We start from the raw sequence: 71,669 nt of genomic DNA on the forward strand, positions 1-71,669 counted from the left end.
CTGACCCCCCCCCCCACACCTGAATCTGGTCTCCTAACAGTGCACGATTTTTTTCTACATATAGATGAACAATATCTAGAGGGTCAAATATAAAATTACCCCCCCCCCCCATAAGTATATTAAATGGATCCCTAAAGGTTGCACTATAAACGACTATTGTATTTAATATCGAATTTGATTGATGAAAGTCTGGTAGTATTGTTAATTATATATTGTTACCCTCCCCCTCTGTTATATTATCACCCCCTCCACCCCCACTTTGTTCAATAATAGGGCTATGTAATTCCATTGGATTAATTTCCTTTGTTTGAACAAGAACTATATTCATTAAATCTGAGGGGTAAGGGTTCTCAGTTAATTCATTGACAAAATCACATAAAATTTGCAATGTATTTGGACTTAGCAATGGTAAGTCCCCCTCTGAGCTAGCTACATTGCCTTGCTCAACTGTGCTACTATATAAATTGAAATAATTAGTTAATAAATTATCATTAACATAAGGTATTTCATTAGAGTTAACGATACCATGTCCTTCGTTGATAGGTGATGTTTCATTGTTCTGAAGGGCATGAAACTCCATTGCCCCTTCAATGAGTTCTTGACTTGTTTCTGCTTCTTCAACTGATGAGGGGGGAGACAGAGAATATGGAACCAATGCAATCTATAAAAGAAAATAGCTTATTTTCAAAGTGTCTAAATCACCCTATTTTTAAAACTGGATTATAATTTACATGTGCTTAAAAACACGCTTAGTAGTAGCAGAAGCAGTATCACTATCTGTATGGACATAGTATTTTCGTTTAAATGAAGCTCCCCCTATACCATTCCCTAAAAGTTTTACCTTAATACCCTTAGCGTCATTAGTTACAGTAATTGTAGTGGTAATATTAATACTATACACATAGTGCCTTCTGGCTAGTTCAAAATTTACCACAACGTTCCCTGAAAGGTCCATATTAATAATCTAAGCTGCCCTTGGGATATTGCAGAATTTCACCTTTTTGAAAGTTCACATGCTCATAGTAGGTTTTGATTTTGTTCAAACAACCCCCCCCCAAAAAAAAAAAAATCATATTAATACTCTTTATCTGCTTTGGAAAAAAAACCGGGGTCTTTACTTGGTTTGAAATGGATAGCCTATCGCTTTCAGGCCATCTCCTGTCATGATACACAACTCATTCTGATAAAAAGTTGTCTTTATGATATCTGTAGTGGCAAGATGAACCATTCATTAATAAATGAGTTTTTACTTGAGAAACAATATCGCAAAGATTTTGCTACTTACTATTGGAAATTATGACTGGAATATAGTGTGTTTTTTGGCTTCGCTATCCTAATTCAACAGAATTCAGCAGGCTGAATGCATGCACTTAACATGAGCTTTAGGGACCATATCATTCTCGCCTTGCATTGGTAGTGAGGGACCCGGTAATTCTTGATAGAGGGTGACCTCACAATCTTGTATAGCTGCGGCAGTGATGTCACTGGCTTTCACAGATGAGCCAGCGGGGTTCACTATCGTGTTAGCAGCCATCCACTCTCTCTTTAATTATGTGCCAGGCTGCATTGGTGCATGTTCGGATTGGACTGTGGCAGGCAGCGTGGCTGGTTGATGGTGTGGATCTTGTGCAGGCATCACTTGTCTGGAGGGCCTTGGCCAGTGGCCATATTGCACAACTGACGCCTTAGCAGGGGTTTTATCATTAACCCTAGCTTTCTTTTGAGGAGGAGGGCATTTGTCAGAATCGTCCTTAAAAAGAATCAAAAATTTAGTATAAAATAACGATTCCCCATTTACAGAATAAAAATTAGTACCTCCCTTCTGCAGAATTTATTGTAAGGCATAATTTGTCTAGAAAGCATCTACCTTTGTCCAAAAAACCCCTCCCCTCCCTTTTCAGCAAAGCGAAAAGTAAAATTTATGAGAAATATACCGCGACAGTTAGTAGCTCCTATTTTTACCATTTAGAGAAAAAATTAAATACACTCCGTGTTGGAAATAAACCCAAAAAGTATAGAAATCCTATTTTTACCATTTAGAAAAAATTTAAGTATATACCTAGAGACACAACGCATATATTTGCATATTGTTCCTCTAGGGTCAAAGGATGTATCAATTTATATCATTTAAAGGGACCTGCGCTTCAAAAAACCTTCTCATAGTAGCTATGTGTCTTTTTCTTAACCCTCCAACTCCCCCCCCCCCCTTATAAACACTGAGTACTCAAAATGGAAAACATTTTCAATATGAAACTATTTATCATAACTAACACCCATACCCCTAGAAATTCAAAGGATTTACTGTAGAAAAATACGTTTTTAATTTGACCAGAAAAAACATCTCTTTTTGTGAAACCAATATAATGTTTAAGCGCAAATTCACGAGAATTAGCATGCCGGATGTGCGTTTTACGGGTGCCAATAATTAACCCTATTTAAATCTTTACGGAAATGTTTAAGTCAGGTTAGCGGCTTAATGTTATTAGGGGATCAGTATATTAATATCTAAGAGTTGACGGATGTCAGTTGTCACTTTTATCTAGGATATAGAAAGCATAAAAATTGTATATATTTGACGAAAAAGGAATTATTTCCAGTGAAAGAATTAAAATCGTTAACGGTGGGGGGGGAATGTTTAGGGTGTATTTTATGCTTTCTAACGACTATAAACATCGCATAGTGGAGATTTTTTTGTATTGGGGGGGGGGGGGTTATAACCTGAATTTGAATATACTGAAGAGGGACTATAAAAATTATTTTATTTGGAAATAACCTAAGAAAATTTACTAAACAAAACTCACATTATTAATCGATGTAGCGAAAACTTCCATGTCAACAATGCTCGATGTTCTCTCCATGATGTCTTGAGACTGTATGATAATTTAACCTCAACGCATGTCCATTATAAACAAAATCTCAAGGGTGAATTGTGATGTAAAGGGAAACCTTACGTAACTCCCTGATTGACCTCGAAAGATACACGTGATTCTGCCCCTTTAGCGGCTCAATACACTTAGAAACATAACCTGATTGGCCTAGAGAGAGAGACACGTGATCCTGTTCCCGTTAGAATCAATAATCCAGCAATTGTTGTTGAACTTATGTCTACATCCATGAAAACAACATACAAATTGACCAAGACTCATAATCATCAAACAACCATCAATAAACAGAACAGAAAAAATATCAAACCAACAAACCAACTATCAACAAAAAGAACAGAAACAACATCAAATAACCATCAAACCATGAACAGAACATGAAAAAAACATCAAATCATCAACAAACAACAAAGTGAACATGAAAAAACATCAAATAACCATGAAAAAACATCAAATAACCATCAAACCGTGAACAGAACATGAAAAAAAACATCAAATCATCAACCATCAACAAACAGAACATGAAAAAACATCAAATAACCATGAAAAAACATCAAATAACCATCAAACAGAACAAAACGATCAAATAAACATCAAAAAACAGACCAAACAACATGCATAAATTATGTTCGTACCGGAGTAATACCTAGATCCCTACTGGTGTCATTGATCCTGACCCATTAGACTCGCTCTTATTCACCAATGATGGAAACTTAGCTTCGGAGTAATGGGCTTAGAAATATCAAACATGTTGACCAACAAACAGAACCATAAAACAACATCAAGTCATATAATCAACAAACAGAACAGAACTATGAAAACATCAAAAATGTCTAGAAAGAGATGTTGTCTTGTACGTACAGGGATTTTAGGCATCTGATTGGTCTAGAAATAACACTTTTACCAATGACTTTGAATCTCGTCCCAAGTTTTTACCAAGAACATTAAATCTCGTCCATGCTTTTACCAAGGACATTAAATCTCTTCAATGCCATTATATGGACTTCCGTTCGAATCAATAGATGCATTTCTACTCAAATGGATTTTGTAAAGTTGAAGTTTAGTAGTTGGGTTTGTAAGGGTGGACCAAGGTGGTGCGTGGGTGGTCATTTATCTTAGGGGGGGGGGAGATGTTGGGGTTTCACCCTGTTTTTTTTCTTTTTAGATAAATGACCTGTTTTCCTTTCCATAATTACATTTGCTTAGATTTGCCTATAGGATTATTTTAAATGAAAATTTAAAGTCTCGTTGCTATGCAATGATTGTTTTGCAATAAGCAAGCTTTAAAGCTCAATTCTATTTTTGTCTTCTTAACCTGGGCTATTGAAAGATAATATTATTCAAAAGAACCCAGGGATTTGAACTTTGATATAGCGGATTGGTCAGGGCCAATCTAAGGTCCATGCCTACAGAAAGTGCTTTTTTGCAGAAGCGGTGTTTTTGTTAGTTACTCAACATTGAGATCTGTTTAGGAAGTCTGTCTTGATAGTTATAGACTTATATTTTGTGACCTTTTGGAAGAGTACAGGTAAGCTATTTTCTAAAGCCGTATGAGATTATTTTGTGACCCACGTGGTGGTACCTTTGGCCTAGATAGTTGGCCGTTTGACAGGTCGTTCACGTTACCATACAATGGATCAGGGTATACCGTAATAGGGTGTTACCATACTCTATATTTACGGTACAATATATGGTGCCAGCGAGGCTTTCCCTTAATCCACGCTAATACTAGCACTTTCGATTTCTAGTCATTTGAGCCCAATCCGAGTTTACCTCTTCCATGAGGATCTTATAAAATCCCGGGGCATAAGTTATAGCCCTTTCACCGGACTCTGATAAGGGTTATGCTGACCCCAAAGTTTTGTTATCTGATCGTTGGACTATTTACAATAAAATGGCTATCTCAAAAATTTTGATTGAATACATTTGGGAAAAGAGGATGTGTTTAAGTGGGAGAAGGTAGATGCCCTCCAATCATTTTTTACTCTTAAAAAGCTAACTAGAGCTTTCAATCTCCAATCAAACGAGCCACCTATGAAGTTTATGCGACCATTCCTCACAAAAGAACCTTATATGTCCCCGGGGAATAGCTTACAACACTTTGTTGAGTTGAGTCGACCCCAGAGTTTTTTTTATTTGATATTCAACTAATATTAATAAAATGACTATTTCAAAATTTTTATAAGATACATTTCAGGAAAAAAAAGCCTTGCGAGGCTAGTTGCCATCCAATCACTTTTGACTCTGAAAAGGATACTATAAATAACAATTTCCAATCGAATGGGTCCCCTCCAAAGCTTATACCACCATCCTTTCAATAAAAATCTCATATACCCCATGAGCATAATTTACAACGCTTGGCTGATGTTTGAACTATTTTTAAGAAAATGGCCATCTCAATATTTTGTCGGATGGGTTTGGGGAAAAGGGGCGTGGGGGGAGCAACCTGCCCTCCGATATCTTTTGACTTTTAAAAAAAGAACCAGAACTTTCGAATTCCAATCAAAAGAGCACCTCTAAAGTTTATATGAGCACCCCTTCGATAAGAACCAAATATGCCCCCAGGGCATAACTTACAACGCCTGCCCTTGGGAACTTTTGTCGACCTTGGAGTTTTGCAATCTGATCTTTGAATCATTTTTAGAATTTTTACAGGATACATTTGGGGAAAAACAGCATGGGGCTAGTTCCCCTTCCATCACTTTTGACACTTAAAAAGAGTACTATAACTTCCTGTTTCCAACCGAATGAGCCCTCTCTGAAGTTTATATAAGCATCCCTTCCATACAAATTCTTTTTCAGGGAAAAAGAAAATAACACTTTGAATATTTCCGGTTTTCCTTTAAACATTTATAGTTTGGCCAGCTATTTATATTCTGGAGAAACTTTTTCAGCAATTTTTAACAACATAAACTCTTTTGAAAATCATGATATAAACACTAGTGTTTAATTTAGTCATATACATCCTCTAGTTGACCTGATAAATAAAAGTTAGTACCATTCCCAAAAATTATATCTATGCTGTTTCACAGCCTGGATACAATTACACTCTATTGATTTAGTCAAATTTTAAGAGTAGAAGTAGTAATAGAAGTAGGCCCAAAAATTTGAACTTATATTGCTGCGATTTTTTATTGGCAACCAGCAAACAAACAGTTTGTTTTGATTTAAATTTAAAGCATCATTTAGTTTTTAAGCATAATGGGAAAATTACATAACTGTGGGGGTTGACCTACCCGATAACCCTAAAGATATAGTTACTAGACCATTAAGCTATACTGAACAAAATGACTGTCCTAAAATTCTGATTGGAAGTGTCTGGAAAACTATGAGCTAAAGAGGAGGGCTGATTGCCCTCCAATCATTTTTTACTCTTAAGAGGGCACTAGAACTTTTAATTTTTAATCAAATTACCTCCTTTAAAATAGCAATGATATTACTAGCTATGATAGAGCATTGCTGCCTATGCTCTTATATGCTCTATAGTGCTCATATGCCCTTTTAATACCTGCATGCACTTAGGTTATTCGTTTAATTGAAACTCCTCCTAAACGTTACTTAAAAGTTTGAACTTAATGCCAATTGTGTTGTTAGTTACAGTAACCGTAGAAGCAGTATTAAATGAATACACAGTGTCTTCTGCCTAGCTCAAAATTCCACTACCTATGAAGGTTTGGAGGGGAAATTTTTTGAAAATATTTCTGTTGTACGGATGACCACCGGCCGTCGGTATGCAGGTTGTTAAAAGGGCATATCAGCAATATCTTAGGAACAGTCTCATGTGTGAAATTAGAACTTACAACGCTTGTTGTGGGGGATGTTGAACTAACTAAAAGACAATATTTGCATCATAATACTTATGCTGATACTTGTACAACTACTGCTACTATTGCTATTACTGCTACTACTACTACTGCTACTAAATCTAAGACTACTACTATTAATTGCACTCCTACTGCTACTACTGTATTTTCTGGTACTGCTACTACAAGGCAAAAATTTTGGGTAGTATTGTAATTTTATTGAAATAGATTAAAACACACTGTGCCCATATAAGTTGTCAAGAGGACGTATCAGCAATGCTTCAGGACCAGTTGATGGTATTAAGTTAAAAATTTCATCGTGTATATAAGGGGATGTTGGAAAAAGGTGCTATTTGCATTCTGCTATTAATGCTACTACTGTTACTACAACTAATACTACGCATTATTACTGAACCTTTCGACAATGCTGAAAAAATTGATGTCTCATAGCTTCGTTTAGATATCTGTTATGGGAAAGGATGGGCGCGGGGAAAGGTTTATATCAAGTCACTTTGACTCTTAAAAAGGCACTATAACTTCCAATTTAAAATCAAATGAGACCCATCTGAATTTGATATGACCCCGCATTCCATAAGAACCTTATATACCCCCAGCGCTTAACTTAAAGCCCTTGTCCCAGGGCTCTAGGGGGTTGTGCCAACCCTGGAAGCATTGTAATATTTTCTTTGGAGTATTTTAAACAAAATTGCCATCGCACAATTTACATCAAATGCATTTTGTGAATAGAGGGACAGTTGGGGAGGAGGGGTTGCTATTTGACCTCTATCACTATTGACTCTTAAAACAGAACCAGAACTTCCAATTTCAAGCGAATAAGCCCCCCTAAAGCTTATACAACCATCCCTTCCATAAGAAGCTTAAAAAGCCCCAGGGGCACACCTCACAACCCTCGTCCTCAGGCTCTGGTGGTTTTCATCAACTTCAAAAGCCTTGTTATATGATATTTGAATAAAATTTTGAATAAAATTTGATATTTGAACTATTTTGAATAAAATGACTGTCTTAAAATATCTGTTGGATACATCATAGGCAGCGCGATAGCACTGCCTAAGTAAAAAACGATGTGGGAAAAATGTATTATTTATTTTTCTTTTTCTTCTTCTTTTTCTTCTCCATACCCGGGCCCTTCGTATCGAAGGAGTTGTCATAGAAACTTCGAAAAGCGCTCATTCGATTGGAAATTGGACTAGCTAGTGACCTTTTTAATAGTAAAAAGTGATTAGAGGGCAACTAGCCGCCCTCCCCCACGCCCATCATTCCCCCAAACATATTCAATCAAAATTTTGAGATAGTCATTTTGTTCAGCGTAGTTGATTTCCAGATAGAAAATTTGTTTTTGAGGAGGACACTCCCCCACAACCCTCGGGGCAAGGGTTTTAAGTTATGCCCTAGGGGCATATAAGGTTTTTATAGAAGGCGTTGTCGTAGAAACTTTAAAAAAAGCTCATTCGACTCGAAATTCAAAAGGCTAGTGCCCTTTTTAATACTCGAAAGTAATTGGAGGGCAACTAGCTCCCCGCCCCCTCCACGCCCATCATTCCCCCAAACACATCCAATCAAAATTTTGAGATAGCCATTTTGTTCAGCGTAGTTGATTTCCAAATAGAAAATATATTTATGAGGAGGACACTCCCCCACAACCCCCAGGGCAAGGGTTTTAAGTTATGCCCTGGGGCATATAAGACTTTTACTAGAAGGCGTTGTCGTAGAAACTTCAAAAAGGGATCTTTCCATTTGAAAGTAACATGGCTAGTTCCCTTATTAATAGTCAAAAGTGGTTGGAGATCAACTAGCCCCCCCCCCCCCCCGCCCACTCCCACCTTTTCCCCAAACACATCCAATCAATATTTTGAGATAGACATTTTGTTCAGCCAAGTTGATTTCCAGATCGAAAATATGTTTTTGAGGACGACACTCCCCTACAACCCTCGGGGCAAGGGTTTTAAATTATGCCCTGGGCATATAAGGTTTTTATAGAAGGCGTTGTCGTAAAAACTTCGAAAAGGGCTCATTCGATTTGAAATTGGAGTAGCTAGGGCCCTTTTTAATAGTCGAAAGTGATTGTAGGGCAACTAGCCCTCCACGCCCATCATTCCCCAAAACACATCCAATTAAAATTTTGAGATAGCCATTTTGTTCAGCGTAGTTGATTTCCAATTAGAAAATATCTTTTTGAGAAGGACACTACCTCACAACCCTCGGGGCAAGGGTTTTAAGTTACGCCCTGAGGGCATATAAGAATGAAGTTGGCATAATGTATTATTTATTATTTTTTTCCTTTAGAGCAGGGTACTATGTATAGAAGAAGTTTTAGTAGAAACTTCGAAAAAGACTCATTCAATTGGAAATTGGAGTGGCTTGTGTCCTTTTTAATAGTAGAAAGTGATTGGAAGGCAACTAACACCCCTTCCACGCCCACCATTTCCCAAAACACATCCAATCAAAATTTTAAGATAGCCATTTTGTTCAGCGTAGTTGATTTCCACATAGAATTTTTTTTGAGGAGGGCACTCCCCCACAACCTTCAGGGCAAGGGTTGTAAGTTATGCCCTGGAGGCATATAAGGCTTTTATAGAAGGCATTGTCGCAGAAACTTCAAAAAGGCTCATTCGATTGGAAATTCAAAGGGCTAGTGCTCTTTTTAATAGTCCAAACTGATTGGAGGGTAACTAGCCCCCCCCCCCACGCCCATCATTCCCACGAACACATCCAATCAAAATTTTGAGAAAGACATTTTATTCAATACAGTTCTAAGTTCTGTAAATTAGGTCTTTGAAGATGACAACCCCCTCACTGCCCTCAGGGCAAGGGTTGTAAGTTATGCCCTGAGGGCATATAAGATTTTTATAGAACGCGTACGTAGAAACTTCAAAAAGGGCTCATTCGATTAGAAATGGAAATGGCCAGTGCCCTTTTCAATAGTTTCAATAGTCGAAAGTAGTTGGAAGGCAACTAACTCCCCTTACATGCTCGTTATTTCCCCAAACACATCCAATAAAAATCTTGAGATAGTCATTTTGTTCCACGCAATTCAAAGTTAAGAAAATTATACCTTTGAGCAGGAAACTCCCCCCACAGTCCTCAGGGCAAGAGTTATAAGTTATGCCCTGGGGGCATATAAGTTTTTATTGAAATCTTTGTCGTAGAAACTTGAAAAAGGGAATCATTCGATTGAAAATTCAAAGGTCTAGTGCCCTTTTTAGTTGTTGAAACTTATCCGAGAGTAATTAAGCCCCCTCTCACGCACATCTTTTCACCAAACACATCCCGTCAAAATTTTTAAACAGTAATTTTGTTCGGCGTTGGTGATATCCAAGGTTAAATCATGTTTTTGATGAGGACGCTCCCCCACAGCCCTCAGCGCAATGTTTGTGAATTTTGCCTTGGGGGGATATAAGGTTTTTATTGAAATCTTTGTCGTAGAAACTTGAAAAAGGGCTCCTTCGATTGTAAATTTATTGGGCTAGTGCCCTTTTTAATAGTCGAAAGTGATTTGAGGGCAACTAACCCCCCTCTCACGCCCACCTTTTCCCCAAACACATCCAATCAAAATTTTTAGATAGGCATTTTATTCAGCGTAGTTGAAAATTTTGGAAATTAGGTCTTTAAGGATGACAACCCATCCCCCCCCCCCACAACCCGCAGGGCAAGGGTTGTAAGTTATGCCCTGGGGGCATTTAAGTTTTTTATATAAAGCGATGTTTTAAAAACATCAAAAAGGGCTCATTCAATTGGAAATTGAAAGGGCTAGTGCCCTTTTAATAGTCAAAAGTGATTGAAGGGCAACTAACCCTCCTCTCACGCCCACTATTTCCCCAAATACATCTAATCAAAATTTTGAGATATCCATTTTGTTCAACGTAGTCGAAAGTTCTGGAAATTAGGTCTTTTAGGATGATAACCCCCTCAGAGCCCTCAGTGCAAAGGTTGTAAGTTATGTCCTGGGGGCATATAAAGTTTATACACAAAGTTGTTGTAAAAATTTCAAAAAGGGCTCATTTGTTTGGAAATTGAAATTGCCATTTTTAATAGTCGAAAGTGAGTGGAGAGTAATTAACCCACCTCTCACGCCCACCATTTCCCCAAAAACATTCAATCAAAGCCTAGAGATAGCCATTTTGTTCAACGTAGTTGAAAGTCCTGGAAATTATGTATTTAAATATGACAAACCCCCCAGAGCCCAAGGGGCAAAGGTTGAACACTTTGGCCTAATTCTAAGACAAATGTCCACTTTGGTACCTAAATTCAAACGGTGTGCTAGTTTAACTTTTTAGTTACTTAAAAAGGAAGTTTAGTTAATTTTAAGGATAGGCGCCTCACGAGGAAAAATGTCTCACAATTATTTTGTGCGTAACGTTTGAGTTATTTTGATGTGCTACCGTATCATTCAAAATACAAACTTAGCCTACAAAAGACCTTTGGTAATATTATTTAAACGCTCTAAAAAAGTCAAACTTATAATGAAACAGTTATTTGCTCTTTCCTTTGTTTAGATATTTCTTATGGTCCTTCGCTATCCCTTTGTCAAGCAAATATAATAAAATTCATCCTTTCTTGCATCTCTTCAAGGTTTGGTAGGGTAATTTCTCTATAGGATTTTTTGTTTAGAAAGTCATTAACTCATGTCTTAATTCTGTAGTTCTACTTCAAGTTTTTCTATATTTAGTATGGTTACCGTATTTTAGTTCTTCTAATCGTCCATATATTAAAACAATTTTTTGTATTTTTGAAAATTTTTATGTCGACTTTCAAAATTTTATTCTACGTCATCAGTGATAAAAACAATATGGTATGAACGATCCCATTGTGATAAGGAATAAGAAGCAAGAAAATTTAATTTGTTAGGGCCATCAGTTTTCCATAGCCCGACTCTGGATTTTTTAAATTTATTGAAACTAGAATTTTTTTTTTTCCTTTAGCTGGTTGGTATTATTTTTATAATTTCCCATAATTCAATTTTTCTTTAGATTCGCTGCTTTTTTATGTTAAAATTTACGATGTTATGAATGAAATGTTGTAGGGATAAGCTATTTTATTAAACAGTGAAAAATAGATACAAAAAAATCTGGATATTTCGAAAACATGCATCAATGATGTATATCCCGTCGAAATATCCAGAATTTCTTGTTTTTGTTTGTCACTGTCTAATAAAAGGACTCAACACTAATTGAACTTTTATTTGGTCGTCATAGAAAGACAGTCTGGTCTTTCGAAAAATACCTAAGAAAAGGGATACTAATAGGAGTTAATATTTTATTCATGATTTAATTACTGATTACTGACATTAATTGCGAATCATGATTAATATAGCTTAAAGATCAATACTGTTATATCAAGGACAATCCCAAGATTTTAGTGTCATTTTTGCGGTCAAGAGCTTTTTGACTATTTTATGACACAAGTTGACCTTGAATGTGGACATTGAAAAAAAAGGGCGTTCATAGTCTAATATGACAGCTGTCACCTATTTGACAGCTCAACACAATCTCTAGATAATCCTTTACTTTGAAACTTCCAGCAGCATTATATAAGGACTGGTTTATACAGATAATTCTGCCTACGCGCGCATTTTTGTTTGTTCTTTAACTTGCTAAACTCCTGTTTCAACTCCGAAAGTTGGCTTCTTAGAAAGCAGAACTAGAAAAGGGAACAATTTTGTTTGTTTTCCAAAAAATGTACTGTCATATTCTTGACAGTTCAATGCAAAAACGATAATAACCCTTTACTTTCAAACCTACAGGTAATATTATAATACTAATTTAGATATATTTCTCTGCGTTTGCTTTCACCAGTCACATTTTGCCTCGATTAATGAAAAAAAATCACTTGTCCAAGAGTATTTAAGTTCTAGTTGCCCCATAAATTAACCAGCGGAACAGGTAAGATATTTTTTTTTTTTTTTTTCAGCAGTCACGTTGTGACTCGAGCCAAGTTTAATTCAATTTCTAGATCTCGAATACGCTCTTCAGGTTTACGGACATATTTTCTAAATAGCTTATTTTTCCTTAGCAAACACAATGCTTGAAAAATTAGTGACCGATATTCTTCAACTGTTTCAACAACCTCCTCATAACTTTGTTATGAGGCCTCAATGACCTCGTTGGTTTTATTAAGAACTGTCCATTCCATCTGAAATGCCACGTTACATTGTTTCGCTTATTTTTCCTATTTTTCTTTATTGCTATCTTTCTGACAGATAGCTTCAATCGTATGTAGAAATTTATCCTTGTTAAAACGTTTGAGCAAGGACCTGTGCCCGAGCTTCTATTCCATAAATAAGCCAGTATCTTACAGTCCATATTTCTTCGTTTCGTATATGTGTTATCTCGGACCGACATTATTTTAAAATTCAGCAAATAACTATTAATTCAATCTAAGTTAAATAATTTCTCCAATGTCAAACTTCCGGTTTTCTGGTGAAAAATTATTACGTCTCAATTTGCCGATTATTTTTGCACACTAATAAGTTGCACGATATACTGATTCGTAAAATTTTAGTACATTCCAACTAGGCAGAACCCATTAAGATTTTCATATATTTTAATTGATTCCATCTATTACCAGTAATTTCTTATATATACTCACAACAGGCTCCTCTGTAGACTAATTTAAATCGTCTTTTCGGAAAACGTGGATTCTTTTACTATCAGTGTTACTGATAGGTCCTTTAATTGCTGCCACCAGATATTGGTGCGAAAATGGTACTACACCACTTATTGGAGGGGTAAACCTCGCTGGCGCCAAATATTGTACCGTAAATATATAGTATGGTAACACCCTATTACAGTATACCCTGATCCAGGGTAAGGTAATCTGATCGAAAGGTCAAACGGCCAACTCTATAGAACAAAGATACCACTACTTGGGTCACCCCTAATATCTCTAGCTAACCCTTTGGAGGGTAACCAGCCCCCCTGTCGATATAATAGTGCCGATACTTCTCGCAAACTCTTCCCTACCCTGCCTGGGTTCCTGGAAAAAATAATCTCACACGGCTGTACAAAATAGCTTACTTGCATTCTTCCAAAATTTCACAAAACATACATCTATAACTCTCAAGACAGACTCCCTAAACGGGTCTCAACGTAGACTAACTAACAAAACACCACTTCTGTACAACAGCACTCTCTGTGGGGGTGGACCTTGACCAATCCGCTAAATCACAGTTAGAATTCCTCGCTTCTTCTGAATAATATAATCTTTCAATGTCCCAGGTCAGGAAGACAAAAATATAATTTAGTTTGAAAGCTTGCTTATTGCAAAACAACTATAGCTTAGCAACGACACTTTAAATTCTCATTGAAAATAATTCTATAGGCAAATCTAAGCAAATGTAATTACGGAAAAGAAAACAGGTCATTTATCTGAAAAAAAGAAACAGGGGTGAAACCCCAACAGCTGGTTACCATTTTGAGATGTATAAGTGATCCGATGACAACTAGCGCCCCCCCCCGCCAATCCTCTTCCCCCAATCTGTCCACTCAATTTTTGAGATATTCATTTTGTCCAATATAGACGAATGTTCATATATTAAAAACTCCAAGGTTTCCACGACCCCTCTGGACCCTGGGGTAGGTGTAAATTATGCCGGAGGGCATATAATGTATTTATGGAAGTTAAGGTGGTATGAACTTCGGAAGGCGCTCATTATTTGAAAATTGAAATTTTCAGTGACTTTTTAAGAGTCACAAGGGACCGAAGGGCAACCAGCCCCCCTACTCTCTACCCAAAATCGATCCGATCGAATTTTATAGATGATTATCTTGTTAAAATAAGTCAAAACATCAGACAACAAAATCCCCAGGGCCAAATCAACCCCCTAGAGCCGGGGGGCAAGTGTTGTATGTTACGCTCTAGGGGTAGCTCTTTCCAAAACTATTCAACACACCTATATTCTTTACTAAGAACAAGAGTTTGGCTACTACACATTTCCTTAACAATAAAAGCATATGACATACTGCGTATTTGGCGCTTTACTAAAACGAATTATATTACAAATATTTTCTTTTGTACTTATTACAACATTGAAAATAAAATGAAAATTGCAGTGAAACCAGACCAGGATTTACCAATAGGTCCACTAGGTCTTGTGGTTTTTACAATCCCTGGAGTTTTGGGAATTTCCCAAAAATCTTGCAACACCGGAACGACAAAACTGATTGGGCCTAGAAGCGTAAACATGTTAAGAAAATAATACTTACTCCATAATATGCAGAATATTCATAGTTAACACATTTTGTAGGGGGAGAACCTTTATCTTCATTTTTTTTCTTTGTTTTTTTTTCAGTTTTTCTAAGATATTCGTGAATTTCTTTATATGTTTACAGAGTATATTCCTCCACCTCCCCCCTCCTAATGTGCAAATATATAGCAATAATTGCATCTTGAATCAAAATATAACATTCATTTGCATCACAAATGAGATTTAAGCCTATATTAGCCATATGAAGCCAGTCCCAATAGCTCAAGAACAAAACGATCAGATATTACTATTAAGGAAATAATAAAAACCCTAAACAAAAAGAAATTAAATAAATAGTCACGACAAAAACACACAACAGGTGCAAACATAAATGAATGAATAAATCTTAAAGCAAGTAAAGCTGAATTTGAAAATGCAAATCAAGTTTAAAACGTACAAAAATGTTTTGCTTTTGAAGTATAAGTGAAACCCAAAACCAACACAAATCAAATAAACAATCATAAAAAAAAACTTACAATAGGTACTAATATGAATAAATAAATAAATCTGAAAATGAGCGAAACTTAAACTGAATATACAAATCAACTTTGAAAAGAACAAAAATCACTACAATCGAGAGATCTGTTTTTGCCTTCTTTTCTCACTGTAAAAATCTACCTACTGCGTTATTGGTGCTTTGCTGAAAACGAATTATATTACAAATATCTACTTTTGCAATTATTACAACTTTGGAAACAAATAAGAAATTACAGTAAAATTAAGTTTTTAACTCATGAGCTTTCAAATATTAATGTCATTATAAATCGAACATTCAGTTTAATTTTATCAGTTCGCTCCAAGACTATTCAAGACAAATATGGTTTCCTACAAGCAAGAATTTGGATACTAGCCCCTTTCTTACTAACTCTAACAGTATAAAGGCAACTGCGTCATTGGTGCTTGACTGAAAATGATTTATAGGACATTTCTTTCTTTTCCAGCTATTACTGCATTGAAAATGAAAATAGAAATTACAGTGATATTATTTATAGTTTCAAAGGTTGTTCAAGACACATAGTTTTCAAGAAAGCGCCAATGACGCTGTAGGTTTTAGAGTGCTACAGTGAGAGAAAAGGCAAGACCCAAATTTTTGTTTGTAGTGATGTTTTTTGTTTCAAGCTTGATTCGTATATTCAATTTAAGTTTTGCTTGTTTTAAGGTTTATTTACTCATTTGTATTAGTACCTATTGTATGTTTGTTTGCTACGACTGTTTATTTGATTTCCCTCCGATTTGGGTTTCATTTATGTTTGAAAAGAATTGTTTTTTTTGCTTTAAGCTTGATTTACAGGTTCAATTTATGCTTGTATCGTTTTTAGATTTATTTATTCATTTATGCTAGTACATTATGTTTTTTTTTTTTGCTATAATTCTTTATTTAGTTTCTGTACGTTTAGGGTTTTATATGTTCCTTAATAGTACTCTCAGGTCGTTTTGTGTTTGAGTTATTTTAGGTTTCTATTTCGTCTGATCCTATGTTGAATATGACCTTTACTTTTCTGTTTTTAATTTTTTGTTCGGGGAGTTTTTTTTATTGTTAACCTTAACAATGGACAACTAGCACAATTTGTAGTCCTTGAAGGGAGGGCTGAGAGGGGGGGGGGCATCTCCAGATAAATAATTACTGGTCTTTTCAACTATGCTGAACAAATTTACAAAATTTTGATGTGACGTGTTTGGATAAATGATGGGCATGATAAGGTTTCCCTTCAATCACTTTTGATTCTTAAAAAGGGCTTTAGAGCTTTTCATTTCCAATCGAATGAGTTGTTTTCAAAGTTTCAACGACAAATCCTTCTATATGAAGTGCCTTGGTCAGTGCCTTGCGCTGCATATGATTTAGTCAACTGGAATGTGTTTTCTATCAGAGCAATAAGTCATCCAGAGTAACATAACAAGTCAACCACTGCTATATTTGAAAACACCAATTTCTTTTCCACACTCTTTTTAGGGATATCGACGAATGTCGAAACGTAGATTCTAAAAATACAATAGAAGAAATGATTTATTAACTATATTGGACATACTTTTAGTAATTTCTAACATTTTATTATATTTTCAAGCATTTTGTGTTTTGATTTGAATAACCAAGTATGGATTTGTTGTACTGTGTTATATTTAAACAGCCAAGTATTTATTTGTTGTGTTTATTGTCTACAGCCAGAAGTTTTGATGTTCTTGCTACCAACTTTTTAAATTCCTTTCAAATAACAGAGAATATTTGAGACATTCTCTGAAAAAATTACAGGCCTCTTTGGGGAGCTGAATGCTTAGTTTTATTGTGGTGTTTACTTTATTCATAAGTCAATAATATGGATACAAAAAAAATACCAAATAGGCCTAGGCTACTAGTGGAAATTGATTCTGGCTGTTTGTCTTTGCAGCTAGATTCAAATTTATTGTCTCATGAACATAGTTAAACTTGTAGAGTAAGAAACCTCTTTTTGGAAAAGAGGAACTTTTCTTTGGCATTTTGGAAAAATAGAGATGGGTTTTTTGGACCACTCCTATTTGACCTCAACATTATGCAATGTGAGGGTAGTAACAAGAGCCCTACTTTCTTGGTGAACTTTTCACCAATAATTTGTCACCATAAATTAAAAATGTGGTTTCTGTTTTGACAAGCAATTGAAAAGAAAAATTAATATATAATATATGTGATTTAGGCCTATTCAATAAATATCAAGCAATAAAAGTTACATTTTTTAGAACCAGAAGAAAATCAGCTTTCTGTTAATATGAGAATAAAACTGAAACACTGAAATTATATATAGGCTACATCAAAATAGGATAATTGATATTTCCAAAAAGAGGTCCTTGTAGGTAAGTCAATAAACTAATAATTTTAAGTGTTTAATCTTAAATAATTTTAATAATAGCCATATTGATGCATAGCTTAGATTTTTAGCCATTTTCATTTATATATACAACACTTCCCAATTTTTTTTTGGTAACAAGGTGTGATGGTTTCAGTTTTACATAATTTTGCCCAATTGGATATTGTTTTTTTTGCCTAATTCTTATTTTTTTTTCATCATGCTATTATCAGTTTGTTGTAGAAATTACTTTACAGGCAAACTTCCCCTCTCAGACCTCAGTTTGACCCCCCCCCCCCCTACCCAGACCCCAACTAAAATTTAGTTTCTTCCAAAACCTTGTCAAAACTAAGATAAACTTGCATAATTCAAGCATCAAAAGAAACAGATATGTTTTTTTAAGTATATATTTACCTTTATAGTACTTTTACAGTAATATATTGTACCTTTATGGTACCAAATGGCTTATTTTTCTGTTTTTACTGTCATTTTCACTTGATTTGAGAGGATTGGCCCAAACTTTGCCACCTCCCCCCCCCTCCCGCCAGGATTTTGACAAAATTATGCCACTGTGCTCAATCCCAATTTCTGAGGTTTCAAAGATGCACAAATACATTTTGTAAATTTTGAAAAAAAAAACGTTTATATACAGTAAAATTTTACTCAAATAACAGAAACTGCATTTTGAGAAAAAAAAACAGAAAAAAAGAAACTGATAACTGAAAATTGAAGTAAAATGTTGTTTTGCCAAAATTTCAATAGGTAATAGACCTATCAATTAAGCAAATTTCTAAGACTTATAAATCAGAATAGGGTTAACATGGAAGTTTGGCAATACCTTCCTGGAGTATGTTTTTGGCCCTAGATTCATTACTGAAAATTTTGTTTTCCTAACCTAACCCCTTTCCCATACAGCAAAAAGTAGCTAAACTAGGATTTTACAGGTCATAGTAAGGAACCAAATGGTGCTCTCTTCTGATACTAAGAGGTTTCCTTAAGAACAGCCAAAACTTTAGGCTGATAATGAACACTAAAAAATATTTAGCCTACCTGTTATTGATAAAGGCTCCTTTGCTCCTGTCCCCCTCTCTCTTATTATGTGGTAGAAATAAGAATCTGTCATGTAACTTAAAATCCAATTAATCTGTAACTTAAATCCAAATTTCCAAGTGTTGTTAATAGTATTATATGTTTTATAGCTGACATTAACTTCTTTCAGAGATAATATTATGGATGTCCCTCACGTTCCAAACATGGCTGAGCCTATCACCATTCCTGAGACTTCTGTTGTTAAAAATGGTAAGTTATCCAATAAAATTTTTGTAAATTTTTTTTAAAAAAACTGCTTTTCTAGAGTACATAATTGCTTCTTTTATTCTTGCTTCTAAAGTTCTCCTCAGTGAAAATAACAAAAAAAAAAAATAACATGCAACTGGATAAAAGCTAGGCAAAGAATGGCTATTTTAGTACACAAAAGTTTAGTTTATTAGCTATATTTTTTTATTTTGGGGAGACAACAAGTCTTCAAGTTGAAAAATTTTCTCTTACTATTTGCTGTTTGCAGGCGTAAACCATAAGAAAAATTAGAAAGCACAAATTAAAAAAGCAATAAGAAAAAAGTATTCCTACTAAAAGTGTCTATTCTGTGTGGCAGCCACAATAATTATCTATTCAGTATAAGGACTTGTTTTATTATTATTATCTATAATAATTTATTATATATTAATTATATGGACTATTTTATCTCTTATAATAAGTATTTTTTATTTTAAACCAAATTACCTACAATCTTTTTCATAACATTACTTGATGTTTGTTTGTTTCCTGTGATTATATTTTTGTGATTTGTAAATAAATCAAGAAAAAGAAAAGGCATTTATGTCATTTTTTATCTGTATTATTTCCTTTGCAAAAAGCACATAACTCCATATCAGCTTTTCCAAATTCTGTCAAGTTTCCCTGTTTTCCCAAACTTATTTTCAAGAGGTGTTCAGGTGTTGCTAGTTTTATATAATGCAGTCAATAGATTTCAAGAAGGGGAGGGGGGAGTGCAAAAAAAATTGATTTTTCAAGTTTTTTTGTAGATTTTAGACAATTTCCCCTTTCCTACCCTCCACATATTCACTTATGTTCCAATCTTTTTTTTTATATAAATATGTTGTATTTGTTCAGTATTGCTAAGTGTGAATATCCAATAGATAGGCTGACCTACCAAAGATATTCCAAGTTTTATTTTCCAGGAAACATTGTCTTTATGTTTGTTGTAAATAATATTTTCATCACATGGATTTGTTGTTGATTTTAATCAACAACAAATCCAATCAACAATCAATGCTTTTTCTTTGATTTAAGTTTAAGCCCTATTGAATCTAATGATAGTTTGACAACAAATAGGCTGATTTGTATGGTTGTTGTTTCTTAAAGTATTAAGCTTTCCTCTAGGCAATATTTGCTGTCAATTCAAAACCTTGTAAAAAGTAAGATTTTTTTCAGGGGGAGGGGGGAGGGTGTAGAAAAAATTATTCATATAATTGGTGATAATCTTTCAGTTATTTCATTAGAATTGGAAGGAAAAATATATCAATTATCAGCTATAGTATTTCAATGTTTCTGTCAAACAGGAAGTAGGGTATCTTTTTTCTCTTGTGTATATGCATGTTTTCCAAAATCATTTTACTAGTATAAAATCTGAAACAAAATGAATGAAAGATGCAAAAATGGAATTAATTGAACAATTTTGTCGTTTGACGCTAAAAGAAACTGGGATTAGCATCCATAGAAAAAACAACATTGCCACCAATCATTTGGTGGTTTTTTTTATACTAGATGATTAGCCAACTCATTAGCCAATCAACCGCATAACCTGTGGAAGAATTTTCAGGAATATTTATCACCTCTAAATCTAGACATTTTGTGTTGGCTATTTGCCAAAGATAGTTTGATTTCTGTCCTTATTAGGTTATTATTCATTTTCGTGGCAATTGTGTTGAAAAGGGGAAGCAGTTGGGCTTCTTTTATATGCTTTTCTATTGAATGCATTTGGTGTCTCTTTTATTTATGCTTTCTTTGAGAAGTTGAAGAGGCTTTACCATGTGACCATCAGGAGCTTCTTGAATTTACAACCCAGCTTTTGGAATTGGGCTCTGCATGTTTTGACAATGAAGGTACATTTCAAGCATTTTGTTTTTGTATAATCAAATATATTGGGTAATATTTTATTAGGAAAAGCTAGAAAAAATTAGACTTTGCTAGGTATTCATCATCTTAAGATTTGAAACTGCTGAAGCCATAACAAGATGAAAAAAAAAATAACTTGAAACTATGTAATGGATTATGGACAACAATTCCTGCCAATTCTGGAATTAGCAAATTTCTCTATAGAAAAAAATTGCTAATTTTGTTTAAAGAACTTGTTTCATTTCTAAAATAAAATATTAAACATTAGTGTCAAGTATTGTAGTGTCAATATTTTGTACTTGTATATTATTTTGTACAGTCACTCCAATTGTTTTGTCTCCATTGTTGTAAATCAAGCAGAAAATATATTATTTTTATTGTTGCATAAAGCTTTTAAATAGCATTACTAAACGTTTATAGTAAGACTTGAGTTTAAATTGGTTATTTATTGTAATTTCTGTTTGTTTTGGGTTTTATTTATTTATCAATGCTGATTTGCGGTAGTCTTACGCTTGGTAGATTATTTGATTTTGTTTTTGCTCATTTTTTGTTTAATAGTCTTACTTTTCTTTAAAAAACTTATTTTGTGGAAATTTTATAATTAATTTCTATCCATTTTTGTATTGACATATTCTTTTCAGGGAAAAAGAAAATAATACTTTAAATCTTTTCGTTTTTTTAAGACTTTCAACTTTAGCCTGCTATTTGTATGCAGGAGAAAATTTTTCCGCATTTTTTCACAATGCACACCCTTTTAAAAATCTGGATATAAATAGTAGTGTTTAATTTTGTTTCATACCTCCTCTAGTTGGCCTGAAATGGAAAACTTGATACCATTCACAAAAAAAATCTGCTTACTTTCTTTGATAGCTTGGATACACTTATACTATTTTGACTTGGTTAAATTTTAAGAGCAGAAGTAGTACCAAAAGTTGGAACATAATACCCTCAGTCTTTCTTGGGATACTGCTGAGATGCCTTATTGGGAATTAGCATAAACACAGTACATTTTGCTTTAATCTTAAGGCAACATTTAGTTTTTAAACATAAAGGCAAATGGGAGGGTGGGCGTGGTAGGGGATTGGTTGCCCTCAAAACACTTGACTATTAAAAAGGGCATCAGCCCTTTCTATTTTCAATCGAATGAGCCCTTTTGAAATTCCTACAACAAGTCCTTTGATACAAAGTGCCCTGGTCTAAACAACAACAACAAAAAATCATACATTATACCCACATCAATCTCTACTATAAAAATTTTAAGCCTTCCAATCACTTTCGACTATTAAAAAGGGCACTAGGCCTTTCCTTTTCCTATCGAATGAGTCTTTTTTGAGTTTCTACAACAACGCTTCCTATAAACACCTTATATGCCCCCAGGGTATAAATTGAAACCCTTACCCTAAGGGCTGTGAAGGTTGGTCGTCATACTCTAAGAGATAATTGTCAGATTTTACAACTACGTTAAATAAAATGGGTATTTCAAAATTTTGATTGGATGTATTTGGGAAAATGGTGGGCGTGAGAGGGGCTCTTGTTGGTCTCCCATCACTTTGAACTATTAAAAAAAGCCCTTTCAATTTCCAATCAAATGAGCCCCTTTGAAGTTTCTACAACAACGCTTTCAATCAAAACCTTATAAACCCCCAGGGCATAACTTACAACCCTTGCCCTGAGGGCTGGGGTTGTCATCCTCAAAGACCTAATTTCCAGAACTTTTTACTACGTTGAACAAAATGGCTATCTGAAAGTTTTGATTGGATGTGTTTTGGGGAATGGTGCGCATGAAAGCGTGGTTAGTTACCCTCCAATCATTTTCAACTTTTAAAAAGGACAGTTGCCCTCTCAATTTCCAATTGAATGAGCCAATTTTGAAAATTTTACAGCTCTATCTATAAAAACCTTATATGCCCCCAGGGCATAACTTACAACCTTTACCCTGGGGGCTCAGGGGGCTTGTCATCCTTAAATACATAATTTCCAGAACTTGCAACTACGTTGAACAAAATTGCTGTGTCTAAACTTTGATTGAATGTTTTTGGAGAAATAGTGGGCGTGAGAGGGGGGTCAATTACTCTCCACTCACTTTCAACAATAAAAAAGGGCAATTTCAATTCCCAAACAAATAAGCCCTTTTTGAAATTTCTACAACAACTTTCCATATAAACCTTATATGTCCCCAGGCCATAACTTACAACCCTTGCACTGAGGTCCAACCCTTGCACTGAGGGCTCTGAGGGGGTTATCATCCTAAAAGACCTAATTTTCAGAACTTTCAACTACTTTGAGCAAAATGCATATCTTGAAATTTTGATTGGATGGGTTTGGGGAAATGGTGGGCGTGAGAGGAGGGTTAATTGCTCTATTAAAATCGACTATTAAAAGGGCACTAGCCCTTTCAAAATCCAATTGAATGAGCCTTGATGTTTTTACAACATCAATTTCTATAAAAAAAAACCTTACATGCCCCCAGGGTATAACTTACAACCCTTGCCCTCTGGGTTGTGGGGGGAGGGGTTGTCATCCTTAAACACCTAATTTCCAAAACTTTCAACTACGTTGAATAAAATGGCTATCTAAAAATTTTGATTGGATGTGTTTGGGAAAAGGTGGTTGTGAGAGGGGGGTTAGTTGCCCTCAAATCACTTTCAACTATTAAAAAGGGCACTGGCCCTTTGAATTTCCAATCAAAAGAGCTCTTTTTCAAGTTTCAACGACAAAGATTTCTATAAAAACTTATACGCCCCCAGGGCATAACTTATAACCCTTGCCCTGAATACTGTGGGGGGAGTGTCCTGCTCAAAGGTATAATTTCCTGAACTTTAAACTGCGTGAAATAAAACGGCTATCTGAAAATTTTGATGTGATGTGTTTGGGGAAAAGGTGGGCGTGAGAGGGGTTAGTTGCCATCGAATCACTTTCGACTAATAAAAAGGGCACTAGCCCTTTGAATTTCCAATCGAATGAGCTATTTTTCAAGTTTCTACGACAAATATTTCAATAAAAACTATACGCCCCCAGGGCATAACTTATAACCCTTGCCCTGAAGACTGTGGTCTGAGTGTCCTGCTCAAAGGTTTAATTTCCCGAACTTTAAACTGCGTGGAACAAAATGGCTATCTAGAAATTTTGATTGGATGTGTTTGGGGAAATAGTGGGTGTGGAAGGGGTGTTAGTTGCCTTCCAATCACTTTCGACTATTAAAAAGGACACTAGCCATTTTAATTTCCAATCGGATGAGCCCTTTTTGAAGTTTCTATGACAACGCGTTTTATAAAACCCTTAAATGCCACCAGGGCATAACTTACAACCCTTTCCTGAGGGCTGTAGGGGGGAGGTGGGGGTTGTGATCCTCAAAGACCTAATTTCCAGAACTGAACACTACGTTGAAGAAAATGGCTATCTCATAATTTTGATTGGATGTGTTTGAGGAGAGAGTGGGGGTGAGAGAGGGGTTAGTTGTCCTCCAATCACTTTTGACTATTAAAAAGAGCACTCCTTTGAATTTCCTATCGAATGACCCTTTTTTGAAGTTTCTATGACAATACTTTCTATAAAAACCTTATATGCCCCCAGGGCATAATTTACAACCCTTGCCCTGAGGGCTTAGGGGGAGTTTCCTCCTCAAAACATAATTTTTCTCTGGAAATCAACTACGCTGAACAAAATGGCTATCTCAAAATTTTTACTTGATGTGTTTCAGGAAATGGTGGGCGTGGAAGAAGTGTTAGTCGCCTTCCAATCACTTTTGACTATTACAAGGGCACGTGCCACTCCAATTTCCAATTGAATGAGCCCTTTTTGAAGTTTCTACGACAACTTCTTTGATACGAAGTGCCCTGCTCCAAAAGAAAAAAAAATACATTGTGCCAACATTGTTCATATATGCCCCCAGGGAATGACTTAAAACCCTTGTCCTGAGGGTTTTCTGGGAGTATCCTCCTCAAAAATATATTTTCTATCTCGAAATCAACTATGCTGAACAAAATGGCTATCTCAAAATTTTGATTTGATGCGTTTGGGAGAATGATGGGCGTGGAGGGGGGGTCGACAAATTTCGACTATTAAAAAAGGCACTAGCCACTCCAATTTCCAATCGAATGAGCCCTTTTCGAAGTTTCTACGACAACTCCTTTGATACAAAGTGCCCTGCTATGGAAAAAAAATAATAATACATTGTGCTAACACCGTTCTTTACTTAGGCAGCGCGACGCGCTGCTTATGATTTATCTTTTTGTGATTTGTAAATAAATCAAGAAAAAGAAAAGGTGTTTATGAATAAGGTATATATTGGTGAATCAAGAGGATACACCAAACAATCAAGCTGTTGGTTTTTATCGTGTGACATTTATTATTGTCTTGTTGTCTTTGTCTTGCCATTTTTTATCTGTATTATTTCCTTGGCAAAAAGCACTTAATTCCATCAGGTTTTATCAACTGGTCCAAATTTTGTCAGGTTTCCCAGTTCTCTTAAATTTGTTTTCAAGAGGTGTTCAGGTGTTTCTAGTCTTATATACTGCAGTCAATAGATTTCGAGTAGGGGAGGTGGGAGTGCAAAAAAATTGACTTTTCTAGGGGTTTTTTTTAGGAGATTTTAGACAATTTTCTCTTTCCTACCCTCCACATATTCATTTATGTTCCAAATACTGTTTTTTTTATATTCACTATTTGTTCAGTATAGCTAAGTGTGAATATCTAATAGATAACTTTTGATTGACACATCAAAAAAAATTTTGATTGGATGTGTTCTGGGAAATGGTGGGCGTGGAAGGAGTGTTAGTTGCCTTCCAATCACTTTCGACTATTAAAAAGGGCACTAGCCATTTCAATTTCCAATCGGATGAGCCCTTTTTGAAGTTTCTACGACAACACGTTTTATAAAACCCTTAAATGCCACCAGGGCATAACTTACAACCCTTTCTTGAGGGCTGTGGGGAGGTTGGGGTTGTGATCCTCAAAGACCTAATTTTCAGAACTGAACACTATGTTGAATAAAATGGCTATCTCATAATTTTGATTGGATGTGTTTGGGGAAACAGTGGGCTTGAGAGGGGGGTTAGTTGCTCTCCAATCACTTTCGACTAATAAAAAGGGCACTAGGCCTTTGAATTTCCAATCGAATGAGCCTTTTTTGAAGTTTCTATGACAATGCCTTCTATAAAAACCTTATATGGCCCCAGGGCATATAAGGTTTTTCCCTTATATGCCCTCACTTGCCCTGAGGGCTTAGGGGGAGTTTCCTCCTCAAAACATATTTTTTCTCTGGAAATCAACTACGCTGAACAAAATGGCTATCTCAAAATTTTTACTTGATGTGTTTCAGGAAATGGTGGGCGTGGAAGGGGTGTTAGTCGCCTTCCAATCACTTTTGACTATTACAAGGGCACGTGCCACTCCAATTTCCAATTGAATGAGCCCTTTTTGAAGTTTCTACGACAACTTCTTTGATACGAAGTGCCCTGCTCCAAAGGAAAAAAAAATACATTGTGCCAACATTGTTTGTAAGGTTTTTCCCTTATATGCCCTCACTTGCCCTGAGGGCTTAGGGGGAGTTTCCTCCTCAAAAACATAATTTCTCTCTGGAAATCAAATACGCTGAACAAAATAGCTATCTCTAAATTTTATTTGATGTATTTCGGGAAATTGTGGGCGTGGAAGGGGTGTTAGCCTTCCAATCACTTTCGACTATTACAAGGGCACATGCCACTCCAATTTCCAATTGAATGAGTCCTTTTTGAAGTTTCTACGACAACTTCTTTGATACGAAGTGCCCTGCTCTAAAGGAAAAAAAAAAATAATACATTGTGCCAACATTGTTCATATATGCCCCCAGGGAATGACTTAAGACCCTTGTCCTGAGGCTTTGGGGGAATATCCTCCTCAAAAATATATTTTCTATGTCGAAATCAACTACGCTGAACAAAATGGCTATCTAAAAATTTGGATTGGATGTGTTTGGGGGAATGATGGGCGTGGGGGGGGACAAATTTTGACTATTAAAAAGGGCACTAGCCACTCCAATTTCCAATCGAATTAGCCCTTTTTGAAGTTTCTACGACAACTCCTTCGATACAAAGTGCCCTGGTATGGAAAAAAAAAATACATTGTGCTAGCATCGTTCTTTACTTAGGCAGCGCGACGCGCTGCCTATGATTATCTTTTTGTGATTTGTAAATAAATCAGGAAAAAGAAAAGGTGTTTATGATAAGGTATATATTGGTGATTGTAGAGGATACACCAAACAATCAAGCTGTTGGTTTTTATCGTGTGACATTTATTATTGTCTTGTTGTCTGTCTTGCCATTTTTTATCTGTATTATTTTCTTGGCAAAAAGCACTTAATTCCATCAGGTTTTATCAATTTGTCCAAATTCTGTCAAGTTTCCCAGTTCTCTTAAATTTGTTTTCAAGAGGTGTTCAGGTGTTGCCAGTTTTATATATTGCAGTCAATAGATTTCGAGTAGGGGAGGTGGGAGTGCAAAAAAAATTGATTTTTCTAGTGTTTTTTTTAGTAGATTTTTGACAATTTTCCCTTTTCTACCCTCCACATATTCATTTATGTTCCAAATACTGTTTTTTTTTTAATATTTACTATTGTTCAGTATAGCTAAGTGTGAATATCTAATAGATAACCTACTAAAGATATTCCAAGTTTTATTTTCCAGGAAACATGGTCTTTTTGTTTGTTGTAAATAATATTTTCATCATATGGATTTGTTGTTGACTTTAATCAACAACAATCAATACTTGTTCTTAGATTCAAGCTTAAGCCCTATTGAATCTAATGACAGTTTGACCACAAGTAGTCTGATTTGTATGTTTGTTGTCTCTTAAAGTATCAAGCTTTCCTCTAGCCAATATTTGCTTTCAATTGAAAGCCTTGTAAAAAGTAAGATTTTTTCCAGGACGAGGGGGGGAGGTAGAAAAAATTATTCATATAATTGGTGGTAATCTTTCAGTTATTTCATTAGAATTGGAAGGGAAAATATATCAATTATCAGCTTTAGTATTTCAATATTTCTGTCAAACAGGAAGTAGGGTATATATTTTCTCTTGTGTATCTGCATATGTTTTCCAAAATCATTTTACCAGCATAAAATCTTAAACGAAATGAATGAAAGGTGCAAAAATAGAATTAATTGAACAATTTTGTTGTTTGACGCTAAAAGAAACTGGGACTAGCATTCAAAGAAAAAAGCAACATTGCCACCAATCATTTGGTGTTTTTTTTATGCTAGATGATTAGCCAACTCATTAGCGTATCAACCGCATAACCTGTTGAAGAATTTTCAGGAATATTTATCAACTCTAAATCTACACGTTTTGTGTTGGCTATTTGCCAGATATAGTTTGATGTTTGTCCTCATAAGGGTCATTATCCATATTTGTGGCAATTGTGTTGAAAACGGGGAAGCAGTTGGGCTTGTTTTGTAAGCTTTTCTGTTGAATGTGTTTGATGTCTCTTTTATTTATTCTTTCTTTCAGAAGTTGAAGAGGTTTTACCAAGTGACCATGAGGAGCTTTTTGACTTTTCAACACAATACTTTTGTCGTAAGTATTGTAGTGTAAATATTTTGTACTTGTAGATGATTTTGTACAGTCACTCCAATTGTTCTATCTCCATTGTTGTAAATCCAGCAGAAAATACATTATTATTATTATATAAAGCTTTCAAATAGCATTACTAAACGTTTATAGTAAGACTCAGTTTGCCTTCTGAATTTTTGGAAAACTCATGAAAAAAAATAAGTGTTAAACACAAAACAATTCAGTCATTTTCAAATATTCCCCTAAAGTAGACCTCTACTTTAAAAGCAAAGATAGAACTGTTGCGTAAATCAGCGCTGTATTTATGGTATTTGCAAATATTTAAAGTGATTATGCTACCACATGTAGAAATTTCCATAAACAACTCTAGAAAAAGACAGTCTAAACAAAAGTCAAATAAACAAAAGTTTAAATGGTGAGATATTCAGTTACAAAAGAATGTCCAGCATTTATAGGAGTAAGTCAGAGAGGAAGAGGATCTTCTTTAGAAAGAAGTGAAAACTATTATTCCGTTATGTCCAAAACAGTATTATTAGTAAAAAAAAAAAGAAAAAGAAAATGGGGCAAAAATAAAGCCACTTTCAGGAATGACATGCACATGAGCTTTGATATTTTTCTTATTATTGTATTTTCAGTAGAAACAAAAATTAAAGATATTTTGTAATATAAAATAATGGAACATGACCTATTTCTACACACTTACAAGCCACTCTCTTTCAACGTAGTAAGGGCAGTGGCGTAACAAGGTGGCGCAGACCACGTAGGGTGGCACTCTCCAGGTGTTGGAACCAGGAGAAGTAAACGGAAGGTCACTTCTGAAGTATATTATATATGAAGGGTATTTTTCCATCGTTAGTCTTAGCTACTAAAGCTTATGGCTTTTTTGTGAGCTAGCTAAATACTCTGGCTTTATATCTCATACTTAACAACGTCCTGCGATTCAAATCTCACATTCTATCTTAAGCCCCAATTTAGTCTTTGGATAAAATGCTAATTTTTGAAATTGGTTTCCTATTTATCTAATTATCTCGCTTTAATTTGTTCAGTTTTCATATTATATGTTATTTTTTACATTTATTGTCTGTTTTATTATGTCTGGGGGACTTATTAATTATTTAGAATATTTATAATATTTTGCTTATTTTCTGTCTCTTTATTTTTGTTATAGAAGCTGAATATGCTTCGCCAAATGTTGTCGAAACGATCAGAGAAACTTCTAATTCTACTTTATCACCTGAGCAGCAACAGCTACCTTTAAGTGTTGCATCTAGAATATCCAATTTAACATCTGTGTTGGACTCTCAAGATCTGGATTGTAATGATGAAGGTATATTTGATAATAATAGCATTGTAATATTAGTTTGAAAAAGGAAATTCCCCATTTCACGCATTCCCCAACCTAATTAAATGCACTCATTTTCCTTTATCTCACTCTATTGGACTATTGATCTACTAAATGCCATATTGGTCCCTCCAATGCCATATTGGTCCTTCCATTATATTGATAACATCGTAAATTTTAACATAAACAAGCAGCAATTCTAAAATACCAACTAGCTAAAGAAAAAACAATATTCTAGTTTCAATAATCAAAAAATTCCAGTCAACATAAAAATTTCCCAAAATAAGAAAAAACGTTGTTTTAATATCTGAACAATTAGAAAAAGTAAAACATGGTAACCGTACTAAATATAGAAGAACTTGAGGTAGAGCTACAGAATTAAAAACATGAGTTAATGACTTTCTAGTCAAAACATCCTGGAGAGAAATTACCCTTCCAAAATCTGCAGAGATGCAAGAAAAGGATGAATTTTATTATATTTGGTGGACAAAGGGATAGCAAAGGACCATAAGGAATATCTAAAAAAAGAAAAGAGCATTACATAATTTTTTTTTTTAAGTGTGATATCAACTTTCTTCATGTTTTTACAGCGTTTAAAAAGTCTTACCAAAAGTGTTTGGCAGGCTAAATTTGCATTTCTAATGATATGGTAGCGCATCAAAATAAATCAAATGTTAAGCACAAAAAAATTGTGACAATTTTTCGCGCGTGAGGCTCTTATCTTTAAAAATAACTGAACTGCCTTTTGAAGCAACTGAAAAGTTAAACTAGTGCTGCGTGACTTTCGCTATGTGTGAACTTAGTTGCCAAAGTGGAAATTTATGCCAAATGGAAGCTGATTCAAAACAACAGTTTTTATTTACATTCAGCAAAACAATAATATTTTATTGTTTAAATATTCTTTTGAGAATTCTAAATTAAAAGATCCCGAAGCCGATCAAAAATGATGTCAGTTTTAAATGAAAATTATGTCAATAAAATTTGTATCTCTCCTCTTACCCCTCCTTCTTCTTGAATTTTCTGCATTGGTTGTGTAGGTTGTTAAAGTTTGTTCCCTCTGCAAGTTTTGTTTGTCAATGTCGACAGTTATGATATCATTTGATAGTTGAGTTAGTTTTAGCCATTCATCCAAGCACATTTTTGAAATTTACGTTGAATTTTTCATAGTTAAAAACAAAGACATTAAATATAATTAGACATTAGATATAATTATGCATTAAATGAATAAAAATTGAAGACTCTAAATATAGGTAAAATTTCCAATTTTTAAGCAAGTTTTTATAATTCTCTGTTAAAAATTCTGAGTAATTTCGTATTTCTGACTCGTTGAATTCACAGATTCGAAAACAATGAATCCCACTATACAAGTGCCTTGTTCACTTAATGCAAGTTAGATCTGTAGGCTTGTCGCAACATTATATATTTGAAGGGGAATATAAACCATAGGCCCAATGGAGTGTTTGAAATCCAATGCTTAGTCTATTTCTCTCTTCTTTTTTTTATAAACTTGTTTATGGTAGTGTTAAAATAAAGTAGAATGTAGCAACTGAAAATGGTGTCAGTTATTATGCTTTCTAGTGTCAACCCCCTCTCGTGCTCACTCAATTTTTGCAAAAGATCAGATGCAAGTAAAATTGCTAACTATTGTTTTCCCAAGTTTAATAATACTACTAGTACTACTATCGACACACCGAAGCAGCGAAACGCTTGAGGCCAGCACAGCTTCGCGTGCTCCTCCATCCCAATTTATTCGAGGCCCACCTCTTCGTACCCTCCCAGGACGTTCCCATGTCCCTTGTATATTTCTTTATGATGTCGTCCCACCTCAACCACGGAAGACCTGCTTTCCGTTTAACCCTAGGCGGTTGGCCGAAAAGGACAAGCTTTGGCAATCGGTCATCCTCCATCCGCAGAACGTGCCCTAGTCATCTCAACCTTTCTCTCAATTATAGCCCTATAAAGCAGTATTGAACACCACTTTTCGTACAGCCTATCGTTTGAAACATAATCAGTCAGTTGGGTACTCAAAACAATCCGTAGGTGATTTCTTCTTATTCGGAGTTTCAATTTCTTTCTATTCATTTTAATCATATTTTAATTCATTTTGCTGACACTTTCATTTAGGATGTTTAAATCATCAACATAATCTATGTCCAGAGGTTTTACCTTCTTTGGATTCCGTGTTCTCCCATTGCCTTTCTTGTGCTTCTTAAGACAAGGTCCATAAAAATAATCTATATAAATGGGTATAGAACACAACCCTGCTTAACTCGAGATTTAATACGAGACATGCTATTTTATAGCTTTAATACGAAAGTAAAACTTTCGAGGACATAGATATGCTGATGATTAATACGAAAATAAGGAAAGCCGTATTTCCTACGTTAACCGAATTAATGTTACTCTCGTACATAGCAAAAAGTGTTATTGTCATTAAAACTGTATTTGTCTGGTATACTGTATAAGGATAAGTCTTTGGTTTACAATAACGTAATCAATCTGTGATTAGCTGTGATTAGAACCCATAGTAGATAATTAAATTTGAAGAGGTTTTCAGCCCGAAAAAGAGGTTTTAGCCCACCCCCACCAAAACAGAGAAAGCCCATAGCAATTATCCAATAATCAAAATCTCGTGCGAATGCTTTCTCGTTTAATAGGATATAATTTCCTTGAATGGTGCCACTCCTCGTGTAGGAATAGTGTTGACTGCAATGTCCCCAGTCTTGTGGGTAACCCGACAGGGTCAAAGCTCTGTTCCCCTTTTATGGTCTTCCTCTCCGTCTATTATTTAACAGCCGATTATTATTTAACGGCTATTTAACGATTTTTATAGAAGTTCTTCTGTAGCATGAACCTGCTATTAGTTCTCAAAGTTAAATAAATAAATTTTAATTAATTTAAATTAAATTTTAATCTGTTAATTTTATCTTTTTCGATATTGTTGAAACTAATCACGAAATTTAATACAATAATCTTCAAAAAAAATAAACGTCGCTGATTGGCGCGTGAAGTCGCGGCCGTGTGAACCCTGGATGCGAGATATTATGCAAGTGTGAATTAAGGGCTTGCCCAAAATTTTATTTATTTAATTTCTTTTGCAGTCGAAACTATGATCTTCCCCATAAAATTCTAGTCGTTGCAACTCCAAGGAAAGCAGAGAAAGTTTAAATAACAGTGACAAAATGAACAGTACAGCTGCCAATTTAGGTCATACAGTATACATAGGTGGAAAACTTGGCTATCTCAAAAGTTTACCAATAAAAAATAAGAAGCAACTCGGCCCATTAGTAACCGAAACTCCAAAAACGGAATTTTGACAAAAATACTTACATCAGTACCATTGCCTTTTTATGCTGATTCCAAGTATGTAAAATTTATTAAGTATAATGTTATCCATAAAAAGCTACGAGCCTGATTTTCAAAAAGGGAGAAGGAAACACCCCCAAAAGTCCAGCGATCTTAATGAAAATCACACTATCAGATTCAGAATATCTTAGAACCCTATTCTAGAGGTTTCTAGGTCTTATCTACAAAACGTGGATTTTTGCATTTTTTGTCAGAAGAAAGATAACGGATACGAGTTTATTTTGTTTTGTTTTTTTTTTCCCAGGGGTGATCGTACCGAACCAATGGCCCTAGAAGATCGGGAGAGGGCTCATTCGAACGAAAATAAGAGCTTTAGAGCTCTTTTTAAATGACCAAAACAATTGGAGGGCAACTAGCCCCCACATCCCATGTCCCTTTTCCCCCAATGATATCCGATCAAACCTTTGAGATAACAATTTTATGGTTTTTATCTCAAATTTTATCTCAAAGGTGTAATACAGTGTACTTAGGTGTACAGTGTACGTGTTTGATGGCTTATCTCCAATGTCTTAGTTTTGTGTATGACTTCAATGCTCAAAAGATTGTTAACTTAAAGGAATATCTAAATAAGTGAGAATCATTAACTCGAAAAAAAGACATACATTTCAGTCTACATAAAATATTTGTAGGCTAAAAACGAAAGCTGAACATCAATTTAGTTTAAACCTAAGTTTGTTCAGAAATCACGGTGAAAGGGGGGCACCTTTTCCCGTATACCTCCATTTTTAGAACTACACAATTATTTTCTGGTGGCTACGAGTTTATTGTTACAATGGCCTTCCTAGTTTATAGACCGTTGCGATTAAATTAGTTTTCAAAGTAAAATTATGATAAAAGTTTAGTATAAGTTCAACTAGGGGAGAGGGATAGAAAAGGAAGTTATTCGTTAAAACTTATCTATTTTTTTTAATCCCGTATGATTTTCAAGTTTTAAAGCTGATAAAAAAAAATTATATCATTATTCTAATTCTAATTCCTCTATGAAGTGAAACTATTTTTAAGTTTCGTTCTTTCATATTTGTTTCTTTCGAAAGTGGTAGGCTGTGTAGATCCCAAAAAGGTAACAGTTATAGAAGGTTCACTTTTCATTTGTAATTGTTATGATGTCTAATTATTGAATCGTTTTCACCTTATTTAATTTTAATAGAACAATTTTTTACTATATAGATGATGCAATCTACTGTGTGCAATTCTGGTGGTGTGAATTAAGCAAATCTTTTTGGCCCAAAACCAATCGTGAAGGTTAAGAAAACTTTTTCTCAGTCAAGCCATTTGGCTGATCACCAAAGAATGCACACCGGGGATACACCGTTTAAATGTGAGGTCTGTGAGAAAACTTTTTCTCAGTCAAGCCATTTGATTAAGCATCAAAGAGTACATACTGGTGAAAAACCCTTTAAATGTGATATATGTGATAAAACTTTTTCTCAGTCAAGCAGTTTGATTAACCACCAAAGAGTACATACTGGTGAGAAACCGTTTAAGTGTGAAGTATGTAAGAAAACTTTTTCTCTGTCATGCAATTTGATTACGCACCAAAGAGTACATACTGGGGAGAAACCGTTTAAGTGTGATGTCTGTGAGAAAACATTTTCTGAGTCAAGCAATTTTGTTCGCCACCAAAGAGTACACACGGGTGAAAAACCCTTTAAATGTCATATATGTGAGAAAACATTTTCTAAGTCAAGCACTTTCATTAAGCACCAAAGAGTACATACTGGTGAGAAACCGTTTAAGTGTGATGTATGTGAGAAAACATTTTCTGTATCAAGCAATTTGATTACGCACCAAAGAGTACACACGGGTGAGAACCCGTTTAAATGTGATATATGTGATAAAACCTTTTCTCAGTCAAGCAATGTCATTAATCACCAAAGAATACACACTGGGGATAAACCGTTTAAATATGAGGTCTGTGAGAAAACTTTTTCCCAGTCAAGCAATTTGATTAAGCACCAAAGAGTACATACCGGGTAAACCGTTCCGTTGTTTTTTGCTACTCATTTATATATTTTTAGTCAGTTCATTAATTGATTTGTGGAACATGTTGTTCATTTTTTTAGTGATTTTGTTTTTACTTGTTCGTTCCCTTTGGCTATGACTTTCTCCCCCCCCCCCCCAAATAAGTCACTATGTGTATCCATGTTTGAGTAAACCCCCCAGTAAAATCCATTTATTCTTCTATAACGTTTTCTCATCTTTTTTTAAAGTTTGTTTGCTTATCATTGGGAATGAAACATTGTGAACCAAGCCCCATGGAGTTTTTGGTCTGTCCCCAGAGAAGTAAATCCTTAAAACTATGATCGTCACCAGGATTCCTTCTTAAGGGATAAGAGGGGATATCTGCTCATTAGGAGATTTTGAGGTCATTTTGTGTCATTATATATCCTTGGGGAAAACAATGCAGAAGTAAAGAAATGAGAAATATTGGTTTGTTCTAGTGTTGTAATTGGTAAAATTGTGTATTTTACCGTAATTTTACGGACTGCCCTAAAATTGGCACTATTTTATGTATTTTAATTATTTTACTGACATAGTTTACGGTGCCCTATAGTTGACATAGTGCAAAACTACCTAAGTGTTGGGAGAAACAAGTTTGGATATGATATTGTTATTGTGATTTTGGCTGGATACAGAGCAGGGTGAAAGAAAGCAATATACTTGCACTCATTAATTATGTTGTGAAGTGTTTATAATTGAGTGATAAATTGGTATTTGAGCAGCCCTTCTCTAACAGTGTGTCACCTTGTTTTCATGTGCTTATACTCTTTTAATGAACAGTAAATGTAATCTTTCCACTAAAAAAAAATTCAGAAAGTAATATTATTTGGTTTGTAGCAATGTTACCCTTTCTAATCTGGCCTTTCTCCTCTCTTTCCTTCTGACTGAAGATTGGACGGACCCATATTTTTCTCTTCTTTCTGAAACAAGCAGGATATTAATGGAAGTCAGCATTAATTATGCTGCCATCCAGAGGTCGAAATTGATTTGGATTAGAGTAAGTACTTTATCCAGACTATTGCTCAACATCTGGTTTGCCTGGTATGAAAGACCCTACTCAAATGTAACATTACTAAATACCACAATGTTTGAATTTTAATGTTACATCTTCAAAAAGCTTCTGATCCCTCAAAATAGCAAAAACAAAGCTTTTGCTCCTTCGAAAAAAATAGTCTCTATATAAAAAGCTTGGTATAAAAAAAAAGAGGTTTGCAAAAAAAAAAAAAAAAAAAAAAAAAAAACAGCCTGAGAAGTAATATCAGAGTCCTCAGATTTACCTTAATATTGTTTTCTTTCAAAAGAGATAAGACCTGAACGCGCACTGATTAGCAAAACAAAGGAATAAATACACAAGGCTATTCCTGATACTTTATTTCACCTAACCTAGAAATTTATCTTTTCTTAAAAAAATCCTATCTTAGAAATATGAAAATAAATCAAATAATAGAAATTTACAAACAGTAAAAGGACTTAATTTTTTTTTTTTTTTTTTTAGAATTTTATATAGACCTAACCCTTTAAAGTTTTTTATCAGCTTTCGTGATCAGGAATTCTCTGAAATTATTTTCATTACACTAATTTTTTTTTTCTTATTATTGTTTCTGTATTTTCAGTTTGTATGTAAGGATTCTTTGTTTTTTCTTGTATTATTTTTCTTCTTATTTTTTATGTGGTGTAATGTGTTGTGTTCAAGAAATATTGAAAATACACATTGCTGATGTTGTGATCATTTTTAAATATTGTTGAAGCTGCTGAAAAAAATATATTAATTTTTTGAAAGCTTCAATGCTTCATGCATCCTATAGCTTTTAAAATATGAATGTTATTCGAGTTGTAATGTACGGGTGTCACCACTTATTGGTGCAAAAACGGTGCTACACCACTTACTGAAAGGGAAAGCCCTCGGCGGTGCCAAATATTATAATGGGATGCCCGCGCTTACCCTAACGGTTCTGTAACTATAGGGTTTGTTAATACCCAATTTACAGTATACCCTGCCCCAGGGTATGATAACGTGATCGAACGGTCAAATGGCCCAACTCTAAGGTCAAGGGTAACCACTATGGCTTACCACTAATATTTCTAACTATCTCCTTGGAGTTAACGAACCCCCCTGTCAATATAATAATGACGGTATCTTGTAACTCTGTTCCTACCATGTCTGGGTCCCTGGAAAAATAGTCTACACAGCTGTAGGAAATAGCTTACTTGTAATCTTCCAAAAAGGTCACACATATAACACTTTGAAAGGAATAGACTTCCCGAAACGGGGTCTCAATGTAGACTAAAAATAATCATTAACACTAAAAAAATTTTGGCACTTCAGGTGTGGCCAAGTGTGACGCGGGCCAATCAAATGACTCAGGTCCCTCAATTGAATTTTCCCTACACATATTTTCAGAATCAATTACTTGAATTTTAACATGCCCAGGCGATGACTCATACTGGATTATAATCAAAAAGATTTACTTTCTCTTGCAAAATCGTTGTCTTGGCGACGAGAGTTAACTTACAATTGAAATTTATTTTGTAGACAAATATGTTTACAGAAAAGAAAATAGGTCATTTATCTGGAAAGAAAAGAATCAAGGGCTGGAACCCCAACAACTCCCCCCGTAAGATAAATCACCACCCAGTGCCACGCTGGGCCACCCTTATAAACATAACACTGAACCTCAACTTTACAAAATCCCTTTGTCTTCTTTCATCCACCACTGCCTGTACTTCAAGTTCAGGTTTTTTTTAATTTCTCATTAAATCAATACAAGACAAAATAACACTTGTACAATATGAATCAATGGAAACGAAAGTATTTACAGAGGGTGCCTAAACAGTGAGTTATACTCGAAAACAGGCCCCCTAAAAAAAAAATAATAATAGTAATAACAAATGATGAAAAGAAATAATAATACATTGGGTATACTCGGAACAAAAATGAGACACCACACTTAGCCCAAAGCCCACACCTCAAATCAATATATTACCACATAACTAAAGTTTTATCAACAATAGCACCGGCCTACATGACTTCAAAAAAATAAATAATTATCTATAATTACTTATTAGATATAGTTTGAATTTAGCTTTAGAAACTAATAGAAAAACGCGAATCTATAATACTTTCATAAATATTCCAGAACTTTATTTTTAAATTTTCAGGAGAAAATTTAGTTCATTCTATTTGGATTCTAAGGTAAGGTATTTTGGCTGAACATCTTCTGAAACAATAATCATTCTGGACAAAAGAAACTAAAGAGAAGTTACTAGAAATTACAGCCAATAATAATAATTATTTTATTTGTTATAATGTCAAAAGGACACAACGTGCAGTAAGGACTAGATCAATTGGTAATATTCTTAAAAATGTATAAAGGCTCTTAGTAGGGGATTTATCGGAGAGGGAAGATGAGGAAGGAAGGAGTGCTTTTAATGTACGAAGGGTATTATTTTAAAGACGTTGAAGGGGCTTAATTAGAGATTTGAAAGTATTTAAATAAGCAATCGGACAATAGTTAAATATTTCCTTGGGAAATAAACTTTGGCAAATATTTTAATCTTTACTTAAGTGTAGTTTCGTTCAGTTTGCACGTAAAATTTGGATAATCCATCTGGCAAAGGGCCTTGAAAATCTTAGAGAACTAATTTTTCCGTAAGAAAGGTCATTAGTTCTCTACGAGGGTCCTCTGTATTTTACCCTCTTTCAGACACGTCAAACTGTGCAGACCTGTGTAATTTAATCCGTATTAGCACAAATGAGAAGCAAAGAGGTCACAGTACGACTTGAATAAATTGTGAAAAAATTAATAACAAGAAATAAAACCAAAAATTCCTTGCTTATGTAAAATAAACAAAAAAGGAAAAAAGAACAGAATGATGGACGGACTTAATTGATGATTTTTGCGCCCCATACCCACCCAGAAGGTGCAATATCTTTGCTATAATAATACAAGAATAAATTTCACAAGTTTAATTTTTTGCCAACCATTTCAGACTCATAAAATACATTTTAAATAAAAATAATTTATATTTTCTTTCGATTAGAATCAACTATATTTTAAATACTTTGCTCTGCATATAGTATATCAGTGTACCAAATGTCATTATTTCTCTGAGCGAAAAAACCCCTAACTTACAAGGAAGATGAAGACATCTTAGTTTAGAGCTCTTGCATGGTAACACCATTGCCTTCAGAACGTAAAAAATGAGACTTTTTACGAAGTGCTTTTACTTCGGCCACTATCTGCATTCAATTTAGGTCTCAGAAAAATAATGATTTCATCTCCTTATGGAAATGTAAGGTCTTAATAATTACTTTACTAAAAGAAATGAATAAAATTGAAAATGTCATTTTAGATAAACCATAAAATTTGCTGAATGCTATAAGAACGTTATTTTGTGCATTTGATTAATAATATAGCAGCCTTGCAACTGGCCTTGTGGGATAATGGCAACTCTTCATAAGAGACTTTGCTTGTCTTAAAATGAACCAAATTAGAAAACTTTTCTGTGACAAAACGCCAAAAAATTTAATTTACTATTTATACTCTGAAGTCGAAACATATCGATAGAAAATTTGAAAATATGTACAACGATCCAGACGAGGACATTCTCTTTCTGAAAAGAGTGTTGCTTAGTGTTTAACAGAGACGAAAGAAGAATAACTTCCAGCATACCCCATGTCTTCAAGGAATCAAAGGTAATGATCAAGCTGACTCTCTTCTCTTAAAGGCAATAAATATCGTACCCACAACAAATAAAGAATATGAGCGAAAAACTCACAATATCAGCCAACTCTTTCCGGCCTCATTAGTTCCCGATATTTTTGTCCTCTTAGTTATGGAAAAATACCCTTTTCTGGGATATTTTTCTTTAAAATGCCCTTTTTTTCTAAATTGAAAACCAAAAAGTTTCTCACCGTCCAGGTTTTAGACAATATGCCTCCACCCATAATTTCTCATAAACTAATACCACAAGAATGTACTGGTATCTTTTTTATTTGTTTTCTAACAATGAAAACAAAAGGACAGGGTTACTCCTTCCACGATAAACTTAAATGTTACGCTGTTTTCATAGATATACGGAGTTTCAAACCATAGTCTAGGTAACTTCTATCTTACATTATAGATGAAATTCTGCAACATCTTTTGTTTGAGTGAAGGGTAACTTGGAAAAAATGTCTCCTAAGGGAGAATTAAACAGCATTAATTGCCCCTTACCTGTCAATAACCTGTTATAACTTTTCAATAACCTGACAGAAAATCAGGTGCTATTGGTAGAGTCATAAACCAATTTTTCCAAAATTCATATACCACTGGTAGTCAGGTAGTAAGATACCATAAAAGAATTTTTCAATGAATTTTGGAAATATTACAGCTATTGGGAAACAACTAAAACAGGTAGACATCAAAAGGAAGCCCAAAGAGCCTCATGGGCGATAGAGTTTGAAAAAAAAGAAAATGCACATTAATTTCCCTCCATAGGCTAGACGTGAATTTTATTATAATTAAAACCCGTTTTTTTCTTGCTTAATTTTTTGTAAGTCTCCTCCAATTTTTAATTTAGCTCCAACATTTTTGCTTCATTGGCAGGGCTGATGAATATTGACTGATGATCTTTATCGTTTGCAATTACCATTAATAAATAATTACTTATGCGGGACCCCCACGGCATCAATAAGTTAATAAAGTTTGTCATGACAAACCATAAAATTTGTCCCACTAACACAAGGATTTCATCTTTTTGACTTAACAGCAGTTTGTCATAGAAAGTAACTGTAATACTCAGACATGTAGTTGAGAAAACCATTTTTTTAAGCATTTTTTGCTTTTAATAGTGAATGAAAATATTTTTTGTTTCTTTTACTGAGCTAAATATTTAAACAAGTATACACGATTATATTTGTAGAAACTAATTCGTATGTTGTTTATTTGAAATTTTCCACACGTCTTCTGGTATTGGTTGAACTTTGCACACTTTCTTGAAAAAGTTAAATAAAGTTTAACTTCTTTCCGATTGCTATAAAGTCGATAAAGTTATGCCATGAAAATGGTTTATTAACTTTGAGGACAGCTTTATTAACTTTACTGACGCCGTGGAAGCCCCGCCTTAGCAATAGCTTCAGCATAAAATGGAGGAAAACAAATTCGACCTATTTTTCGTGCAATTGGTTAAAGGAATAAGACTGTAACCGCTTCTTGCAATCTAAAATAACGAGAATAGGCAAACAAATTTTATCTAGTGTTTTAGAAGGAATATAATACCAATTCATACGTTACTATTAACTATAATTGACTTTCGGAGCGCACATTTTTTACCTGTTTTTACAGCGCTTTCTATTATTATAATTATTTTTTCCATGCCATACATTAGTTAGCGCTATATATGGTGTAAGGCAAAAATACAAAAAATCTTTTTTCTAACATTTATTAGAAATGCTGCTTCGCCTACACATCAGCTGAAGTTCTGAAATGGACTGGAAAAAAAGATCAAGTATAGATAGCCCATGTGAGAAAATGGTTCTTTTTTCTAAATTTGATAGCTTGAAGGTAGGCCTAGGAGGGTTTGATGCAAAATCAGCCAAATGTCTGGGGGAGGGGGGTACTATTATTGGTAAAATTCTATTTTAGCTGCTTTTGGCTATCTTGGAAAGGGGTTGGGTTAGGAAAATGAAACTTTCAGGGATGGGTCTACAGGCTAAAGTATGGGTAAGTTTTTTGTTATTCGTATTATTGACTTATTAATAAAGTAAGCATGGTATACTGTAAGCATACATCTTGCTGCCTTTTTTATGCTCTTTCCGGTAAAATTCTACTTTAGCTACTTCTGGCTATCTTGGAAAAGAGATTGATTAGGGAAATGAAACTTTCAGGGATTAATCTAGAGGCTAAAGTATGTCTAAGGAAGGTATTCTGAAATATCTACCTCCACTCCTCTTTTTAGAGGCTCCTGACCTTTGATGATCTTTAAAAATATTTGTGTTATAAAAGTGAAACCTTGTAAAATAGATCTTCTGCTTAAAATGAAGTCAAACAAAATTGTTTTCAGCTTCACAACTTTGCTCAATCCTGATTTCTAGAGTTTTAAAGATAGGCAAATACATTTCCTACATTTTGAAAATTAACATTGATATGGCTGAAAATACTACTCAAATAACAGGAATTGCATTTTCAGAACTAAAGCCAGAGAAAAAGAATGTTATAGGCCTAACAGAAAATTAAGGTAAAATTTTGTTTTGTCAAAATTTCAATAGGTATATACCTGTCATGTAGGCAAATTTCAGGATCCTCTAGAGGGAGAAGGAGTGGAGATAAGTACTTCAAAATACCTTCCCAGGACATATTTTAGCCTGCAGACCCATCCCTGAAAGTTTCAGTTTCCTAACCTCACCCCTTTCCAATATAGGTAAAAGTAACTAAAGTAGAATTTTACCCTCTTTCCAATTATAACATCAGTTTTGTTGCAAATGAATTTTACCCCCACCCCTAATTATAGGCTATAGGGTATAGAACCTATTTGCACATTAAGGGGGTGGGGGCAAACTTTGTTTCTGATGTAAACAAGAAGTAAGTTTAAACTTTCCCCCACCCCCTTAATGTGCAATTATATACCCTGAATTGGTATATATATATAGGGGTAGGGGGTAAAATTCATTTCCAACAAAAATGATTATTATATTTAGAAAGAATAAAAAAAGGTATCAAGTAGTATGTTTACTCTATTCATAAGTCAATAATATGAATAATGAAAAATTTACCAAAGTATGTCCTGGGAAGGCTATTTTGAAGTACCAACCTCCACTCCTTCTCCCTCTAGTGGGTCCTGATCTTTAAAAAGCTATGTGTTATAAAAGTGAAACCTTGTAAAATAGATCTTCTGCTTAAATGAAGTACAACAAAATTGTTTTAAGCTTTGCTCAATCACAATTTAGGCCTGTAACATTTTAAAGATATGCAAATACATTTATGAAATTTTGAAAAAAAAACAACTATAATATGGCTTTAAATTCTACTCCAATAACAGGAATTGCATTTTCATATCTAAAGCCAGAGAAAAAGAAACTGATAACTGAAAGTTATGGTAAAATGTTGTCAAAATTTCAATAGGTTTCAGAAAAATTTTAATAAAAAACCTGACAGGTAGGCAATATTTCAGGACCCTCTAGAAGGAGACAGAGTAGAGGTAGGTACTTCAAAATACCTTCCTGGGACTTACTTTAGCCTGTAGACCCATCCTTGAAAGTTTCATTTCCTAACCTAACCCCTTTCCAAGATAGGAACAAGTAGCTAAAGTAGAATTTTACCAAAGGAAACTCTCAGTAGAATGTTCATTCTGAAATGTGTGCTATTAATCTACAGACCTAGCATAATATAGACTATTTTTGTTATTTGGTAAAGTTCTGGTTGATGGACTTCTTGCTACTTTGGAATATAGGCAGTTAACTTTCAGAAATTAACCCAAAGGGTCTAAAGCAGTCAGGGAACCTGGGTAAATTACCTTAAATGGAGTAAAAATGAATTTTTCTGGGATAAAAGTGACATTTTTATGAGCAAAAAGTATTTATTTTTAAATTGCTATTTTGTAAATCTGCTAGTATTTTTTCTGTCAACTTAAACAATTTAGCAACATATGCAGGTCACGCCATCTCACTCCCCACCACTTGGAGTGTTCTTGAGTTAAATCTTTGCACAGTAGGCTAAAGCACAGCCCCAGCTACCTGGTCACTCCATGTCATCCCATCAAGATACAAATACATTGACAAGTCAGAGAGCCAGTTTTTCTAGTCAATTGCTGACAAGACCACCATTTTATCATTAATGATCAATATATAGATAAAGATTAGCTGCAATTTGAAAACTTAATTCAATTATTTTAGTTGTTATTTTCTGTCTCCCTTCAGATGGTAACAAATAGAAAAAGAACATACCAAGACAAATTCCTTAATTACAGTTTTACACAAATAGAAGACAATGGTACAATGATACCACAATGTGTTATATGTATGAAGATACTGACTTCAGAATCTTTCAAAAAAAGCTGGTTGAAGAAACATTTAGATAATTTGCATTCACAGCTGTCTTCCCAAACTGTGACAATACTTTGCAAATTTAGAAATATCTGTTAAAAGACAAAGATTGAATAGTAGCTTGTTTGGTGTATTTGATCAGCATCTAAAATCAAGGACTAGCTTTGAAGTAGCCTGTTGATTGCTTGAAATAAGAAACCATACACTATTGGTAAAGATTTGGTTAAACCAGCTGCTGTAAAAATGCAAGAGATTATGTGTGTTCAAAAAGAAGCAAAGAAACTGAATTCAGTGCTGTTGTCTGCAAGAATTGTGAAAGAAAGAATTTCTATATTAGCAGAAAATGTGAAGGAACAGGTTATTTTTGTATTAAAACAGGCTAAATATTTTGCTATTCAGCTTGATAAGACAACTGATTTCAGTAGCAATTCAGAGCTAATGGTATATGTTTGCTACACAGGTGCAGATAATTTGAAGAGGAATTGCTGTTTTATTTTCCTCTTGGGCTGAGATTTCATGGAATTGATGTCTATAATAAAGTAAATGAATACTTCAATGCGCAAAGTTTAAAATGGGAAAACTGTATTTCTGTATCTTTGTATGGAGCTCCAGCTATGCTGGGTCATATGAATTCAGCTTTTGTGAGAAAAAATAACCCAAATATTGAAGTTACTCACTGTATGATCCATTGCCAGGCCCTTATGGTCAAATATTTAGAACCTAAACTAGAAGCCATCATGCATGGTGTCATCAAGATTGTAAATTTCATCAAGAGACATGCACTAAACACACAGCTATTTCATGAATTATGTCAGGAAAGTGAAGCTGAATATACAGACCTATGATATTATACAGAAGTAAGGTGGATCTCTTGCAGAAATGTACTGGATTGAGTATAGACTCTCAAAACTGAAGTTGAAATTTTTATGGTTGATCAAAAAAATATTCTTGCAGATAAGTTTAAAAACTTCCTGGGTTGCATATCTTGCATATTCAGCAGACATTTTTGAGGGTATAAATATAATAAACAAGAAATTGCAAGGGAAGAATATTAATATCATTTCAGCAAGAGAAATAGTGTCAGTGTTGGATTAAAGCTGCAATTTTGGAGACCAAAAGTAAGACAGAACTGGATAGCTTCTTTTTCAAGGTTAGCTTTGTTTTTAGAAGATTGCAAAAATATTGCTTTTGCTGACATCAAAGATACAATTGTAAGACATCTTATTGAACTTAAAAAGTAGTTTTCAAATTACTTTCCGGATCTTGATACAGATACTGTCAGTTGGATTATAGCTCCTTTTAAATGTGAAATTATTATAATACCAGAAGAACCTTCAAGTTTGGCAGAACCAATTCTTAAACTTCAATCTAATACTGAAGCACATATTCAATTTGAGAGTGAACCAAACCTGTTGTCTTTTTGGATGTCAAAAGCTGTAAAGGCTTTCAAAATTGCACATGAAGAGGTGGTAAAAATTGCTGCCATTTGTAACAAATATCTGTGTGAACAAGGGCTTTTTCATTCTAATTAACATAAAAACAAAGAACAGAAATTGATTTAATGCCAAAGACTGTATTCAAATTGCTCTTACATCAAAAAGTCCCAATTTTAAAGCAATTGTATTGAACATGAAACAACATAATTTCTCCCAAACTTGAAGGAAGAATGTTTTCTGTTATTCTTTTTTTTCTAAGTTTTTCTAATTTTTTCAATTCTAATTTCTGTTTGTATCACCATTAATATTATTGTGATTTGTTACAGTAGCCCAAAATGTCAACCCTCAATTTTAACCCAATAGGTTTCAATTTGTTATATTATTATTGCAGTTATGTCTTACTAGATATTAAATTGAATAAATGGTGTTTGAATTAAATTTTTAGTTATTGTTTTCTTTTCAAAATTGTCATGAGGGGCTATATGAAAGATGCTAAAAAGAGGCGATTTCGTGTTTTTTGCCCTTTGTCATGGGGTAATACCAACTTACACAAAAATATTTTGGGGTAATGATTAAAAAAGTTCCCTGACTGCTGGTCTAAAGTATACCTTGGGAAGAAGTTGTCAAGCTACAACCCCCCTTTCACGATTTCTAGAACTTAGAAGACTCTATAGGTAAGACCCCCAGTGCTCATACACTGCCTAATCTTAGATATAGTCTAGTCCTTTCCTACATCTTGGTTAATATACAGCCTATCTTTTTTAAATGTAGGCAATAGGCTTCTAATCTTAGAAATGATGTATATAGGCTTAAATGGTTAGAACTGGATATTTGGAATAGGCTGACAATAATCTTGAAAAATATTGTTTTTCAATGTTAGAGACAAGTTATCCCTACAGCTTACTACTAATAACAACTCACTGGAGCACAAACAGCTGAGGTCAAACAGCTACACATACTCCTTCATCTCTATCTGTTCAAGGCCTCATTCTTTACACCCTCCCAATAAGTTCCCATTTCTCTTGAATTTTTCCTTACAACATCCTCCCACCCCATTTGGGGACTAAATGTCATCTGCCCCTAGATTAGGCTAACTGAATCATGAACTTGAAAAAAAAAACAGGGCTTTCCCAAGTAGGGTTTGCAGGACTACCCTTGAGATATTACAGGGCACTTTATTGGAATATGCTCATTTAAACTATTTTGAGACATAGTTTTTTTTTTTAAGTTACTTACCTTATTTGTTAATTAGATTTAACTCAAAGGCATGTCATAAACAAAAACAATAATTTTGCACTGAATACTTATTTATTTATACTTATTTTTCAACACAAAAAAATTAACTTTTTATGCCTAAGATTTGCCTAAAATATTTGTCCATTGAGGATATTTGACTGCTGTCTCAGCACTTTTAAAACCTCTTTCCTATCCAATATAAAGTTATAAAAACTCAAACAGTCCATTTTGAAGTTGTAGAGAATTTGCAGAATTTCAGAAAGGGTCTCTGCTTCCATCTTGTTTCTTTTATCCATCTATTGGATACTTATGAGCAAAAAGATTTGTTTAGTATTATCATTATAGGCAGAGATGACACATATAGACCATTATTACCATTATAGGCAGAGAAACACATATTGTCATATTTTCAAAAATTCTGAGTATTGCTCTGGCCTAGTATAGGTTTTGAAAGAACTAACCCATTTCTCATGACATTGAGGTGTTTTTTTGTTTTTTTTTATCCTCATCAGCCCACTCTACTGTTTTCACTTACAAAATCAGCTAACAAGGCCAGTTGGTCAAATAACAAAGTAACATTTATTTCAGTACCTTTTTTTGGAAGTAAAAATTGCTTTCCTAAATTTGTTCCCATTTGTAGATGTCCTTCAAGATCCTCCATTTGAATTTTGAGAATGGTACACTACATTTTTTCACATACATTAGGAAGTTTTCATAAGACACTTCAATTTCACTTTTGAAGTTAGTATCCCCTTGTTGGGTAATATTTGTCCATTCAATAGTAGATTTTACATTAAATGATGGGAACTGTTCCTCGTTTCTTCTGGTCAAAGCTTTAAGAGCTTTGATTCAACACATCATTCACTTCCATACAAGGCTGTACCCAGGATTTTTTTTGGAGGGGGTTATACTAAAAAAAAAATTCTGGTGGGGGGTTTACACAAAAAAACCCTCAAAGAACGCATAAAAAATTTGCTTGTGTCCATCTTGTTACGTTTTTACGAGTCAGACAAACATTTTAAGGGCGGGAGGGGGGTTCAAACCCCTACCCCCTGGATACGGCCTTGGTTCCATAATACTTTTTGTACATCCTTCAATCTTTTCAGTTCCTTGCTGAATAATACTGAGTTGGCTATGGAAGAACTTAAAAGTTGGTATGCCTCACTTAAAGGGATATTGAAAAATTTTAGTGTAATTTTTCAAGCCTTCTCTTCTTTAAAAAGAAAACCTTGTTTTCTTGTTTAAAAGATTTCTTAAAATTTTGTCTTTAAATGCATTCTATTACAAGATAGCCAACAAGTCTTTTGTGCAGGACAACCCACACCTTCAATACCACAGTGTAAATTAGTATTTAGTTTTGTAAACACAGTTATTTTCTTTTCTGCTCAAACCACCAAAATTCATGTCTGTATTATCACTGCAAAGGTAATACAACTGGTTTTGCCTAATTTAAATTCATCAATACAGTTCATGCGGAAATTTGATATCTCATCTGGTGTTTCACATGGCAAAGAAGCTACTTTCAGTAACCTTGACTTTATTTCTTCATTTTTGTTGAAAAACTGAACAGCAAAAGGAAATATTTTTATAGCCCTGTGATTGCTTGCATCAGATGAAATTCCATGGAAAGGGGATTTATCCATCTTCAGTGCTAGCTTTCATGCTGAATGGGACTGAAACACCAGTTATCAGGGCTGATTGCTTTGTTCTGGCAAAGCTAAACTTTAATACAGCTGATGAGTCACTAAACATAAAAGTATTTAGCTTGTTCACACAGTCATTTACATAAAACTGTGATAGTGCTTTACCGTATTGTTAGCCTAAGTTAGTTCAGCTGCTTTAACTTTTGTTTCTTCATTCGATTTGTGTTTTATGAAATAAGTTTTAAGCTACTTACTGCCACTTGAAGCATTCAAGCTAATCCTGTGTTTTGCTGATGAGATGTGTTGTTTTATGTCTGAATGTCAACCATGACCAATACTAAAAGCACCATGACCAATACGAAAAAAGTGTCCAATTGGCTTCACTGTTATTGCATCCCTGTTTAAGGTCCACTCATTGGAATAAACTTACACTGACATTTGGGCATTATTACAAAAAAACTGTAGCTGCTGACGAGGAGGGGGATTAACGAATTTTTTTATTGTTTAACGAAAATAAGAGTTGTGAGAAAGTCAAACTTTAGCGTAAAGAACGAGGCGTTGAGGAGGGGACAGCCACTTTCATATACGTACTAAAAAATCGTACTAATAAGAACGTGTTTTTAATTTATTTTTCTTTCATCTCATTGAATCGCCTTGTTTTACCTTACTTTTTATCAGTCCTGGTTGAACTTCGCTGAAGTAAGGATGCTAGGACTGCTTTGAAATTTTTTTTTCACTTTTTTGGTTTTATTGGTCGCATGTTGTTGTGAGTCTTTTTTCTTTTATATATTTTTGTCTTGCTGAGGACGGCCCTTGGACATAGGGCCGAAATATTCATTCAAATTATCTCCACTGTCTTACAAAAAGATTTCCCTTTTGTTCTTCGTACTTTTGTTGTTTGTTTTTACAATTTGTTCAAGGGGTTCTGTAACAATGGGGGAGGAATCATTTTGCAGCCCCAACCTTCCATATATGTATCTGCCAACTTCTGGAGAGCTAGAAAATATTGGCATAAAGATGCTTTTTTAGTCTTCAGGCACAAATTATTGTTCCCTTCTGATTTTGTTTGATAATGTGTATGATATACCTATTAGATTTTCATTCATTGAAAGTTTAATTTAATACATGGTTAGTAATTTGCTTAATTTTTTTCAATTTATATAAAATAAGTCTTGGTTTATCTAAATATTTTTGTGTTGTATAGTTGGATTTCAAATGTATTTCAGTAATTTCCACCATTCACATATTTGGCACAAAAATTCTTTTTTATTTTGTTTTTAGCAAATTATTTTGGTGTTTATTACTACTTTAAAATTAATCTTAAATGTTTAGGGATGTTTCTGATACATATTCTGATTTTAAAAGCATAATCGAATTTTTTCTAACATCCACAGTCAAATGTGCCAGCAGGAAAGACCTTTTCCTTTCAGGAAATGAAATTGTTATGCATAAAATATAGGTTCTAATACAGCAAGGTATTCCATATCTTTTCAACTTAGTACCATTCTATGCAACAGTTCTATTTGAAATACTTTTTCAGTGAGTGAAGGTCATGATGCTCTGAATGGTAGCATCCTTGTCACCCCAGATGGTGAATTCCCTATGTCACAATCTTTCATGAATTTATCAGCTGCAGAGCAGGATCAAAGGAGGGAGCAGTGGAAGAGTGAACTTGCGGAGGTAAGAACAGTGGCACCATTCTATGAAATGGTCAATAAGGAGGAAAATATTGTCTATTAACAGGCTAATATATTTGACAAAAGGCGAAAAAATATGAAGTAAGCTTAAAAATAATTAAGAAACCAAAGAATGATGATTATTTTTAAGTAGTAGAAGAGGTAGCAAAAAGACAATGCAGATATGGAAAAGACTAACGAGACAGGGTAAATACTGAGTGTTTTTCTGTCTCTTTAGTTTACTTCAAAGGCTTAGTGTTGCTGTTGTTCTTTTGTATGTGTGTTTTTCTTCTGTGCTGAGCACTGAAGACACTTGGCAGAGGTTGTTGATGAAACATTTTCTTTGTCTCTTGGCTTTTGCTTTTTCACTGGCCAAAAAATACTTCGTATTTTCGCTTCTCTTTTTCACTAGCTGAAAATTGCCCTCGTTTCTTGGTTTCTTAATTTTTGGACTTTTTTTTCTGTCAAACGTCAAGTGTAGCCAGTGTGGTTTTAGAACATATTTAGGCTAATATATTTAAAGGTTAAATGGGTCAATATTACAGAAATTTTGGTTAATTTTTAACACTATTGAATTTTCATCAAAATTTTATAAGAATTAATTTTAAAAATAACAAAAGATATATGCTAAAATTTAATGTATTAAGTTAAATTGTTATAAAGAGTTAAAAATGGTTAATAGAAGGGAATCCCTTTTCCATAAAAAGAAAAAAGATGGCCATGCTACTATCTAGGGCCGGTAACAAAATCATCTTTGCAGCAAGAATTAGGTAACAGTATTGTATATAAAATGGAGCATATGAACCAGGCTCTAGAGAATAGGGTAGCTAATTAGCCACTAATTGTTTTTTATGTAATATTAATATTTTACTATAAGTGTTTCAGAAATAGCAGGGAAATCAGGCGGACAGCAGGATCAAAAGTAGTGGAGAACTGAATTTGCAGAGGTAGGAATAGTGGTGCCAATTCTTGGAACTTATGGGGGGAGGAGGACAAGAACGTTTTTGGTTTTTAAAAATGAAGGAACGAATAAGATGTTTTCGCTTTGGGAGCTCTTGCTTTTTCCATTTTTTTTTTTTTTTTTAATAAACAAACACACTTAAAAGCATTAGGAAAAATTTTCTCAAGACAGCGGAATTCAATGAATATTTCGAACCTATGTCCAAGGACCATCAGCACAACACCAAAATATATATATATATATATATATATATATATATATATATATATATATATATATATATATATATATATATATATATATATATATATATATATATATATATATATATATATATATATATATATATATATATATATATATATATATATATATATATGTAAACTTACATTAAAATACCAACTTTAAAACTAAAAATATTTTTAAAAACTTTTAAAACAGCCTAGCATTATTACTTCTTTACCAAAACTAATAAAAAAAGATATCACAGGGCAACTGCTCCCCATAAGCTAGACGTAAATAGCGACGAAGACCATACTGCCTTTCCATATTAAACAAACACTTAGAAACAATAGGGAACATTTTCTTAAGACAGTGGAATTCAATTCAGTGGATATAGTTCGCATTTTAATGTAAGTTACATATATATATATATATATATATATATATATATATATATATATATATATATATATATATATATATATATATATATATATATATATATATATATATATATATATATATATATATATATATATATATATATATATATATATATATGTAATACGGGCGTGCTCGGATAAAGATCCAGCAAAATGTAGCCGTAGGGCTTATTAGTCGCCTGAGTGTACGCTGACAGCAGAAATTTAGGGGCGCCGGGGTATATTTGCTTATTGAGAGTTATTAACGAGCTAGAATCACGAACAACTCGATAGATAATATAGATGGTGCAATTCAAAGCAAGGGTTCTCATACATTTGCTCTGATGAAACAGATTGTGTAGAACTAGGGTTATGGAAATCTGTTCATGGTGAGAGCGAACGGTGAACAGTTGTAAAATTTCCTGTGAGAACTGTTCAATGGATTCAGCCAAATCATCAATAATCAGCCACGAGTTCGGTTCAATACTATTGAAAACATCATGTCCTCATATGAATTGTATTGGTATGGGTGGTACAATAGACTTTATTTGATGATTGGACTCCTTCCAAATACTATAGCAATTAAAAAATTCGTTCGATTCTACCAGAAACATTTTCTGACTATTTTGAATTTCTTTAGTTAAAAGTGTTATTTTCCCCGACATTGATGGACCACACAGAAACGATCTGAATGGTGTTTTAAATTCATACATGCTGCTGTTGACAACAGTCGGACTACAACTAACTGTAAATCATACGTGTCCAGTGAATAAGTAGTAGTAGTAGTAATAATTTTCACATAGATCTATCTAGTACAAGAGCAACAAAAACAAAATTTCATGGTCATTTATTCAACATGAAAACTCTATTTGTTCAACATGAACAACGATAAAAAAGACACTTTATGTACAACATTTATTATAAAAAAAACACTTTTGTTCAAACATGAACAACATCAACAACAACAACACTTATTGTCTTAAAAAACACTTTTTGTCCAGCTTCACTTTTTGTACATTAGCACACTTTTTGTGAATTAGCACACAGACAATATTGTACAGCAAAAAAAAAAAAACACTTGGAACATGAACTTTAAAAAAAAGCACAGTTGAACATTGTGAATTTAAAAGGGCCCCCCCCCCAGGGCCGGGAGGCCGAAGGCCGGCCGTGGGCGGGACCCCCACCCCCGGGCGCCGCGGGGCTGGCCGCGGGTGGAACCCCCCACCCCCCGGGAGCTGTGGGGGCGAAGGCTGTCTGACTTATGCTGTCTGACTGACGCGTGTTGTCTGACTTATCTATTTTTACAAAAATGTCTATCTCCAAATTTTTATTTGATGTATTTGCGGGAAAAATGGTGGGGTTAGGGGGGGGGCTAGCTGCTTTCCGATCACTTTTGACAGTTAAAAAGTGAACTAGAACTTTAAATTTCCAATCAAATGAGCCCTCTCTGAAGTTTATACAAGCATCCCTTCCATGAAAATTTTATATGTCCCAAGGCACAACTTATAATATCTACCCCCGGGCCCTAGGGGGTTGTGTCAAAATCGGAGTTTTTTTCAATCTCAATTTTGAACTAATTTTAACAAAATTTATATCTGATGCATTTGGGGAAAAAGGGCTGGGTGAGGGGGGTGGGGGATATTTTCCCTCCGATCTCTTTTGACTGAAAACTTTTAATTTCCAATCAAATGAGCCCTTTCTGAAGTTTATATGAGCATCCCTTCTATAAGAACCATATTTGCCCCCAGGGAATATTTGCCCCCGGGGCATAACTTACAACACCTGCCCCTTGGCCCTGGGGGGCTGTGTCAACCCCGGAGTTTTCGTTATATGACCTTTGAGCTATTTTTAACAAAATGCTACCTCAAAACTTTTATCGAATGTACTTGGAGAAAAAAGGGAATGGGAGGGGAAGGGGCTAGCTGCCCTCCAATTACTTTTAAACCCTTAAAAAATTAACTAGAACTTTCAATTTCTAATCAAATGAGTCCTCTGAAGTTTATACGAACATCCCTTCCATAAGAACCTCATATGCACCCAGGGCATAACTTTCAACGCCTGCCCCCGGGTCCTGGGCGGTTGTGTGGACATTGGAGTTTTGTCATCTGACCTTTGAACTAATTTTCACAAAATGTCTATCTAAATTTTTTTATCTCATGCATTTGGGGAAAAAAGCACCTACTTCTATCCTATTAATCCATGGATAATGTCCAGTAATTCTACCATAAATCAAAAAATTCGACTTATTATGATTCAGTTTCAATTTATTTACTCGCATCCACTTTTCAATCGAAGAAATACCTTTTTTCAATATAGTCATCAACTCATTTTCAGTTCTAGCAGCTACAGTAAAATGGGCATCATCAGCAAAATATGGTAGAATTCCTTTAGTATCGTAAGTATCAAGGTCTAAAGAACAAGACACATTACCTGAAGCTCTACAAAGGTCATTAATATAAACCAAAAACAACAAAAGGGCCCAAAACGGAACCCTGGGGTACTCCAATCGAAATATGTTCAATTTTAGATGTAACTCCATCCATCACGACACACTGAGTCCTTCAACCAAGAAAACTAACTATCACATTTAAAAAATCACCACGTATACCAGCCCAATAGTAGCGAAGTGATTACACATCTCATCTACAACATTATTATTCATTCCTATACTATCTGGACGGACCAAGACGCTACCAGGGCAAGTCACCGACTTAATCAATTTCCAGGTCTTACTTGGGTTACCCTCAACATTTTTAAACTTAACTTTATAATATTCTACCTTTGGCTGTCGGGGTACAGCATTTAACCTACTATTATAAACTCTTTATATCACTTTATCATGAGGATCATTGCTCCTTGTTGACAACTTATGTAAAAAACAGTCTTCTATTAATTGACTGTAACAGACTCTTTGTAATCCAGGGTTTATTCGGAGACACCCTTCTCTTCTGTATTCCTGACACTTCACAACATTCCAAAAACATATCCTTAATCTTACCATACCAAAGCTCAAACTTCAAATTTAAATCTAATTGTTCTTGTAAAAATTTAAAATCTAACTGTTCTATCCTAAGCTTAAATCTTGAAATAGTATTTGAATCAACTAATAATTTCTTAGGCTTAGGGCGAGCATCATTGTTAATATTAGTATTCTTCAATATACCCGGAACTAATATTGCCAAACCAAAGCGATCCGAAACATCATTTAACACAACACTCGACGAATCATGGGGAACATTCAAAAATATATTATCAATTAGAGATGAAGATGACTCCGTCACTCTAGTACAAATATTTACAGCAGGATGCATCCCATAACCTAACATTAAATTCAAAAAATTCAGGGCTTTTAAGTTAGATGCTAACAATTTCAAATCAATGTTAAAATCTCCACACACAAAACACGGCATGTTCTTACGAGTTAGAAGGTCCGTTTGTTGCTCTAATAATTCAAAAAAACAATCTACTCTAGCTGAAGGGGGGCGGTAACAAACAGCAATGAAAAATGGGTCACCATTCTTATCAACCTCCGCAACAAAACACTCAAAAATCATGTCTCTATTAACGGACAAATCATCCCTAACCTTCGCATTCAAATCAGTTCTAATATACAGGGCAAGTCCTCCATGCTGATGGTGAGTATGGCTCTTAACATGCATATTATAATTTAAAATATCCAATAGTCCAGAATTATTATTCCTTAACCATGTTTCAGTAAGTGCAAGAATATGAAAATCATATAGCATACACAGCTCCGACAAATAATCCAATGTACTATTTAACCCCTGACAATTCAGATGAAAAATGCCAAGTTCAGCCGGTGCCAGTCTAGTATGTAAATCAACTGGCCAATTATAATTAACTTTCGGAAAAACATCATCTACCCCCATATCAAAATCCCTGTGAAGTACTCCTAATCCTAAATCCGAAACACTCAATGGATTATTCTCAAGCCAATCCAAACGATCATTACGAACAATTAACATTTTTTATAAATATATATATATAAAAAGAAAAGGACAGAACTCTTGTGGCCAAACTCAAAACCGAATCGGGGTTTTACCAAAAAGGCATCTTCTGATTTTAGCTTAATATACAGGTTAGCACACAAAAAAGGAAGAACGAATATTACGGAAACATTTACTCCAAGCTGGGGGTACCAATACTCTTGGAACATCCGACAAGCAAAAAATGTGCTTCTGAACCATCTTGCTGTTTGTTTAATAATAATGCAGCAAGGACTCAATGTTTATGTTGACATCCAATGTGTACTTTAAAAACATAACCTACCTCTGGGATGTGAGAATGCATCTAATTCCTGTACTAAGGATATAGGGACGCACCAGTTCGAATATGTAAATTTCCCTCGAAAAGTGAAATTCAAAATTGGATTAAACACTCTAAGAAAGGAATTGTCAAGAACCTCCGTGCAGCCAGTAAAAGCAGTTCAAGCCACTTATGATAAACCAAAACAGTTTTCCAGATATTGTATATGAAAGCAGAATCAGTTCTTCTTACTGACTGATATAAGTAATGGTCACGTGTATTGAAGTTCTTGATCCAGCAAGACAGATTGATAGCTCAAAATTGAACGGCACTGTCAGCCAACCAAGCTTACAACTCCCTTAACAACTTCCACGTATATCACCCTAACTTGACAGAACATGGTAAAAGCGATTTATTTAAACATATGTAAACCTCAATTAGAGCTCCAATAAAATATGTATTGGGTCAAGTGCTAATTTAAGACAGGCTTGTTCAAGAAAAATCAAGAAAAATGTAATAGATCAGTTTAAATGCGAGAATCTCCCTCCCAAAGTAGCATTCAAAAATGGATCTAATACTCTGGGAAAGGGACTATAAAGAACATCAACGCTGTCAGTGAACACGGCCCAAACCATTTGGGATAACCCAATAAATGTACATTAAAATTAGCTGTGAAAGTGAGAGATTCAATCTAAGAATGACTAAGATGCTCTGTATGCAAAGAGAGTTGGCTCTTTAGCATTCTCTTTGAGAATTGTATGAAAAGGGTATTAACTGTTACCTATATTGAAGTCCTAGTTCTATTGAAAGGAATCAAGGGGGAGATTAACTGATAAGTATTCTTAGAGGCTCTCTGATCAGTTTCAATACTGACTTTGAGTGGTTGCTCTAATTCCTAGACTGTGTTTTGTTTGGGGCTATCTTGATGTACCATGGTTTGGAACAATAAAAGTCGATTGCTTTAATTTGTTAACTGGAAATGTACACAACTATATACATCTGTAATCGCATAAATCATAAACCATATGGTTTACATCATACATCATAAAGTACCAAGGACAGTAAAATGCAATCTAATTGTACTGTCTGAGGACAGTAAAATGAAATCTGATGAAATATTGGTCAAGTGGAAAGTTGCACAACCGTATACATCTGTGACCATATAAACCGTAAACCATATGGTTTACACCGTGCATCATGAAGTACCAAGTACAGTGAAAATTAAATCTGATTGTTTGAATTGGTCAAGTGGAAGGTTACACAACTATATATACTCGCAGCTCATATAGACTGATAGCCGTAGGTTTGACGATTGGGAAGCTAATTGAGAAGCTTATAATGAAATTAACAAGAAGTGTGATCACCACTATAACCAATTAGGTTTTCTGGAAGGATTTGGCATGCCAATTGCCCATGAAGCTCTTCTAGCGATTCTTGAAATGCAAAAAAGTAACGTGTAGTTTGCGCCATTGAAGCTAGTAAAGACCTTTGACTCTGTTTTTCACTGTCAAACAGTTCTGTCTCTCTTTAAAAGCAGAGTTAAGCCATTTGTGTGTACTTGCCTGTGGAAGTGGTATCAGAAGGCCTCAATATGGATACCTTTGCAATCGTATTCGTATGCGGTGAGATGTTGATCAAGGCTTTGTTTTAAATCCTAGTATTCAATACCGTTATCAGAGCTGTCACTTGATACACTTTACCATGCCTAGTCCAGCCATACAACGGTGCAAGTCACTTTTGATATGCCTACAGCATTCTTAATTTAGTACTATAATCTATGATTAGCACTATAACTTTGGAGCACTTATCAACGCTGTTGGTTTTGTTTGCTCTTGGACTGAATGAAATCTGTCTTTCAGTTGGTAAAACCTATTTTCTTGTCTTTGGATCAGAGAAAGCCTTTGCTGATACAGCCCGCTTCCAGTCACTTGAGTATAAATGCCTTCCGTTTGAAACATAAATTAGGTAGAAAGACAGCTTATAATTAATTTTTTGAAAGATAAACTATAAGGGATTATTTGATAAGAGAACCCTGGGTTGGCTGTATAAAGCGTTTTTTGCATCACATGTGTTGTTTCTTATACCCCTTTGGAAACTCCGCCTCTGATAAAAATCAAATCTGATCGTTGTTTAGGTTCTGCAACTACTTTCTCCAAATTATTATTTTAACTCGTAATAGGTATATTCCCCGATGGTAGGTCTTTTGGAGATATGTCGAAAATTGGATGAACTGTTACTTAGCTTTGCTAACCGCTACAATTAAACTGTCGATTTTTTCACAGAAGATGGATATCTTCTGTCAAGCATTTAGTGTTGTAAGTTATCAAGTTAATAATACAAAATGACTATGAATACTGTTGGTTTTGTTTGCTCCGGACTGAATGAAATCGGTCTTTCAGTTGCTACTTTTAAAGCCGAGTTTCTTCAAAACTAAATCCAAGTTTACAATATTCTTCAACTTTAAGTCTGTTTGTAAGTCCATAAATGTAAATTTTCTTCATAAAGCCAAACATAAAAATAATCTTGATGTTTTATGTCTTACTTACCATTTTGAAGGCTTTCATGTAGGTCTGACCCCTTCTTGTGATCTGAATATTTTTCCATAATTGCTTATATTTTGCATGTAATTTGCTGATTTTTTTAGTTTCAACTTTAAATGTGTTTGCAAGACCTGAAATATTAAATTAGTTTGTAAAGTCAAACATGAAAATCTGACAAGGCATTCCATTTTTTTCCACAACTGTATTTAAATGCTTACACTCCAAAAAAACATAAAAGAGAATATATACATATATTAAAACATGTAAAAAATATGAAAAATTTCGACATATCATTCTGCTTCTCATTGGTAATTCAAGTAGGCTAGGGCATCTGATGATGTCATAGGTATATTATAACAAATTTTGCATGTCTGGATACTATTTTTTATTCATTTGTTGTGGTTTTTTCGTATGATAAAGTCTTAAATGCTGCTATCCTGGGTAGCAGAATTGGGTATTTTATGGGCAATGGGTATTTATTTTATCTTCCTCTTTTGATGATGCTAAAACTGTGGCTGTAACCATGAGCAAATGTTGCTCATACTCATTTCTTTTTTATTCGAAAAATTATTATAGATATGTATCAGAAAACTCCCAAAAAAAACCTTTCAAGGATAATTAAATTAACAATTAAGACGAGCAGTAATGACGTCCTGTAATAATTCAAACTTAAAACGACCAGAAATTACTATCAACGAATAAATGAAACCTAAAACGAACAGAAATTAAAATAAACAATCAAACACAGAGATAACAGATACAGATATAGATAAATAAGTAAATCCTAAAACGATTAGAAATTATGAATACTCAAGTCAAACTTAAAACGAACAGAAATTAGTACAAACAGGAGTTTGGTTGCCCCCCCCTCCAATAATCGTTAACCTTCCAGAGTCTATTGCGTCATTTTTGTTTTCAAAACTATATGTATTTTGAATAATGGGTTTTAATTTTCAAAACATTGATGAAAAATAAAATCGTTTTAATAATTAAGTTGATGGGATAAAAATAATAGAAATAAAGTGAAATTTTACTACATAATAAAATTAATTTCTGAAAATCTCAGCAATTCAAGATTCATGATTTTATTTAAAAGAATTTTATATTTTCAATGTTATAACTATAAAAGAAGTTTAAAGTATTTGTAGTTTTCAGTGCTGCACAAATGTAGCAAAAGACAGAAGCATTTTAATTGTTTCACCTTTAGAATATTTTGAACACAATGGTTATTTCAAAATTTTGATTTAATGCCTTTGGGATGAGAACGGCTAAAAAGGGCATGGCAGGTGAGGGGCAGGTTGCCTTTCGACTACTTTTGACTCTTAAATAGGACACCCTAACTCTCAATTTCCAATCGAACGAGCCCCCTCCAAATTTTCTATGGCAACCCCTTCCATGGGGAGTGGCTGTAGGAATAAAAAAATAATAGATTGAAGGCCTATGGCTCTTTACTACAGGCAGCGGTAGAACTTTGCCTCTTATTCGTCATATGTTGTGTTTATGCCCCACTTGGCAGGCATTGTGCCGTGCGAGACAGATGATTTTGATATTCAGTAGCGTAATATAATAGTTATCAACAAAGGAATATGATTCTGACTTTAAATAAGGATGGTCTGGCGAACAGCTTAAAAGAATTCATGAAAGATATGCGGTTGTAAAGTACACGCACATAGAATTTTGAAAATATAGTTGACAATATTGCGATCTAACTTTTAGTTGCTTCAAAGTAGATTTTCTCAGTGAACCTCGTACTGGTAACGCTAAACAACGTCGAAAAGCCATAAGTAACTAGCAATAATTAACAGAATACTGAAGATAAAATAAAAAACTAGTAATATAGTGCTTGTGAAAAGGTAACCAGTCGGTAACAGGTGCATTACCCTACCTAAAGTTTGGAAACAATCGACCTCAGAATATTGCTAAAATTGTGTTTATTTTCAGAAAGAGACAACATTTACCCCAAGGCTTGTTTGTGTAGACCTCAAGGGTGGCCTCGGATCAATGCCTCAAGAGGGTACATTATACAAAGGTAAAGATAATGGGAAAACATCATACTGGGAAGGTAAAGTAGAAATACATAAAGGTGAAAAGTCTCAGAAGAATCCCTATCTTCTTGGATTAGAAGAAGCTGAACAAAAAGCCTTTGGCAAACTATCATCGCTCTCCAATGAGAAGGATTTCTGTTCGGGTAAGTTTTCAAAAGGAGCTTAGTTGGGTATTAATAATTGGGGTATTTTAAGGCATTTGATTTGCTTTTAGGGTATTTTCTGAACTTGGGGTAGGATAGGCAATATTGATGAGTGTCGGTAAGTTTGGTGGAGACATTTGGGTTCTAAAATAAAAACAAGGCTTTTTAAAATTTCTCTGTTTTTTAACTATTAATCATTTATATTACTATTTTTTTTTATTGTTTTTTACTATTATTTTTGTTATTTAATGTTTTGAATTATTATTGCTACTGTTATAACTATTTCTATGGGTAGCGTCGCAAAACTGAGTTGAGGCCCAGGCTATAAAGCTCCATTTCCAAATAGCTACTGGGTTACTGTTGCCCCCTTGGGCGGTTACTTTGAAGTAGGGCTTGCCTATTTTTTTCGTCCCTTTATTGAAGATCCTTTGGTAATGACAAGGTGTTCATCATTGTTGTCCCCTATTTCAAGGACCCCGTGCACCTGCTTCAAGCAGGCTTGGACAGGCAACACTGGAAGGGAGAATCACTAACCACTTGCTAACGTTCTGCGGTAAGCTTTATTTGGTCCTCAGAACCAGTAATGTACAGACAAGAGAAGTCTGCCACCTTGGATTATTGCCCAAGAGATCTTTTCTCGTGCCACGGTCAGCGTTTCAGAGGTCCAAGGGGAGCTATTCCTCCCCCTCACTGGGTATAATTTTGGCTGCCTTTACCACTTCAATCCATCCAATGATGGCACCTTGTTCATCAAAACACCCTGCTTCATGATAAGACACTGACCAGGACGGCCAGTGGCTTGACAGTGACTGCAATTGGCAGTGGTAGGTCTCTATTTGTGCCTTATATTTTCAGGTCTATTGTCTATTACTGTGCCTACTGCTACTATTTTGCGCCTACCACGAAAAGGTGGTTACCACTACCCTCATATTGTGACTTGACATTTTTTTTAGATTGTTTAATTATATTTATAGGAATAACACCTTTGCTTTTGTAGATCTTGTGTAACAATCCTCAAGGATTTTTGAAATTTCTTACAATTTTTTACCGCTGAATTTTGTGCATCATGCTTTTTGTGATCATTTGCTAATTGGTAGTATTCTTCTAGAGAGTCAGTATGTGTACATTCTGGGGACAATTGAGTCCCCCTAAGTCGCTAGAACACATTATTCAGTATTTTATTATAAGCCTAAAAGGTGAATGAGAAGTACCTCATTCCCAACTTATAGTATTTAGCCCCTTTCTGCAAAATCCCTCAAATAATTCTGAAATAATTCCTATATTAAATGTCAAGCACAACATATCATACAATTTACAATGTCCACGATTTCAGTTCATACTTATTTGAAACATATTGCCCTAGGGACCTTAACTTATTATACTACAATCTGCGTCAACCTCAAATTTGTTTAGAGTACTGGGGAATTCATGATCTTAGCTCCTACTTTAGTAACTTAGAATTTTGTTTTTATAATGCTAGTACTTTATATCCTATGATTATATTTTATTTTCTTTTTTCTGGCTGAATACCCTTTTACAGAATTTAATAGTGTATATATTTTAATTTTTCGAAAAATCTACGATCTGTAGATTTCTCAGAGCCTAATTGGCAAAGTTCATTTTACTAGAAGTGCGGGAAAGGAAAAAGGTAATGAAAAGAATAAAACACTCATCACAGGTTTAGGATTTATTGCTTCAGCCAACTAGTGGGGAGAATGTGTGAATACCTGGTGCTTACTTATGTGCTGGTGTATCGACAATTTTCTTAAATACATTTAGCATCCGACTTGGTCAAGTTGGGTTGTTAAATAAAGAATTTAGTGTTTAATGAGAGAGAAGTCTTTTATAGTTCTTTTGGTATGAATCATTATTAGAGGGACTACACTTGTGACTATAGTCAATCAAGTTTTTTACAAAAAAAATGTTTGAGAATTTAAGTTGTTTATATATATATATATATATATATATATATATATATATATATATATATATATATATATATATATATATATATATATATATATATATATATATATATATATATATATATATATATATATATATATATATATATATATATATATATATATATATATATATATATATATATATATATATATATATATATATATATATATATATATATATATATATATATATATATATATATATATATATATATATATATGTATGTGTGTATATATATATATGTGCAGGTTATAGGTATATATATGTATGTGTATGTATATATATATATATATATATATATATATATATATATATATATATATATATATATATATATCCCTGAAGCATCTGCCGTGATTGATCTTAACACTTATTACTATCAGATTGTTCATGCCATGAAAGTGGCCCAATCAAACAGAAGTCCCTACTAGGAGTGTAAAGATTGACACACAAAAACCGAGATGGTTCGAGTCTGTTGAGTTTCAGACAGCAAAGCAACGCGGAAAAATGTAGCTGAGCATTTGGACTGCATGTGGAAGACCCGTTTTTGAATTGAAACGCAGCAATAAATTGAAATATAAAGCAGAGCTGAAAAAATACCGTATTATATGACACCATTTCACCGGAAATAAGACACAGTGGCAAAATATAATGCGAACTGATGGAAATTCACCTAGTTCTTCTCTGACTATGGATGATTGGAATTCTTATTACACGTCAGTTCACGGCATCGAAGATTTTGCCATAAGTAAATATTATGAAGAGAAGGTTATTAGCTGGCTTGAACGTTTTTCAGGACAGGATTGCGTTGTCGCCATATCTCTGAAACAGGTTAAAACCGCCGTAAGAAAAGCTCTGCCTAAAGGTAAGAACGGGATAGACTCTGACGGCCTTTCAATAATGCACTTTAAAAACTTACCTGATAGTTTTTACTCTTATCTGCAACTTATTTTGCCAGATGTGCGTCACTAGGGGTATTGTTCCCGACAGTTTCCTAAAAGGAATTATAACATCGATTGCAAGGAAAGGGAACAATACAAATAATTGTAAATTTTACAGACCTATCAGTCTATCGTGCATCTTGAGTAAAATATTTGAATATGCTATTTTTCCTGAGCTAGACACCGGACTTTTTGGAGATAACCAACTTGGATTCCAAAAAGGTGTTGGTTGCCCAGAGGCACACAGACTACTAGTAAACGCGCTAATGGATTCAGTGAGTAAAAAGTCACCTCTTTGTGTGTGCACAGTTGATTTATCGAAAGCATTTGATAGTATTAATCACATACAATTTCTTGACGCTCTATTGCACAGCGGCGTAAGTGTGAGTATCGTCAAAACTAGAAAATTTTGGTACGCAAATTCAACAGTATCTGCCAAATAGAGAGACACAGTTTCAGAACCAATTAAAGTCAAAAGAGGCGTGAGTCAGGACAGTGCTCTTAGTCCTGTCATATTAAAACAGGCAATTTCTCAGATTCTGAACCATATCTCTTCATCTCTTCTACTTCACGTTACCGACATATCTTATATAGCTTATGCCGATGATGTTCTTCTTCTCAGTAGATCGAAGACAGACTTGCAAGATAACTTAAATAGACTGCAAAACGAATTTCAGTTAATCGGACTTTTGATTAATATTGAAAAGTGCAAGCTTCTAGCTTTCAACACGGCTAAGGGCGATAGTGTTTCCCTTGTAAATCATTCAGTCCTTGCTGTGTCAGAGTTGAAATACCTCGGGTTGATGATTTCCCGATCGCTCCACAAAACCAGGAAATCTATTGTGAAGCAGCCCACAACCACCGCTATTAAACGTGTTTACGGTACTGTTGTTCCAAATCGGGGGCGATACTCCAGGAAATCACTTGCTTATATTTGTCGCTCAGTTTGCCAACCTCACGTTATTTACCTCGCCGGTGCGACTCATCTACTTGCTGAAAGTGACATAGGTAAAATTAATAAGTTTTGTTTTAGATACGCAGTTTCTGTTGTTTATTCCCAGGTGGCACCGAAATTCCCCTCTGAAAAATTTGGAATTATGAATCCAGTCAAAGAATGGTCGAGAATCCGTGAGAAGTCTGTGATACAAGTGATACTGAACAGACGACGTATTTCTCCAATAATAACTTAAGTGTTTCTTTTTATTGGTGTATATATATATATATATATATATATATATATATATATATATATATATATATATATATATATATATATATATACGTATATATATATATATATATATATATATATATATATATATATATATATATATATATATACGTATATATATATATATATATACATATATATATATATATATATATATATATATATATATATATATATATATATATATATATATATATATATATATATATATATATATATATATATATATATATATATATATATATATATATATATATATATATATATATATATATATATATATATATATATTAGACTAAACAAGACGAATATTTCGGGAGGACAGTGTCGTCCCTCCTTCAGAACTATAAGAGAAAGTTTCAAAAAAGCTATGAACATTTTTTGATCGAAAGTTCGAACAAAATTAACCGGATAAAAATAAAAAGGCAAAAACAAACAGCGCGGAAAGGAAAAAGAAATAAAACCCCAAATCGGCAGAATTAAAAAGCCTATCAACGCAGATAAAAACAGATAAAATCAAAATTAACAGAATTCAAAGTTTTAAAATCCAAAAAACCTAGCTACAAAAGCGAGCTTCTCACCAATATCCACTTCTAACGAAAAACAATGCTCTCTTTCAATACTGGACAAGTGACTAGTTAATTTTTTTTTGCTTCGTCAGCTTTATTTTTTTAAACAATTAAAAAATTTATTTTTTATTCTGTATTATAGCAGACCGTTGTAGCTTACGAAATAATCTTTGTTTTTAGGGTACTTTGATAGTGACATAAGTTCTACAACCATAAACCGTAATCTTGAATCTCATGTCAAAGTTTGGACTGATTACCTCCGTCCACATTTCCATCCTAAATCGATATTACTTACTAAAGAGTTCGAGTACCAGAGCACGACGAAACCCTTCAATGTATTTGACTCTGGAATTACTGAATGGAATAAGTCATACCTGGGAGAGGATATAGAAGATTCCCTTAGGTTTTTCGCTGAAGGATGTGATATATTGCAGGTAAGTCATTTAGGTGTATTTCGAAGACATAAGGGGAGGGTGCAAAGAGGGAGGCTTTAAATAGATTGGGATTGAGGAGGAGCATGTGTAGCTGTGTTGGCCTCAGGTAGCTTGATGCTGCGGTGAGATGTTAGTAGTAGTAGTAGTAGAAGACATAACCGATATCTATATGAATAATTTTTCTTTCTAGTCTTTCAAATTTTGCAGTTTTTTTGTAGATCTACGAAATTTGATGTCTGTCTACGGACAAAAGAACACAGTTGTGGAGTCTACGGAATACCTACAGCAAACTGGAATCCTATTGAAAATGTTAGATTCACCCTTGACTTATTTAACCCAAATCACCAGAAAGTTCTGCTTCAAATTCTAATTCTGGTTAGACGCCAACACGTCATCTGACCCAACTTTTGATACAATAGGATCTGCGACTTTTTTGTCAGCGGTATTAGAATTTTTTGTTATAACGGTTTTTGGACCAAACTCTTACAAAGACGTAAATCTCAGAGATTCTTACTGGCTAGCAAAAGAGAAAAAAGTTTTACTTCTGGGTAACACTTAAGTCTTGTACCTCTGAATGATGCGACGAAAAAAGCCGCCGGGTTTTCGGGGTCATGTACTTAGGCAATGAGGGTACCGATTATTAACTTTTTTTATGACTTTCAGCCTAACATGGCACATGACAACAAGTTTAGCTCCCTAAATTGCTTATTGTACAGAAAACACCATAGTATTGCAAAAAACAATTAATTATATATTGGTGATAATTGAGTTTGGGAACACACGCATAAGCAGAATTGTAATTAGAGCAAATAAATATAACTCGTAGACTTACATAGGCACACCTGACAAACTTTTATTAGAACAAAGATAAAGAGAATGCAGCGATTAAAATATCATAAAATTGAGAGACATTTAGTTTCTTAGTCTGTTTCAGATATTATTAAAATTGAGGCTTATGATTCTTTACACTGCGCCATATAACCTTCACACTAGCATAGTTTGAGACTTTACGTTACACTTTATAATCTTACGGAGTAAAACGTAGGTGACGCTTGGTAGACTGTAGCTCTGCTTGGAATTCGACGTTATATCAGTTTATTTTACGTCAAGTCAATGCCCAAAAACAACAAAATGAAATCTTTGGATGAGCAATTGATTAATTTCGAAAAGAAATTAGTAAACTTTTCCCAGAAAGCCTTTCACGCACGATAACAGTTTGAATCTTAATCTCCATTACGTATTTTAAATTTTAAATAGTTTGCTGAAGATGATTGTAATGATGTTAGACGACGATTATCATGCTGCTATGAATTTTTACGTTGGCCCAGAGAAGGGGACTTGTTTAAGAGGGAAACGCTATACTTTACGTAACGTAAGCTAACTACTTGGCATAGACAATAATGTGTATAGCGTGAATGCCGCTTTTATAGGAGTAAATAAATTGAATAGCTTTATTCTCGAGCTATAGGAAATCAATAGTAAACTGGTAAATGTTTCGATCATTTAGGCTTACAAAAATAAATAAGGTCAATGGCGTTTTTTGGAGCTATAGGAAACTACGAGTAAATATGTTAAATATTAACGCTTATAGAAGTAAATAAATTTAATTACTTCGTTCTGGAGCTGTTTGTAACTAATAATACGCTGATAAGGCAGTCACTTCGTCTTACAAATCATTGTAATACTAGCGCTATAATACTAGCGCAATATTCGAAATCAAAACGGGTTATGTTAAAGAGCATCATTTGTTATTCTGAGGGGTAATGGATCTCATAGACAATGAATTGTAGTGTGCCAGAAGAAAACTAAAGGGCAAACCCGTAATTATCAAATGCACAGACAAAACTAACCTTAGACCTTATTTCCTCCTGCATCTCTAGTGGGCGTATATGAGGAGCCTCTCGTAAGTGAGCATCAGAGTAAATAACTCCCCATTCTGAGATTACGCTTGTGTTAGTGGCACGCCTGTTTCGTTCATATGTTGTTTGAAGTGTGTCTGTCGGCCTTCTCCATCACCTTGTGCCTATTAATGGCCATCTTGTGCCTATGTTCTTTGAAGTGTCTTTTTTCGCGTTCTCCATCAACTGTGCCCTATAAATAGAAAGACCCAAAAGCGAAAAATGATGAATAATAATCATCATTAACTACGCTTGACTGATAAAACAAATAATTTAGGCTCAAGCTAGTAGTTTGTGTAAAATTATTTAATGAGTATAATAATAAATTGAAAACTATAAATTAAAATAATAATAAATTGAAAAGTGAAGATGAAAAGGTGAAGTTGGGTAATGAAAAGATTGATCAGGTGGACAGCTTCACTTACCCTGGTAGTATTATTAGTAAAAACGGTGGGAGCAGTGAAGAGGTTAAAAGTAGAATAGCCAAGGCTCAGGGTGTTTTTTCACAGTTGAAAAAAAGGTTGGAAGAATAGGAAGATAATTCTGCAAGCCAAAATTAGAATATTGAAAGTTACAGTGATGATAGTGGTCAAATATGGCTCTGAAACATGGGTGCTCCGAGAAGCGGATGAAGATTTACTAGATGTGTTCCAGAGAAATTGCTTAAGGATTGTTCTGGGTACCCGGCTGACTGACCGTATTTCAAACAGTAGGCTGTACAAACTGGATTTATTAGAAGTTTCAGAAACTCATATCCTAGGGGTAGGAAGTATGAAATTAGGTGATATAGAATTTGTTTACTCAGGCAGGAGGGAGTAGGGCTCATGATGAATAAGGAAGCTGCTAAGTCTTGTTTAGGCTGGGAAGGTATTAATAAAAGAATACTAATTGCTCATTGACTCATTGCTCATTGACTCATTGCAATTGCTCATTGCTCATATGAGTAAAAAGTTCAGGGTATCAGTTATAGTAGTATATACCCCCGTAGAACCGACTGACGGAGATACTAGTGACTCAGATGAATTTTACTTACCGTTACAGGAGTAAATAGAAAGGGTCCCAGGTAGAAATATGATGTATTTACTGGGAGATTTTAATACCCAGGTTGGTAGAAATATAAATAGATGGTCGCCTAGCCTAGGTAAATTATGTGTAGGAAAAGAAAACAGTAATGGATACAGATTTTTGCAATTTTGTAGGTATAACAATCTAGTTATAACCAATACGGTGTTTGGTCATAAAATGGTTCATAAGATAGCAAGGTGTTCACCTGATGTAAGACAGCTAACTTTATTGATTATGTTATTGTAAACCGAAGACTCGCAGGATTAATACAAGATACTAGGGTATATAGGTGTGCCGTTGTTGATGTTAAAAGTAAAGGTTGACATCTAGTAGTGTCAAGGGTCAATTTAAAGCTGAAATATCGGAAGGGTAACTACCTCCCGGGAAGTTATGATGTTGGTAGACTCCAGGATAAGAATTTGAGAGACACTTTCCAGGAACAGTTGAATACCAAACTTGAGATTTTAAAATTTGATAATGTGGAAGACGGTTGGAATAATTTTAGAAAAATAATTTGTGAAGTTGCTGAAGGTGTCTTAGGGAAGAAAGCTAGAACTGCAGCTAAGAATATTAGTGAAAAATCTTTATGTTTGATAGAAAGGAGAAAGGACTTGTACAAGAATTACCTTAGTGATTGATCATATGAAAACAAAAGGAAAGTGGAGAAAGCATTATAATATAAACTAAGGAGGTGTGAAGTGGTGGCCCTGGATAAAATTGCTGAGGATCTGGAAGATGCAGCTAGACGGCATAATAGTAAAATATTTTACTGGCATGTTAACAAATTGAGAGGGAGTAGTCAATGCGGACTTGGCCCAGTTAAAGATAGGACTGGGGCCGCAATTAGCGATAAGGAAAAAACTAAAGAGAGACGGGCCGAAAATTTTGAGAATTTGCTTAACCAAAATAGAGTTGAAGGAAGAGATTTAAAGGAAAAAGAAAAAATTTTTGATGCATTGGATGCGCAGGAAGATTTGTTTTGAGAGGAGGAATTAGCGACAGTACTAAAAGGATTAAAAAATAATAAGGCTCCAGGTGCTGATAGGGTAGTAAATGAGTTTCTTAAATATAGTTTCTCTGAGGTTAGAAATAAGCTACTGAAGATTGTGAATATGATTTTTGAAAAAGGGGAAGTACCTACCGATTTTAGGAAAACCTTAATTAAACCACTTTATAAGAAAGGTGATAAAAGTGAGCGTGGTAATTATCGAGGGATTAGTCTGGTCTCTGTAGGTAGTAAATTGCTTAGTAATATGATACTTTTTAGACTGAAAGATGCCGTAGACAAAGCTTTAAGAGAAGAACAGTGCGGTTTTAGAAAAGGTAGAGGATGTGTCGACCAAATTTTCACTACTAGGTTAATAATTGAGAAGTGCCTGAGTTTTCAAATAGCTTTGGTCCTCAGTTTTATAGATTATGAGCAAGCGTTCGGTTTAGTTGATAAAGAGCTTTAGTAAAGGTTTTATCCTTGTATGGTATACCAGGCAAATACATTAAGGTGATTAGTGCTATGTACGAGAATAACATTGCTGCGGTTAAGGTAGGAAATGAGGTTAGCAGCTTGTTTTGTATTAAATCAGGAGTTAAGCAGGGTTGTGTTCTATCCCCCTTTATATAGATTATTTTGATGGACCTAGTCTTAAGAAGCACAGGAAAGGCAATTGGAGACCACGCAATCAAATGGGGAGGAAAATGTCTCCTGGACTTAGATTATGCTGATGATTTAAGCATCCTAGATGTGAGCAAAATGAATGAAGTTTTAGAGGTTTTGCGAGTTCAGGGTCCTAGAATAGGTTTGAAAATTAATGTTAAGAAGACTAAGTCACTAAGCCTAGAAATAAGTGAAGATGAAAGGGTGACGTTGGGTAATGAAAAGATTGATCAGCTGGACAGCTCCACTTACCTTGGTAGTATTATTAGTAAAGATGGTGGGGGCAGTGAAGATCAAAAGTAGAATAGCCAAGGCTCAGGGTGTTTTTCACAGTTAAAAAAAAGTTTAGAATAATAGGAAGATAAGTCGGCAAACCAAGATTAGAATATTGGAAGCTACAGTGATGACAGTGGTCAAATATGGCTCTGAATCATGGACGCTCCGAAAATTGGATAAAGATTTGCTAGATGTTTTTTAGAGAAATTGCTTAAGGATTGTTCTGGGTACTTGGCTGACTGACCGTATTTCAAACAATAGGCTGTACAAAAAATGTGGTTCAACACCGCTCTCTAGGGCTATAATGAAAGAAAGGTTGAGGTGGCTAGGGCACGTTGTGCGGATGAAGGATGACAGATTGCCGAAGATTGCTGTTTCCGGCAAACCGTCTAGGGCTAAACGGAAAGCAGGTTGTCCTCGTCTGGGGTGGGAGGACGTCATAAAGAAAGATTTAAAGGAAATGGGAACTTCATGGGCGGGTGTAAAAAGGGAGGTTTTGAATAGATTGGGATGGAGGAGGAGCGTGCGTAGCTGTGTTGGCCTCAGGCGGCTTTGTGCTGCGGTGAGTTGTTAGTAGTAGCAGTAGGCTTTACGAAAAATGCGGCAGTATCCCGCTTTCTAGGGCTATAATGAGAGAAAGGTTGACATAATTGGGGAAAGTTGCCGAAGATTGTCCTTTTTGGACAACTTTCAAGGGCTAAACTGAAAGCACCTCCTCCGTGGTTGGGGTGGGAGGATTTCATAAAAAAAGATTTAAGAGAAATGAGAACATCCTGGGAGGGTGTAAAGAGGGAGGCTTTGAACAAATTGGGACTTTTTCTGTTCTCAT

General features: G+C 34.4%; 2 protein-coding genes across 2 annotated transcripts in view; both read left to right on the forward strand.

Annotated features, from left to right (window-relative positions):
* Positions 1-18,989: 18,989 nt before the first annotated feature.
* On the forward strand, positions 18,990-29,851 carry LOC148943908 (uncharacterized). The gene is made up of 4 exons (XM_089101278.1): positions 18,990-19,063; positions 20,839-20,928; positions 28,424-28,489; positions 29,655-29,851. The coding sequence occupies exons 1-4, from the start codon at positions 18,994-18,996 to the stop codon at positions 29,849-29,851; spliced, it is 423 nt and encodes a 140-aa protein (XP_088957404.1). The 5' UTR covers positions 18,990-18,993.
* Positions 29,852-41,587: 11,736 nt separating this feature from the next.
* The window catches only part of LOC148943909 (uncharacterized), a 141,830-nt gene continuing 111,748 nt past the window's right edge, over positions 41,588-71,669 (forward strand). Inside the window, exons 1-5 of the mRNA XM_089101279.1 lie at positions 41,588-41,699; positions 50,073-50,212; positions 60,561-60,807; positions 65,697-65,950; positions 67,208-67,317. Of these exons, the coding sequence (XP_088957405.1) occupies positions 41,663-41,699; positions 50,073-50,212; positions 60,561-60,807; positions 65,697-65,950; positions 67,208-67,317 (788 nt within the window). The 5' untranslated portion in view covers positions 41,588-41,662. The remainder of the gene's footprint in view (positions 41,700-50,072; positions 50,213-60,560; positions 60,808-65,696; positions 65,951-67,207; positions 67,318-71,669) is intronic.

Source organism: Artemia sp. Qi Xiang Cuo, chromosome 15, assembly GCF_049724085.1.
Source record: "Artemia sp. Qi Xiang Cuo chromosome 15, ASM4972408v1, whole genome shotgun sequence".
Taxonomy (NCBI): Eukaryota; Metazoa; Arthropoda; class Branchiopoda; order Anostraca; family Artemiidae; genus Artemia; species Artemia sp. Qi Xiang Cuo.

What these genes read in the sequence shown, in the direction of transcription:
- LOC148943908 (XM_089101278.1), top strand. Translation starts at nt 18,994, where the DNA reads ATGGATGTCCCTCACGTTCCAAACATGGCTGAGCCTATCACCATTCCT. An exon ending in GACTTCTGTTGTTAAAAATG is followed by an intron (nt 19,064 to 20,838) that starts GTAAGTTATCCA and finishes TTCTTTGAGAAG; the next exon opens with TTGAAGAGGCTTTACCATGT. An exon ending in TTCAACACAATACTTTTGTC is followed by an intron (nt 28,490 to 29,654) that starts GTAAGTATTGTA and finishes TTTTTGTTATAG; the next exon opens with AAGCTGAATATGCTTCGCCA.